The 72,089-nt window shown below is 36.4% G+C and overlaps 1 protein-coding gene across 4 annotated transcripts; it reads right to left on the reverse strand.

Annotated features, from left to right (window-relative positions):
• Positions 1-3,737: 3,737 nt before the first annotated feature.
• On the reverse strand, positions 3,738-45,343 carry RAB11FIP2 (RAB11 family interacting protein 2). Of its 4 annotated transcripts, XM_038009599.2 has the most exons (7): positions 44,310-45,343; positions 38,574-39,016; positions 37,437-37,905; positions 32,447-32,506; positions 26,165-26,204; positions 13,903-13,948; positions 8,024-8,056 (listed from the first exon to the last, which is right to left on the reverse strand). In XM_038009599.2, exons 1-5 carry the CDS (start codon positions 44,660-44,662, stop codon positions 26,168-26,170), a joined length of 1,362 nt encoding a protein of 453 aa, XP_037865527.1. In that variant the 5' UTR covers positions 44,663-45,343; the 3' UTR covers positions 8,024-8,056; positions 13,903-13,948; positions 26,165-26,167. The 4 variants fall into 4 exon arrangements, with proteins under 4 accessions (XP_007962418.1, XP_007962419.1, XP_037865527.1 ...); XM_007964227.3 differs by lacking the exon at positions 26,165-26,204 and having other exon boundaries at positions 3,738-8,056; XM_038009600.2 differs by lacking the exon at positions 32,447-32,506 and having other exon boundaries at positions 8,025-8,056.
• Between the last annotated feature and the right edge of the window lie 26,746 nt (positions 45,344-72,089).

Below are 72,089 nucleotides of genomic sequence, written 5' to 3' on the forward strand. Positions count from 1 at the left end.
CACTCCAGCCTGGGCGACAGAGTGAAACTCCATCTCAAAAAAAAAAAAAGTATGCATTAAATAAAACCTCGCACGTAAAGTCACAAGTGGGCTTCATGTGTTATCTTAAGGCATATATTTCAGGCATATATTGAAAACTTTATTCTCTCACACTCCCTATGTGGCTGCATTCTGGATTTCCTTTTCTACACTAGTATCTTTTACCTCAGTTTTGGCCTCTGTGAGGTTGAGAAAGACGTCCTCCTTAACCAAACTTTGCATAGTCAAGTCAGACCAATTGGACGACTATTCTGGCACTTTTACATTAAGGCCCATTGTGTATTTATTTCTTCTCAATCACAGTACCAAATCTTATTGCACAAACAAAACATGTATCAATAATCAACAATATCATGTATCTACTCTGCATAGTGCATTGTACTTATCTTATGAACATTCTACCTATATGAAGTTTCATCATACATGAGGTTTTTCTTTAAAATATATTCATCGAAAAACTTGAAAAAAATCAGTTTATAAACAAATTGGCAAGGAAAGTTACATTAAGCCAAAAAAAAACCAAAAAACAAAAAAACCTAAACAGTATGCTCCAAACTACATTAAACTAAGGGGGAAAAGAGTGGACAGGGTCCCTATCTCAATGGTTCCCAAATCTGAATATGCATTTGATCCACCTGGGGAGGGCTTGTGAAAATGACTTTTTGGGTCCTACCCTCAGCGTTTCTGATTCAGTAGGTCTGGGTAGGGCCTGAGAATTTGTATTCTAACAAGTTTCCAGGTGATGTCAACATTGCTGCCCTGGGGATGACACTGTGAGCACCAGTGTCAGGGCTGGGATCAAAAAGCATGAGTGAATTTTAAATAGCCGATGTAAAGATTGAACTATGAAATCAATGGCCATTATATTTTAATTCAAATATGTGTTTTATGCCCAAAAAGTCACATGGAAATTTATTCACTTTCTATTACTGAAAATTGTCATACAATATATGTGATTTGACCTTAACACAGCACAATACACGTGCAGTGATCTTTGGGACACCAGTAATTTTTATACAATTTTTACCAAAAAGGCAAGATCATAAGATATGGAAAAGTCACAACTACCACTAAACAGTATGTGACAGATCCCAGGATAACACAGGAAAACGCTTTAAACATTAGAGGCAGTGGCCCTCAGACTGGACCTCAGGTTACCTGCACTGTTCTCTGAATAGTAACTGTAGTCAGGCTCAGAGACAGGTATAGAGAAAGTCTTTTTTAAATTACATTTTTAAAAATTGTGGTAATAACATTTAGCATGAGATCTACACTCTTGACAAATTTTTAAGTGTCTAATACAGTATTGTTAACTACAGGCATAATGCTGTTCCGCAGATCTCTAGAATTTACTCATGGTGCTAAGTGAAATTTTATAACCATTGAATAGTTACTCTCTATTTCCTCCCTCAACACCAACCCCCCATCACCCCTGAGAAAGTCCTGGGCGGGTTGTTCTCAGTTTTACATATCACACACACCCCACATGCTCCTCAGCCAACCCAGTTTTTGATTAAACACAAAATCCCTTGGGGAGGAAGTAAACAACAACCCTCCTCCAAACTTTTCTTACCATGATGACGATGATGATAACTGACGTTACATCAGAAATACTGACTCACTAAGAAGAGACTGCAGGCTGGGTGTGGTGGCTCACATAATCCCAGCACTTTGGGAGGCTGAGGCGGATGGATCACTTGAGTAAGGAGTTTGAGACCAGCCTGGCCAACATGGTGAACTCCTGTCTCTATTAAACATACAAAAATTAGCCAGGTGTGGTGGTGAGCACCTGTAATCCCAGCTACTCAGGAGGCTGAGGCAGAAGAATCGCTTGAACCTGGGAAGTGGAAGTTGCAGGGAGCCGAGATAGCCACTGCATTCCAGCCTGGGCGACAACAGCAAAACTCCGTCTCAAAAAAAAAGAAGAGATTGTAAACTGGTGGCCTTTAAATTTTTTTGGTTAAAAAGAAAACGAGTTAACTGCCAACATTTGGAAATCATATTTCACATTTCATATAATCTGTATTATTTTCAGTTTCTCTAGAAAGATCAGGTTTAGCAATCTTGGATTTAAATTCATTTCCGAATGGCCACAATGAGCTGGAGCTGAACAGCTGTTGCTCCTTTTTAGTGGAAAAAAATGAGCTCTCCAGATTGCCACTGTCCTAGGTAATCCCTATTCTTTTACACTCCACCTGCCCTATCACCCACTGTACCTACCCACTGTACCTACCTGGCTCTGGAAATGTCTGAGTTTTTGCAATTCCTGCACTAAGGGTTGCAGCACAAATGAGAAAGTTTGCTGGGAACTGCACATAACCCCCAGTCTCACTCTCAACACACTTTTCCATCATTTGCCAGAGCATAAGAGAATGTAACACTATCATAGCAATAATCTTTACATTGTTCTAATTTATTTTAAAAAATCACACGCAAACTTTGGTACTAACATTAATGACCAACCATACCATACCTTACGTCTGACCACAACACACCACAATTGAAATCCTCTCACAGAGAAATTTGATTTTGTGCTTCCTAGCATAAATTTGGCTTTTTAGTATGCCTCAAATGATGAAACCACTGACCATTCAAGAATCAAATTTTAGGGTGCGAGGACTGTTTAAGATCAAAATTAAGCACTTTTAGTTCGTGTAATTATAGGTACATAAATACAAAATTAAATAATTCTTATAAGTATTAACTGTATAATCATAAAAACATAAAAATATGAAGTTGTGGTATGTAAAATTATTTGAGGAAAAATGTCAAATGTTGGGCATTTAGGTCACAAGCCCTACATGAAAAATGGTCAACTTAACAGACTCATAATAGCTCTCTACTTCCAAATTACTCCAAATATTTTTGTCTCCGCAGAGTAAGGAAAAAGAAACGTGTATGCTGTGGGCAGGTGGAAAGAAGAATCTAAAGGAGATGTGCTGGGAGAAGTAGAGGGACAGGTTCAATGGGCCTCCAGAAGGGACTACAATTCCATAACAGAAAGGTGTTCTGGCCTGCTGAGAAATCCCTTGTGCCAAATATGTATGACTTATGTCTAAGACTACATATGGTTCACATCCCGTAATCTAGAATACAACTGCCTAATACACTGCCATAAAAATGTACCCATACATCGGATGGAGAGGCATGCACTTAGACTGTTGTGCTGAGGGGACTGGAAGTGGTGACTGATTAATGACTTCTGGTAGGAGCTGGAGGATAAGAAGTGGTGAGAAATGCTACCGGGTTTACCAACCTTATTCTACTTTCTTCAGTACCACAAAGTGGTACTTTCTTACATTTCCTCTGAAAGCTTGTGTATTCCCTACCTTACAGGGTTGTTGTGAGAAATAAATAAAAGCATAAATAGGAAGTACTTGGCATAGACCTTAGCCTGTATAACAATACTGAAATATCATTTCTACTAAATCGTAAGCTCCATCCCTATGAGGGATGTCTTATATGTAGTGGGCATCCACACACTTGTTGAAGAATGTTCACTTGAACTTAAAAACTATCTTTTGAATGACTTTTCAGAACTATTTTCATAGTAAAATAAGTTTGTAGGTCTTACAGAATATGTGCTACAATACACCAAATAAGAGGCATCCTAGGTATTTATTAAAAGACAAGGAGGACTTATATATGAATCCATTATGGTAACACCATTGTATCTGCAATAAATGTTGACAATTGAATTAAGTTTAAACACTTTAATCAACTATTAGTCAATAATCATATATTATATAAAAATTCTGATTCATGCATCAGATTACATAAATTATACAATTGTCACATTATACAATGCTTACATACTTTTGAATTTGTACCTGCAAAAATGTATACAAGTTATGAGAGCATTTACTTAAGAAGATAAGTGTCATACTCTTCAGTTATAAATAATGCTTCTATCTTTCAAATACCTGCTAAATATATGCATTTCTAGATCTGCAGCATTTTTTTGTACCTCAAAACACAAACCATCTGGAAGCTTCGAAGATTAACAGGCCCACATGTATCATTTACCAGACTTCAACTCCACCGTGAGAGTGCATTTTTTGATGGATAAAATAAATGGAATAAAACATCAACTCTAGTTAATGCTTGAAGAGCTTCTACACCTTTTATTAAATACATGAGAAAATGCTTCATATGCAGATTAATTAGCTAAGGTGCTACCAATTGCATATTAAATACTTCCAATGATTGCATCTGGATTATTAAAGTTCTACATCTGTGCAAATGGGGGCTTTCCATGTGTGCTGACAGACCCTTCTACATACCATCATGGCCCAGCAGCACTGTGATCCTTCCCCTTACTTCAAAGAGACCAAGTGAATGAGCATGCATCATACTTCACTTACACATACACACAAGTGACACCTACCACCTATAAGACATATGAGTATATGAACATCAAAAAAGTTTCAGCTTGATTTACAAATCCAAGGTAGATTGCTTTTTCTGAAAAGCTACAGAGGAAAATAAAAGATCTAGTGTAACATTTACTGTAGATATATTAGACAACAGTTTTTATTTTTATTTATTTTTAGATTCTCTTTGTTAAAGAATAAGCACCCTTCCGGGGATGGTAGGCAGGGAGGCATGGTGGTGAGGGAGTTGCTGGAGGAGTAACATGAAGAAAGCAAGTCTGTCACTAATGAGCTTAGTTTTACTTAGGTTTCCATTCATGAAACCCTTTTAAATACAAGGCAACATTTTCACAGCTGGAAAATTACAACTAAACCTTGATTTACCGCCAAAAGCAATAGATGTAGTTATGTATAATCTATGGATAATACTACATTCAAGGGACAATGGCAAAACTAGGCTCAATGCAGAACATAGCAGCAAAAAGCAATACTTAAAAGTTTTTCATGAATGGGTTACATGATATTTTATATACAATTCTAAGATACGACCCTGGTATTCAATAAATGAAACTTGAAGCATAAGTGGTAGGAAGGTATGTTCAATATTTTTAAAGCTGAATTTTAGAACTGGTTATAAAATAATACTGCTTTAAAAATAATAGCAGAAATAGTTTAATTATGTAACAGAAGTACGTTAGCTTAAGATAGGCTTGAGATAAATATCAATTCTGTGATTTTAAAAAATCCTCTTGGTGGTAGAAGTATTTTGGGCATGCGCTCTTTTAAGCATAAAAGCAAAAATAAACTCTATAATGTAGTGTACTGTGCATTATTTAATAAGCACATATATTTTATTTCCATTTCTAAGCAACTAACAAAATACATCATTAGAATACCTAAAGTTACGTTTTGGAAAAATAGACTAAGGTGACCTTTTTGGCCTCTTTTTCTACAATGCGACAAATTGAAACTACTTTGCACTTCTGCCCAAACATGGGAAATACTGATATATTTACTTGGGAACTCATTTTTACTTTTTGTTTTTAGTTTATTATTTTGACTGATTATGAAAATATGTAGTGAGTTTACTCTAGATAATGAGTGAAAATTCATAAACATTAGAACAGCAGAGTTTCAGGCAGTGATGAATGTATTAATAGATCCAGTTTTAAATATAATACTTGTCTCAGATTTAAAGATAAAAATTTTGATTGAGTTATAACCAAATCACTCATGTATGAACAAAGCTAAGCCTCAATAGCTTTTATACAGGAAAAGAATCGCTCCTTAAAAATCTATTTCCCCATAAAAAGAAGAGCAGTACTTGAACCATACTTTCAAATGAGCTATTTATGTAAAACATATCCCCAATATAAAACTGACATCTTGGTTCACTCTATAAACAGCAAATTTGGCCAAAGCATATTATTATAGTATCTGCAGACACTGTCGTAATACTGAAAACATAAATTTTGGCATTTTAAGAAGTGTATGAAAATACTCAATAATGCTACCAGAAAAAAACAAATGCTGAGAATTTTGTAACATTTACTTAATTAAAAGTGGCACCATGTTAAAAACAAAAACAAAAACAAAAAACTACCAAGACCTCAAATGGGAAAATACCATTCTATATCAGATCATGAGGTTTATTACAGAATTTTAAGTGAAGAAAAAAACTGATAAAAGCTATTTTTCCTTCTCCATTTCTTAAAGCATTGAATTTTTATGAAAAAAAGTTCATAATTTCAAAATGCATGTTGTTACATTAAAACTGAAATGCAGAAGATACAAATAACAAGTTTAGTTTACAAATACGAGCTTGGCCAAGTATTCTCTGATTCAAAACACTAAAGCCAAAAAAAAACCCAAACCCCAAACTATTGTATTGGCTTTTTATTTAACTTTCAATGGAGTCTTAACAGAGATGAGTATTAGAAAAAAATGCAATTCATGGAAAGATTGGGGAATATGTCAGTCTTCAAATGGAGATGAATTTTTCATTTTAAATTCAGAAAGACACAGATACTCTGTGTTGTATAGTATTTCAGACTTTTAAGGCTGAAAAATAAGCAGAAGATTAGCAATATTTTTATAACATTGCTTTTCAATTTAAATTTCAGAAAAAAATTGTACAAATCATATAAAAATAATCCATGGAAGAAATCAACATTTTGGGGGACTGGACTTTAAAACAGAACACAATTTTATAATAAATCAATTCTTAAAGGGTGGATGTGGAGTAATGCATAATGCCACGCTAGTAAAGGTCTATTCTAAAAACTCACTCTTCCTTTAGTAAGTCTTATTTTGGTTCAAGACCCAAAGGTAACCATCTATTCTATTATTTATGTAACCTGAAACCAAGCCTAATTCTTCATTCCTGGAATCTGCCCGATTCTTTGGGTTATCAGACACATGAGGCAATCACATACTTCCCACAATTATTTTCAGATATAACTTTATAATATTTGCTTTGCTAGTGATTTAAAGGCATGCAGAATTTCAAAAAAACAAGCTATATTAGCTTATCTTCTGCTTATACCTTAAACAAACTCAAATGTTAAAGATAATTAATTCAAAGAAATTCATGCTGTTGTGAAGTTAATGAAGTCTCCTAAAATTTGTCATTCTTTAAAAAAAAGGACTTGAAATCATTACTTTTGGGAAAAGAGAAAAACTTTGATGCTAGAATAATACATAGCAGCTCACTTTGAAACCAAGGTCCATGTAGTCAAGAGTGATTTGAAGCAGCTTCTCTATAACAAACCATGACAGTAGGAACGATGACTTGTCTTGCATCAACAGAGCACACACATTTTCAAATCAAGAAATTGGTAGCCTAACTTTAGAGGCAATCAGTTGTTTCTAAATGTTCTAAAAACACATGTATGTATGAGGTATGTGCCTATATTTTATATACAAGACACATGAATATATATTCATGTACATACATGTACATAAAATATAAACTGTTTTTTTCAGTAGTGTTTATAATGAGCAGTATTCCTGAAGCTAAATATTTCTACAAACTGATTTCTGAGAAACCAGCCACAGTATCAGTTCTGCTTTATGAAAAATCTATTCCTGAGGAATAACTCACGTACTTCTTAAGATATTTCTGGGCCTATGGCAGATCAGTGGGTCAGTACCAGCACCTGAGTGAATCCTAAGGAACCACTTATTCATTGAGAATCTGGCCCATTTTCAATTTAAACGTTTAAATTGTTTAGCTTGCTTCAAAGGTCACTCTTGATAGTCCCTGCTAATATTTACAGGTAAAACTATTCTTCACAATAAAGGAGAATATGTAATCAAACCTGATAGTGTAGTCTCTTTCAGTAACAAGTTTTTCCTTCCTTCCTTCTTTCTTTCTCTCTCTTTGTCCAATTATCAACACAATACAATTGGCTTTATTAACTGTTAGAGAATTTGCCAGCTTTCCTGGATGGTTCATATGGCACTCTGAGAATACTGGGCGTTTCTTCCATTACCCTTACAAGGAGGTTGTCGATGTAGTCCTCGAGTTCCCGGATGTGGGTGTCCTTCCTCCTAAGGAGTTCTTTGTGTTTCACCAGCTCTTGTAGAACCTCTTCATAGGTCAGACTACGATACCCTGCAGTGGCATCAAAGGGGTTGCTGTCCTAGAACAAGATAAAGACCGTCACTTTCGTAGATATAACATCTGGGACAAACATTAAGAATTATCCAGAACTTTGACTTTTTGTTTTTCAAACCCTGATGAAGATTTTCGCTAGCCTTGCTTAGAGTGAATGTGACAGTCCACAAATTGGCTAGCCAGTCCTAAGGCAAGAATGAAGGCAGATGCACCAAAGTTCTGACTACAACTCTAAATTCTAAAACCCTTTCTAACATTGTGGGCAATTTCCTAATATCTGAGACTGGTTATATCATGTAAGATTAAGAGATGAAATGTTTTATAATAAATACAACTAAAATAGATGAAAACTAAAGATTTCTGAAAGTCAACTCAGAGAAACTATAAGATGCAACTGAAAACTATACACTTGGACATGCGTCCTTATGAAACTGCTTCCACTGAACCGTGATTTAATGTTACATGTTTGGCTTCTTAGTGAAGATGGTTACAGCAAAAATCTTTTCCAATTTGCTATGAAAATGGAAGCACTCGGAATTAAATCAAAGATTATCCTTATAGGAAGCCCCATGGGAGTAACTTCTGTTTTAATTTAGAAACAGGCAGAACTTTTCCTCCCCTGAGTAACTGGTCTATTTCTTTCTCCTAGTAATAATATCTAGATTATCTTCTTTCCCTTTTTGACCCTGGTTATCAGGAAACTCAAGAGTTCAACCATATTAATACTATGGTTAGTATATTTGCATTCTCTCCCATTTCACCTATTTATTTAACTTTATTGACAAAAATTCCTTTTAGGCAAAGGCATAAATATAACCAAAAAAACTTTTTAAAGGTACTTACTAATTCACTGCTATTACAAAGCATTCTAATATTAATGTTATATCAAAAGTGAAAGAAAAATATTTCTCAGGAATTTAATCAAGGCCCTGTAACATCACCTTTTATTAACAGTGTATAGCATTAAGAGTTTTCATTTTGTAAAACATAATGCCCAATTACAACTAAGCAATTTTTTATTCTTTTTAAATCATAGTTCTCTCACTAAGCCCAACAATTTAAAATGATTTTCATCACTATCTTTTAAAACATTTCCATTTGGCTTTAAGGAAACTTAACTAAAATATTGAGGAAATTGGTTTTCTTGCTCTTAAGGAATACTATCTATTCAGTGGAGGATGGGGAATGGGGACTGGTGAATGCAGAATGACCTCGCCCGCCATAAGAATTAAACTTGTCTTTCCCTGTTTTCAGGATCTACTTTAATAGTGCTATATGTTTGGGGGTGTTCACCAGTAAAGCCAAAGTTTAACTTTTCACTGGCCCTCCCTACTTTCCCAGCCTCTCAGCCCAAGGAACTAGGACTTTACCAGACCAGAGAAAGAGAAGCTAGAGTACAGATACCAATTTGATGCTTGGTTCACTGAAGCACACCCCCTTCTCCAGGATAAGTGAATACATTCAGGACTGAAAAACTTTTCCAATTTCACAGAATCTCTCAGGCTTTGTGGAGAAGATACAGCTTGCACTAGGCCTTCAAGATTTTGCAGGCAGAAATGCCTAATGGGACATTTCAAGCAGTGAGCTCTGCTTGTTCAAAGAAGGAAACAAGGCTCAAGGCATAGTGGCCAGTGACAAGTAATCCAATAACAGGTACTCTGTAGAGCATGGCTGGAAAATACTGTACAGGACAGGGAGCAGAGAAGGGCTGAAATGGTAGGTTTGAAATAGACCACCAAGGATGCTGAACGGTAGTATAAAGAATTTTTAGACTTTTGCTATGGAAAATAGGAAGCCACTGAAGGTTTCTAAACAGAGAAAGGATATGATTAAAGCTATGTTCCAGGAAAAGTAAAATGGCAACAGTGGAATCATTTGGAGGGGCTAAGATTAGTTATAGGGCTACTGAAATATGAAAGACCAGAGTTAGTAAGAATGAAAAGAGAGGATATTAAAGGGAAGTGGGCTTAAATTCTATAAAATATGTCGAAAACAACTTAGTTTATTTTAGCATTAGAAACTGGAAACAGATGTAAGTTTCAGTTATATTTCCTTCATCCCTAAAAACATTTCAAATATTGTTCTAAAACCATTAAAGGACAATTCTAGAGACAAGTGTTTTACTTTTCTCTCCTCTCTCAGATCAATTAATCTTTTATAAGTCTACACACACACACACACACACACACTCTCTCTCTCTCTCTCACACGCATATAGTTACAGTTTAATTGGTCATGAGATACAGTTTAGAGATACATAAATAGTAATTACATTCTTATAAAAGATTATGTTAAGCAGTTTTCTACAGTAAAGACAAGACATAGTATAGAGTTCAGTATACTTTCGAAATTTCTTAAAAATAAGTTAAAGTTTCTTACTTCAACCCAAGTAATTTTGCATAAATTTGAGAGAGAAAGCAACCTGGGTCTCATTTGCCTTATCTGATAGATGAGATGTTCTCCACGGTCCCTTTCAAATCTAAAATTGTCTGGTACACCAAGTAATTTTTCTAAATCACACTTTAAAAACTAATAAAGTCTAATGTGATTTCACATTTCTAATAAAACATTTACTGAGAAATTCATGTTCTTGTGAGAATTGCAGGGATTAATGAAAGGAAGCTAAATGGGATTCATTACTGATTAGTTGACTGATTTATGCTTTTTCTTTATTTAACATAATAAAAGCATCTATTCCAGTCTCTCTAATCTTCATAAAATTATACATATATAAACTGATTTCTCCAAACTAATTAAACAATGAAATAGTTAAAAAAAATAATGTGCACTGTTGTATTTAACACTATTACCAGTTAATGTAGTTAAAAATTTTTTGTAACATTTCTCTAAAGACACTGAAGATGAAAGATGTGTCAAAAATTTGTTTTGACATAAATTAATGCCATGATATAAATTAATAGTTAAATCTTTCAAAATAATCAATTATTATTTCAGACTACTGGTCATACTTTATAGCCATACTCTAGAATATATAGATATCTTATTTGGATTATTTTTTTTTCCTTACAACAATCTAACATTAATGTGTAGACAGATTTCCTGGAAATACACTTCTGGCCTTTTCAATAAATTTTCCGTTTGTCCTTTTATGTGAAAACTTTACCCCAAATTTTAGCATCAAGTTTCTAGGCAGGAAAACATCTTAGAAACACATGTACTATGAACTATATTCTGGAAAAGAATATAAAATAATTAAAAACAGTTTCATGCTGAGTTCCATATTTTATCCTATATTTGAATGTAAACCTTCTAATTTTAGGCATAAGATTCTTAAACTGACTGATATACTCCACACACACACACACACACACACACACACATATGTATATGTATTTGTTTGTCGATATAACTCCAAATAAAATGATTAACATAAACAATAGAAAATTAAAATATATGCTCTACAAAAATTTTTTTTTTAAAGAGGAAAACTCTCAGGTAAATATAAAAATTATTTTTTCAAAATATGTTTTATTATTCTTGCAAAAACTTACAAAATTCAAAACTCTCTAAGCTGGCAAAGACCAAATGCAACTTAAAATGGTTACTCCAAAGTGCTCAGTATTTTTTCTCACAGCACACTCTATACAGACAGCACTTATGTTTTTAAGATGTTTTCTTATTCTGAAATTTAATGTAAATTTTTCTTCTCTCTTCCCCTTTTACAACCAAACTTTTCTCATTTCCACCCTACCTCTATTAAAAATGTCTATATGCAGACATAAGAAGATGTGGACTGGTAAGAGAATATTAGAATTACTACATGAAGTTTTCTAACCCAGAATTTTAAATAATACAGTTGTGCATAAGATTTTGAGAACTGCTAGTGATCTATTTTTTGCTTTACACAGTCTAGCCTTTTAAACTAGGAAATGTACATTTTTTACAATATTTAAATTTAAACAAAAGCAAATTATCAGGACTCAAAATAACTGAAGATTTAAAGAAAGGTTGTCCTGGTAACCAAATATTGGTGGGGTACTAACTGACATCCAAGGCAACTAGAGGAGAGGGAGAGAAAAAAGTGAAGGCTTGGCATTCTCTGATCATCTCATTATTGTTCTAATGAGGAACTTTGCTCTGGGAATATCATCTCAGCTACTTTCACATCTTTTGTCCTACTCCCTTCATCTCCCTTTCAGTTCTTAATTAGGCCTTAAAGAGCTCACACTGCCCTTTCAACTGGCTACTGCTCCTGTTTAAACACTGTGCTTTCACAGACAGGTGTTGGCACTAGCATATAAGACATACAAACTTAATTACAAAATACTATGTCCAGAGGGAGAAAAAATAACTTGGTGGACGGCTATTATTGGAGAACTTAATGTAAATTACTTCAAACATCTTATAATCTTCAACATAAAAATTGTTCGAATGCTTTTCTTCAACCATGATCAGTATGAAGATGCGCTTCCTCCTCTTAATTGTATCTTGCAGTAAATTAACAACACCTAGTAATCCTTTAACTGTCATTTAGAATAGTTAGTATTCCAGAGAAAAATAATCACACATCAAGGATTCTTTTATCACCTTTAAATCCTTTAACTAAAACAATTTTCACATTTTATTTCTTTAAAGAATTCTAAGGATGCTTTTACAGCAATAAATTACAAGATTTGGAAAAGTACATTTACAAGCAATCGAAATTGTGATTAAGGTTACTTAATAAACAATAGCTACACATTAAATCGATTTTTTTGATGTTGCATTTTGTTTGAGATTAAGTAACCGCCTGATAGAATTCATTTTACTATCTGATCAAAGGCTGACTTCATATTTTCTCACATTTCTCGCCAGACTGCCATATTATAAAGACTTGAGAATTTATAAAACATCAAAACTTATGAATCACTTAAATAAAACAGCAAAAATACAGTACAAAGTCCTGTGCTTCTATAACAGTTTCCACAATTTTAAAGATAAACACCTGCATTTAGAATGGTTTAGAAAATAAACCCTAAACCCACCTTAGCTTCTTCTAGCCATGTCACATCCTAAAAAATAGTAATCGGTGATATGGGATTGCCTAAAAAAATTCTTACTATACATCTGGATCACACATATCAAGGACAGATGGTTGAAACAGCAACCACCAGTCTCTTGGAATAAAGGCTCTATTTCTGTTACTCAGTGAGAATTTAGTTTTCTACCAAGAACATTTGACCATATTTTGGTAAAGTAATTTATTCTCTACGTTTAATATAGTTAGAATTGATTGCAGATGCAATGGAACTCTGAACAGAGATTAAATACTGGACTTCAAATACTACAATAAAGTTCAGATTATCTGAATAATCCTCGCAAAATACGTGAGTTGATTTAGGTGGTCACTACCGATCCTGTTAACATATTTGGTTTTGTTCTGACGAGAAAGATAAGTGTCCTAAAGTATTTGTTCTTTCAAATACTTTCCTGGTTATCTGGCTATCCTGCCAGGATGCTTTTCTATTGTTGAATGTTAACAAGCAGCTTTATTCTTTCTTCAATCCTTGTCCCAACAACAACAAACAGTCTTTTCTACACGTTCTTATTTCATAACTGCAAATTTGACCCTGACATACAGCTTGCATACTAATTTCAAAACAGTCTGTACACAAAATATGTATATTCTAAATTGCCTTCAATTATAACCAATTTTGCTTGAACTTTCATAGATCATACGAGTCACACCCTATTGTATATTAAAGGCAAAGATTATATTTTACTTTCTTTCTCCTAAAATTACTATGCTAAGCTACAATTCTTAAGGTAAGTGAGGCAGAAGGCAAGAAGACAAAGGCATTTTTAGAAATGTGTGCCAGATAAAAAGACCGGCTTGTTCTTTGACAACCTTCTCACCCCTTCAGCAACTTACCGGGATTTTCCTGAGGTCTTCATTGCTTGTTGGACTCATATGAAAACTAATAAAACACAAACAAATGTTAAAAGTGTCATAACTCACGTGAGAGGAAACACAAAAATAGAAAAATTTTAACCTAGATTGTAATACAAATTTCTAAAGCCCTACATTATTCAGATGAGTGAAATTTAATCCAAGAAGTAGAAAAAAATCCAGTATTTCCCCAACATTCTTAAAGCATCATTACAATTTCAAACTTTGAAGGAAAACTTTTTAGTTATCAGAACTGAAGAACGAAATATGAAGTTTTTAAACATCTTTAAACACAGCACTTTTATCCAGCAAGATATTTTGTAAAACTAATTTGTGTAACAGATTTCCATTATATTTACACACAGTCACTCACCTTAGGCCCTCTGATATAAAACTAGGGAGAATTAAGTAAATGTAGGTTGGAAAGATTATAGAATAAAAGAGTGAAAGCAATCTGTTTAAAAATGCCAAAAGTGTTAGAAAACTCAGCTTTCAAACATAACCCTATCAATAAGAAAAAATTCAGAATTGTGGGAAACATTTATCTCGTTAATGCAATTTCTAAGTAGCTAGTCTTGAAAATTTAAATACTGAAATGAATCAAAACAACACAGATTTCTTCCACACAAAGAAGAAAACATCACAGCTGAATGCTATAACTATTTTCTTCTTTGAAACATGTCCATTAGATGGGACTGCAACCAAAAGGACGCTAAACTTCAAAGCCATCTGATGAGTAAATATTTCATCGGTGCTATTCAAGTTTAATTTTTACCCAGCACTTAAAGGTATTAGCCTTTAAAACCTTCACAAAGCATTAGTGTCCTAGGAACCTTTTTATTCCACACACAAAACAACAACTGTAAAATACGTATGTTTTCATTATGTCCCTTGACAGTAAAATAACTGGGATCCTTTGAAGATTTAAGAAATTTACTTTTAAAACTTTTCATTGTGTGACAGAAAGTGTGGACACTGGATATAATGTTGGTAAAGTATCTGTAATTACGTGTACAAATCCTACGCTCTCAGATGCACAGGATGTACACACATGCATGTACAACCACCTCCAGAGAGTTTCCCATGTAACCAAGATTTCATTGGCTATGACTAAGATTTGAAGTACTAGCTTCCAGAAGTGATTGCTCGCCTTTTCTAACTAGAACTCCTGTGGATAAATTTAGTATTTCAGGAGAACTGGGTTGCATGTAGAGAGAGTGAAACATGTTTTAAAAACCTACAATGTTTTAAAAACCAAAGGCCTGTGTGGCTGGCACATTTTCTCAACATCTTTATGGTGTTCTGCATGGTCCTGGACTCAAGTCACTATACCAGCAAAGCATCAAGAGCCCACAAAGAAGTGGCTTAAAAGACAAAAACCAAATCCAAAAAAGCATTCTCATGTAGTCCACCTTAGCCTAGAGTGCCATGGTAGCAGCTGCTAACACATGTGGTTTCCATCTTCTCTGATTTTCAATCCAAGGTAGCCAACAGGGGGTCCAGTGGGATTAATCTCTCCTACCCCATTATCTCACAGCATGTTTTCTAATATGTCAAGAAACACATTCTGCTACATCTCCCATCTGACTGGGATATTCTGAAAAACAAAATGATTTACACTCAGGCCCGACAGCACACAAGGTGCTTGCAAGCAGAGAAGTGGCTGGAGCCAGGTGGTGGGAATTCAAATCCTGTTTCTGCCCTGTGACCTTGAGCAAGTTACTTAACTTTGATTGTATCTTGGTTCCCTCATCTGTAAAATGGAGATGGCAACAGTATCTACCACATAAGACTTCTGTGAAGATTCAATGAGTTAACAACATGGAAAACACTTAGCACTGTGACTACCAGATAGAACATTATTTTATTTCATAAATAAAATAATGAAATAAAATAATTATTTCATAAACATTTACACAGCACTTAATGTGTGCCAGACACTGTTCTAAGCACTTTACCAAAATTAACTCATTTAATCTTTATGACCCTTACGGTAGTCTTATGGTCCAGTATCTACCACATCTTCATTTTAAAGGTAAGGTCACCGAGAGGTTAGGTAACTTGCGTGTGGTCATTCTATCAGCAGCTGGTGGAGCTGTCTGGGCTCTAGACTCCGTCCTCCCACGACACACAGCCCTAGCCCCATTCCCTGTATATAGATTTACTTAGTGAGCACTGGCTGCACTGCAGAAGCCGTGAACGTATAGGCCACATAGATGAATCAGAGAACAACAATGTTGCATTTTGAGAAGGCACATGGTAGAGATGTACTTGTGGGAGGTGGGGGAGAACACTCTGGGTAATTAAATTTTTAGACCTCAGAGAAATGAAATGTTCTATCACAGCAATTAGTCAAGGAATGCCTAATTCATGGAAAAAGCAGGATTTAAAATGACATGAAGGATATGTTTGGCAAGCTAGACAAGGGGGGCTCTGCAAACATATGGCGTGGCCTGGGGCTGTCAGACAGTAGCGTCGCTGCAGGACACGGAGTAGACTGGCAGCGAGGCAGCAGGGTCAGCAGGAGCCCATAAAGGTTCTGACGACGTGTTCCTCAGGCCCAATCTGTAGAGCAGGAGGTAATCTTTGGACAATGTTAATCTTTTCTTGTAAATATTTTAACAATTTATATTTGGTGGCGTAACCCATCCCATTGCATCCTTGAGATTGAACAGTATTATGACTATATAAATTTCAGTATCTGTCTCAGGAAGAAATCAGTGAACCAAGAAACAGAAATATCGGTATTATATTTATTGCAATAAGGGTTTTCAAGGAACAACATTTAGGACAAAGATTTTATGAAAATCACAAAACTAATGATATGTAGTAGCCAACCAGAGTTTATAAAACTAAAATGTAACTCAATGGCCGCTCAAAAATGCCTGAGAATTCCTAAGAATGCTGAAAAAGTCACAACTCTAAGGGGAAGGGTTTGCAGTGCGGCAAGCCCGGCTACTTCTCATTCTACCTGAGTGATCTGAGCCACTCTCTCCAGCTCCCTACAGTGCAGATCTGAGTGAGAGGCTCTTGTACCGGGTATTGTCTGAAGTCTAAAGGCAGAACCCCTCCCTTGTGGTCTGCTTTATATCACACACTGACGTGTCAAACACTTGACGAACACAGTCATTCATGGCTGCCTTTTTTGATCTGTCCTTAAGGGGGAAGAAAGAGTTAACTGAACTGGATTGAATTAGCTTGGTGAAAAATAAAATGTCTCTATTTATTGAAGTGTGGCACCAATTTGTGATATCTTTCTCTTTGGACTGCCGTCCTCATGTCAGACAAGATATTGAATAATCCAGTCTGACTGCTCAGCCGAGCTGCTGACAGGTTAAGGAAAATGGTGTTTTTAATCAGGTGCAAAATAAACCTAGACACATTCACATTTAAAAAAGAGTCTTTGTAAAATGAAACTACAGAATTTAAACATTTTAAATTAGTATTTTTAAAGTTATTTTAAATAAAATGATTTACCTTAACATTCTGAAGTTTTTACGCAAAAGCATCAATAGTTTTACTTTGTGATATTTCCAAATATTAAATAATTTTCCCTAGTAAACTCTAATTCTAAAATTTGAAATATTTTCAAATATTTCTAGGAATCACTAGTATCTCTTCTACAATATCACTTGTTAATTTACGTCAAAGTTAAAATAATTAAGTAAAGAGATAAGAAGTAGATCAGTGAGGACTTGAAACTGTCCTTTAACTTGTGCTATGGACTAATCTTCTATATATCAGCCAGAAAATAACCCAATCATTAGAGCAAAAAACCTGATCACCGCAGTAATCACTATGGCATTTGGCAGTGATCAAAGTGGGTTTTTGTGGTTGGTTTGTTTCTCTTTCTTAAACATATATCTTCTTTTGAAGAATACCTAAGGAGGAGAAACTATTCAGAGTAAAAAGTGTACAGTGCTTGCAAAGATTTAAAGAAAAAAAAAAAAAACCTACATGAGAACAAAGATCTATTAAAACTGGTTAACAGTGCTTTTACAAGACAATGCAAACTGTAAATTCCTCATTCTAGGATTTTAAATCTTTCAATGAGAAGTCACATAAAAACAAGCCTTTGATGGGCATTTAAAAATTAGTATTTTTAGAGTATTTTAGAGTACTATTACACCTTCCACAATAGCTCTTTCCAAACCCCGTTACTGCTGGAATTATAAAGCAAAGTCCATTTTGGTCTACACATTGACTCATTTTGTATTTAAGAAGTGAATTCAAATTAAATGTGAAATCCAGGAGGTGTGCCACCTGGCTGGGAGGAGCGGGGAGGAGGAAGAGGGAAGGGGCAGGACAGGAGTAACTTTCTCAAATGCCAGTCAACTCCTTATTGTGTATGAGAAATAAGTATAACTTCAAACTATCACAGAAGAAGTGACATTAATTATTTTCGAAGGAGTGTGTCCTACTATCTTGTTTAACCAAGTGGGCTCTAGAGACTTGGGGCTTCACTTTCATGACAAAGGTATATCCTGAGAACTGTGACATAATGTAACAAAAATCTTCAGTGAGTCTAAAAGGAGGAAAAGAGAAACACCCCGTGTATTTCATCAATAACAAAGCACAGAATAACATCCTAAAAGCAACTGTATTTATTAGACTTTAACTATAGTACCTTTCTGGGCACTTTGCGTGTTAACTAACTTAATCCTTATAACAATCCTATGATGCGAGTGCTCTATTTATCTTCATTTACCGATGAGGAAATAGGCACAGAGGTGGTAAGGTGCTTATCCAAGGTAACATAGTAAGTGTCCGAGTTAGGACACAAGAAAGGCAGCCCCACCCCACAGTCCAAGCTCTCTAGGCATAAGCTCTACTTCTTCCACAGAGCTGCTCTAAACTGTCAGTTCTACTGTGAGCTCACTGCTGGCTGGTTTCGAGAAGTCCAGTACAATTTCACGAGGCTTCTTCCAATCAGAAATAATGATTCAGAAAATTCTTAGATTTAGTCTAAAAGAGACAGAATAATGGCTGAAATGCAACAGGTTTGGAAATAACTGTGCTCCTGATTTTTTGTTTGCCCCTCCTGCTCCACTCTGCCCCTCCCTGCACGCCAGGACACTGACCTCTGGAGAGCGTATCACTGGGGCTTGCCCACTGGCTTATTAGGTTCTGCCACTGGGAGGCACCTCCAAGAGGTTGGAGCACTGAAAGCATAGGAGGCAGGGTATTTACTCCCCTTCCCCCAGCCCCATCCCACCACTGCCCCCCTCCCTCCCTGCTGGGCTGCAATAGCATCTCTACCTACAGCCACAGCTGCAGCTAAGCATGCAGTGCTGGTCCCTGGTGCTGTACCATTCCTTCTTGATGTCCTTAATGCTGCCGACACCTTCTCCACTAAACTTTCCTCAGATATTTGTTTTGAGTGTGTCATTTGTTTCCTATTAGGATTCTTAACTGATACATGAATATAAAATAAATGCCATAAACCATTCACTTAATAATTTAAAATAATTAAGGACAAAGGTTTGTTCTACTTCTCTCTTAGAAAAGAAAGAACCAAAGAAAAATAATTACTCATATGAATTACCTATACTTCCCTGTTCCCTTCAATTTCTGACTTATGCTCCACAACTACTTATTTTAATATTTTTTTCTTTTCAAAATATGCATAGCCTCTTCTTACTTTGTAAATAATTCACTGCTAGCCTCCCCTCCCCACCCCCTCCAACACACACAAACTCCTAGCCTTCATTTAACAATATGCTTTTCATATTCACAGAGCTAGAGTACTTGTGTTCAAAATTATTTTCCATTTAGGATTGCATTTTTAAAGATTCATTGCTCCTGCAGTATGTAAAATGGTATAATTACTTCAAGTGACTTGGATTTGAATAATACCACCTCATATTTACATATTGTCTTACAATTTATAACACATTTTCACAAACTGAATTTCTCCAAACATTTCCAAAGGAACAGTAATCAATAAAATCTTATACCATAAAATCCAATACAATCAGAATCCCATCTGATCAATCTCACCTCTGACACCCCCTCTCTCCTAGAGACCTGCTGGTGTACTCCCACTATCATCCCAGTTGTCTCCTAATCCACCTGGATTTACTCACCTCTCTCACCAGGACTCGCTGACAGTCCATTATCTCTTGGACATTCTACCATTTTTATTTTGCCAATCTCTAAACCCTACCAAGTAGCCCTTGCTGACTTTGTTACCTTGACTCATTCATATTCTTTAATCTGAAACAACTCACACCACCAATACTCACTGCTTCTTTAACGAAGGCCACCAACAAACCATTTTCACTAAAATCACCTCACTCTTTAACCTCTCAACTCCATGTGATACCAAATGGCTGCTCCTTCTTTTTGAGACTCACTCTTCTTGCTATCTGGTAGCCTAACTTTTGTTCTATATTTCCAGTCACTCCTTTTCTTTGTTATCTTCCTCTTCACCTTTAGGTGGGGAACACTGGATATTTCCTAAGGTTGTTTTCAGGCCTTTTCTACTCCACCTTGGTGATTTCATATTCTCTCACCACTAACTACCATCCCTATATGGATAGAGGACTAGTAAATCTTTTCACCCACCAATCTCTTTACCCTTTATAATATCATGTTTACAAATGTCTGATCAAAATCTTGGATTGAATATCCTACCTGTCCCTGAAAGGCCAATCACCATGTCTTTTACAACAGTTCTGTCTGGTTCTCTTCCTTCCCATACCACCAATCTCCTGGGCACCCAAGGTGAAGCCTCAGAGACACCCTTCACTCCAGTCTTCAGCTTACATGCCTCACAAATAAACTGCCATGTTCTCACCATTCAGCCTCTGCCACAGAACTCTCATTGTTTACTCCCTGCTCATTTTTATTGCTACCTTTCTGACCATAAGACCAAATTGCCTCCTGTTGAGACTACTGCAACAGCCTCTTCAGTCTCTGCCCATCCCTCCTTGTCCAATCCAGCCTATTCATACTGACTATGGCGTTCTCAAGCTCAAGTCTAACGTCATTATTCATCTGTCACAAAACTTTTGACCTCCAACCTCTTCCTGAATAATGACAAAATTTCTCAGTCTGGCTTTCAAAGCCCATTGGATTTTTATCCAATTTACCTTTCCAGACTTATTGCCCACCCCCTAATGCCGAGGAACAATCTACTTCACTGTGAAACAGAAATGCTACCATCTATTTCACAGAATTAAAAGAGGGTTAAAAGAAATGAGTATGAAAATGTTTTGTCTGACAAAGTGCTTTTCAAATACACGGTATAAAAGTTTGCTTCTGTGCATCTATCTTACCCCTGAATCCCCTCCCTTTCTACTGCAAGCCACTTAAAGGAAGGAACCATATCTCATTCCTCTTTTCATTCCTAGCATCTGACACAGCGCCACCATGAAAGATTCCTAACAAAAGTATGCTGAATACATTAATAACCAGTACTTAACAAAAATGTGTAAAAACTGGGGTGAGTTGACTGAGTAAATCAATGGTAGGGCAATATAAGTTCCACCAACAAGATCCCAAGTCCCCAAAGAGTGGAAGAAATAATGTTCCTGAATAAGAAAGATTATTTATATCTATACCTGATGATACATTAGTGGAGTGTTTTTCAGTTCTTTTTAAGATAGAAAGAATTATTCTCATATTTAAGTCAATAGGAATTAAAGCACATTTTCAAATTGGTGGACTACCAATAGAATCAATTCAATCAGCCAGTTTATCCAGTACGCCAACTACGTCTACCAGGATAGGTATCTGACACAATACAGATTAATTAGAGATTTTTCTGGTAAATCCTGAAAACATTTATTCCACAGAGGTTACACGTTGAAGGGTTTTTTTTTTTTTTAATGTTCTTTAATAATCCTCTTTCCAAAGCTCTAAAAAAATGAAGTGCCCAAAGAGATTCCACTAGAGAGATTTCACTGGAATCTTTAGCACATTCCAATTATGTTTATTATACATGCAAATAAGGCTTAAGAGGCAAGACAAAACTAAATATTTTTTTCTTTCTTTTTAGAAAAAAGCAAAAAACTCAGTACCAAATCACATTAATGATATTATAGATGAAAGGACTACATTCTGTCTCCTGGGACTGGGCATGTACACCAAAACCTGGATGACAAAACAGAACCTAATACATAAATGTCTACGGGGATTAACAGTAATTTACTTATTAATATTCTCATGGGGTATCTTTTATGAGCTCTCAGAGGCAAGACAGTTAAAAATTGTGGTCAGTGACACCAAAGATCATGGACAGCAAATTCAGACCTAGCTGCTTTTCCATAATGAATAATGATGAATATGTTGTTGGTGAAACTCCTAGAACTTGAGGATTTAAAGACGTCTATGAAATTAAGGCTTGGTTTGTCAAGGATATAATAGTCAATCAAGTCTAACTTACACACTTCTCCTGGTAAAGAACAGAAATAGTGGTTTATGCCTGCAATTTCAGCACTCTGGGAGGAGGCAGGTGGATCACTTGAGGTCAAGAGTTCGAGACCAGCCTGGCCAACATGGTGAAACCCCGTCTCTACTAAAAAATACAAAACTTAGCTGGATGTGGTGGCATGTGCCTATAATCCCAGCTACTCAGGAGGTTTAGGCAGGAGGACTGCCTGAACCTGGGAGACGGAGGCTGCAGTGAGCTGAGATCACGCCACTGCACTCCAGCCTAGGCAACTGCCTCAAAAAAAAAAAAAAAAAAAAAAAAAAAAAATAGAAATAATTATTTCAAAGACAGTCAAACAACCCACAAATTTCAACATAAGGCCTATGGATTCCAAAAGTTCTCCATTCCTTTAAAACTAAGCTTCTCACCTTTTTTTGTTTTTTAGTATCCCTAATACATAAGAATAAATCCAACAACAAGCATAAAATTTGACATCTCAAGTTAAAAACTCAGATGAAGTTTTGCATTTTACTAACATAATCATGTGTCTCTTGATATAAAATGAATATTTTCTCCCTAGATCTTTAGGAAATGTATCACTTTCGGAAACTGTGTTGTGTTTGGCCTGTTACCCTGAGTAGACCCTTGCCCGCCACCTGCTACGTATCCATTAGTTATCATCGTGTGTGTGTGTGCGCGTGCGTGTGTAATCAAGTCCTGTTCATTTTAGCAGCAAAACAGTGGGCAGGAGTGATGAGAGCAAGGCACCCGCAAGCCAAACCCAGAACAGACTCTGCCAGTCTACGTTATCAAGACAGACCCAGTAGCCTTGATCAAGCTTTTCCTGCAAGGAGAGAGTATAAGGATAATCTGGAGAGATGTGACTCTTCCATGAGGGTGCAAGCAAGGCATCCCTGGGTCCCTGTGAACCAGGTGAAAAAAGCCAGAAGGCCCACAACACCCTGGCCAAAAGCACCCCAAGCTGGCTCTGTGTGGGCCTATGACAAAGCTATGTTCTGGAGAAGTCATGGTATCCTCTGGTTACCATGAAGGCCTCAGGTGTTTAAGAACAGCCTGCAACGAAGCCCCTGGCCAGCAAGCACCCACGTTCCTAGCCCCAGCCATCTCTGCAGAGCCTTCAAGGAGGGACATCAAGGCAGCCAGACTTCCAGGGGCCCCCCAGTTGGGTGACGCAAGCCACAGACTCCTACACTTGCTTCTTAGAAGCAACTGCTGGTGTGACTGGGGGATTTCCACCACTCTGCAACCCAAGTTGAGAAGCCATAAAACATTCTTGGCAGTCAAGAGTTTGTTTCAGTGGGGCTATTAAATTATAAACTTTTTGCCAGAAAAGAATATATTGTTTTGTGTAAAACACAATTTCCAGGGCCATCCCCCAACAGCTGAATACAATGATCTTATTACAAATTGTACATTATACCATACAACTTTCAGCCAGCTTTTTAAAATGTTTCTGCATGAAGAAAAAAAGAAACTATTCAAAGAACAATTAAAACAGGTACCCACTGAGTTAAAGAGCGTACCTCTAATACACATTAATATCTGCAAATTTCTTATGCCACGATAATTTCACTATTGTCCCATTTCTGCAAGTTATATCATAAAAATATTTCACTACAAAAACTTTTTGTTCGGAATCTAAAATCACACTTGGAAATGCAGTTTTTCTGAGTTCATGTGCACCTCTTCCGATTCCGGCATTATTACGTATGTAACAGCAATGGCACTGTTCTCTGAGTTTTCCTAAAATAGTATTTTCATCACATCAGTCATATATGGAAAACTCTTCATACATTCTATAGCATCAGATGCAAATTCTTCATTCTGGTATGCTAAATTCATACTAATAAGGTCACATCTCCACTATCACTTCCAACCTTTAATTGTTTTAGGCAGGCTGGGTCCCTGAGAACCACTTCACACATTCATTTTTACCTCTCTACCTTTACTCATTTATCTTTTCCCCTCTTTCTTCACAGATCCATCCTTCGAGACTCTTAGTTCTACCTTTTCTGTAATGCCTAGACTGCCTAACCTTACCCACCTAATCTATAATTTTTATCTCTATCAGCACGTACCAACTGTACCACCCAGGACAGTTATTTACAACTAGGACAATTAATTACACATTCTATATCTACCTGCTTATACTTTTAAAGACAGAGACTTTGCTTTGTGCATCCTTTGTATCAGAGTATCAACATAATCCTCACAGAGAAAGAACAGCAATAATACATATAATCGAGAAAGAGAAAAAATTTCCATCCCTTATATCAAATTCAGAAATAAACATCTGAATCTTAGAATGTCACCCTAATATATACTGTCTGGTAGTGTAAAGATGGGAGGTACAAAGAGTTGACATTATAAGATCTTACCCATCTCTGTAAGTACAAGAGATATTATTCCATAAAATGATGTGATGACAGTCTAACAATATTTAACAGTCAAATTTTGGTTATGTATTTTTTTTTCTGTTAAGTGAAGAAGATGTATTTTTTAAAACCAGGATGACAAAACATTAAAAATACAACAAATATTATTTCTGACATATTAAAGAACCTTGAATTCAGAGGCTACTAGAGTAGAATCTTATACTCCTGATGAAAAACAGAAAAGAGGGCACCTGCACTGACACAGAAATAAAAGAGCCAACCTCCAAATCTTCGTTGGAAGAGAGACACTAGTGCCTGTGTGAATTTCCTAAGGCAACTGCCCTTTTCCCAAAGGGCACTGAAATATTCTGAGGAGTTTTCAATAAGCAGCCTTTATCTTTCCTACTATCACAGTCTGAACTGCCTTCTTTAACAATCTAATTTGAGCTCAGCCATCTGAGTTTAGGAAATTGTCACCATGCCTTGGAAAGCCACAGCTTAGGTATCTACCCTGCGATATCCTTATTAGTGCTATGAAAGAATTTCTGAACATAAGACTTTATTTATATCAATATTCACTATAATAGCTTTGCCTTATAAATTTTCTACTTAATACAGAGAAAACTTTTACTTAATTTCAATGTGGTTTTAGTTTTATCTCATCAAAGATTATTGCTGAACATATGTCTTGAAAGATACTAGAAAAACTATGAAGTTTATTGCTTCCTGCCAAACGTATGTCCTTTATCAGTTGGTGAAAACCAGAGGCTTCTAAATTCTACTTTTATTTAAGTTTTTTTTTAAATGAGAAGATATTATTACTTGGAAAAAAATTCCACCTAATTTATTTAAAGTGATTGTTAAATATTCTGTAGATGCTGTATATTAAGATCATAGCAAGGGCTATCGCTTCTGGATGCACCGTGTGTCAAACACTACCCACAGTACTTTTTGTACAAGACATTATTTAATCTGTCCTACACCAAGGTTATTATCTCCATTTTACAGCTGGAAAAATGAGGGTGTAGAAAGGTTAAGTAAGGCCACACGGCTAAGAGAGACTCAAACGCAGACCTGACACCTAAATCTGAACTCTTAATACTTATCCTATACTGCCTTCAGAATATCCTATTATTAGTATTTCAGTGTTTTCATGTTGTACTGTAAAGCCTTTCACTGAAAGAAGTGAATCAAATGTACTTTCTGAGTCAAAGATTAAATTATGTTCAGTATGATTTTCATTTTTAATTATTTGGAGCATTTAATTTCTTTGAAGATAAAAAGTCTCTACAAAACAAATGCATTGTAAACCTCTAGTAAATAAAATACGTGATTAACTGGAACACCCCCATTCCCATACCAGGCTCCGTAACAAAGAGTTCATTATCCTTAATGCAGAGCTGCTGCAGCGCACTCACTAATTGGATCCTTGGTAGCCTAAAGTAGCAAACATACTTCCTCAGGAACCTACCAGTCAGGGAATGACATAGAATATAGCTCCATGACTCCAACTAGAAAAGAAATGGTAAAATTACCAAGCTGTTAATAAACAGCTAACGATATAATAGTATTTAGTCACTTTTAATAAATTATCCCTTCAAAACTTATCTAATAATTTTCAAAAAGAGCTTTACTGCCATTTACTAAAACAGAGTTGTCTATCTACTCATGCCCCGACTTACAAAATGATGTTCCATGGTCAAGATCAAGCCCAAAGTTTTCCCCTTTGAAGAAGCACTTCCCAATTTCCAGTAGACTGAACTGTTCTTTCGTCCACCTTTCCACAGTAAACTCCATGTACTTCTGTTTAACACAGTTTATTCTGCTTTGATTATAGGTTATTTCTTACACATCCCTCTCCATAGCTGGTGTGGCTCGGACTGTCATCCCCCAACCTCCCCAACCCTAGCAGAGCTTTACACATAACATTTGTTAAACAATTTTTTCTTAATAGCAATTTGAATTAAGGTATACTCTAAGAAGGCCAAGCTGATTCACCTAATTGCTTTTAAAGTGGTATCAGTACTTTTATCCAAGATTTCTAAGCTTAAATATATAAAATACACAAAGACATTTTATTTGGTGTATAATATATTAAATATATAATAACATTTTAATATTATAAGTATTTATTACATAGCAATATATTTAATACATCATATCAAAGAGCAAGAATTAATCCTTAAAATATAAGTTCAAAGAGACAAATGTCAAATGTTTGGACCCTAATAGTCTTAGAAACCAGTTACATGCACGTAAGAAAAATCACTTCATAATTAATTTGTATCACCAGCAGCTATTTAAAACACCTCCGCTACAAGGTAACAGTACCACCATAAATTAAATATACAGGAACGTTACCTGTATTTAAAAAGTTAAAGCATTATTGTCACGGGAAAAAAGTAATCACAGATGACATCATCACAGTGGCCCAACTGGAAATGTTCTAAGCATAGAAGCCTGGAAAAGTAGTGTCCACAGAAGTGAGGGCTAATTATGTAAGAAACAGGAGTTATCCTCTTAGCGAGAAACTAACAAAAAGCGTCCAATGGAGACAACCCTTTGGTGAAGCCAAAACCACTGGAGAGAAATATATTTAGTAATTTCAATGCCAAGGTGAAAGAAACACTTTAAATGCATACATCCACAACCAGTTACTGAAATTTCCACTCTTGTGTTCAAAGAAGTCAAAGTGTTTCAGTGTTGAAAAACAAACTTTCAAAAGCTGCTACTGTTTTCATGCTAACTTGCTAGTCTCAAACAATTCAAAACACCTAATTCCTAGTCTCTAAAAAAAAAAGTAAATAAAATAAAAAATAAACAATATAGCACCTCATTAAAAAAAAAAAGAAAAAATTCAAACCTTTCTATCAAGACTACAATCCCAAGTTTGATTCAAAGACTATAGACCTGACATTGTTGTACTAAATTAAATGGATTTTTAAATGCTGCATTTCATTAAACTTAAGACACCAGCTGAAGGCATATCATTGGAATAGTTTTTATTGTCTCTTCTCCCTTACCAGTCCCCGTATTGTCCCCTACTCAAAAGCAGAATGGGTAAGTCCCATAATGGGTAAATATTTCTCAAAGATGTTCCCTTCTTTTCCCTCCTCACTGTCAAACTTCCTCCATCAACTCTCACTAAAACAATTATAGTAACTTCCTAACTAGTTTCCCTGTCTCAAGTCCTTCTTCCCTTTCCCATCCTCTGTCCTCAACAGCTACTTCATGATAAAAGACAGTAATTCAATCATATTACAAATCAACATTTTCATGGTTCCCCAGTGTCTACACAATGTCCAACCCTTAATATGAAATTCAGCCCTAATATTTACACACCTTTTTCTACAAGCACACAGAGCAGGATTTATATCTCAACAATATGATTTCCTTATATATAGCAAATATGCCAAAAATAATAATGAAAATATCATTTGATTTGCAGAGCTGAAATTCAGAAAAAAATCATCCTGATGGGCTACAGTAGCACCACTGAGACAGCAGGTAACTGAACGAATCAGGAGCCTCGCAAGGGCCTTCTTTATATTCTTAACCTTGAGAGTATAACATGTTCTTAATAAATGTTTGCTGAATGTGGGAATTTTCTGAGCCAAAACTCAAGATTCGTACTTCAGCAATTTCAAATTTACACAGGAAATAACTGGACCAAATATTTGAAGCTGGGAATATAAAATCTCAGACTTGAAGGTAGCATAGGGGCATGACTGGAGGAACCTGGACATAACATGTAAAAACCAAACTGGTGCCAGGGCCATGTCTCCTTGCTGGCCTAGATCCTGACTGTTTTAAAGGAGACAAGGAAAGCAAGGTTAATTTGCAATAGGCAATTTTACCCAGCAGGCCACAGGTAAAAAATAAACTGAAAATAAATGTTTAAGACAATTTAGAATCATACAACTGATGTGTTTCCAATGCATTTTTCTCAAAATACACACGTTCATTAATGGCAATTAGCAAAGAGTATTAATCTACATGTAACAACAAATAAAAATAATTCTCTCAAATGCTACCTTAAAAGTTAAACCAAAAACCTTACATACTGATTTACACAAATCAGTGCACTGGGGTCACTGGAATACAATCTGAATACTTTCCTATCAGAAACCTCAAGAGGGCTTACATGCTGTATCTTATATCTGATCATATCATAACAACATGTTCTCTTTAACTATTGGACTCGCTATGTGTTATCCTGTGTCCAGTGCCTAAGAGCTCGTTAATTACCTAAACTATATCTCCATAGGTCTTGTTAATTACCCATCTCCTGTCTCAGAGGACCTTGTTAATAACTTGTACAGTCTCTCTAAAGAGGTCCTAACAACACATTAAAATTAAAGATGCTTTTCTTTTAGCACCTGTCAAGTGCTGTAAATTGAGAAATTTTCACATCAGTTTATTAGCCTACAGTAGTTTTTGTGAATTTTTTTGGCCTATTTTCTTTTCTCTCAGAATCTTGCTATATCTCAATCTCTCTCTTAAGGGAAAAACAAAAAAAACAAAAAAAAAAACCCAGCAAAGTTTGTCTTTTTTGTTACAGAGCTTTTTTTGTTTTCAATTTTGAAGACTATAAATATCAATTTGCATTAGTGAGTTAGCACAAGGATGGCATGGCTGGTATCTGCAAATTAACCCACTGGGAGATGCACCAATTAATGAGAGCTATTATAATGAGTATTAGGATGACAAAGGGTAAAAAAGTTTCAAGTAGTATCTGGGGAGTTAAACATAAAAGTTCTAGTTAGTGTTAAGGGAACTAATCACATTGCATATTTCGTGTTCATAGTCATTGTTTCATTGGACACATTCTGTAAATCTCTGGGCACTAATGGATTAATGGGTCTAAAAATCATCTCAAAAGTTTTTGTCTTCTGTCTCACAAATGAAGGCACAAATTTTCAGGTGTGTAAAAGATTTATAGCCTACCATGAATAATAAGCAAATTATCTTTAATATTAGACAAATATGAGCAAAAAGCAAATACTGCTATTAAAACAAATCCTTTGCATATTAAGGTTTATGATGCCAACGACTGAACTTTAAACTCATTCAGGAAAAAAAAGTCCATTGGGACATTATAAAAATGAAGGTTTAAAAACTATCAATAGGCTCTTTCTTTAGGATCATTTATTTACTATACTTTTTAAAAATCAAAATGTAAATTCTACAGTAAACAGTCTTTGACTTTTAATGAACATGTTATACAATTTCATATAAATGGCCACATGCTTACAAGCTTATGGTGATTTGTGAAAATTAGAAACATTTAAATACACATTCTAGGTAACCAATTTTTTGTACCTCCTAAGGAAGGTATGACACAAGCACAGACAGGAATTGACTCATTAAGGAAGGAAAGAAGGAAGAGGGGGGAGAATCAGGTAGACCTGACCTCAAAAGTGAAAGGCACACTGCCATGAAAAATCACTAAAACATTACAAGTCTGGATCTTAGATACTATTTCTGTGCCATCCTAAAAAATAACTATTTGGCATGAGATCATCTGCTAAAAAGTAGGCAGGCTCTTCCACCAAACATTAAAAATGGAAATACATGCTTTTGTAAAATCAATTAATACTAGAAATAATATTATAGAACATACCATTTAGTTATCCCAGAGTAGCTAAGAATTTGCTACATGGCATTCACAACTATTATAGTAGAGCAGAAAATAATGGAGTGAACGCATCTGTATGAGTCACAAATAGAAGGACGGTCCCCAAACAAAACTCTCTGGTAAAAATATCTCCCATTAAATTATTACTCTCAGAACAGCTGCCCCTCTAACATCAAACAGAAACTCATCACACAGAGTAGTAGGCTTATATTGTTTTTTAAAAAAATTTCGGAATAAGACATACATAAGCAATTTTCTCTCAAACAGAGAGAAAATCTTATTCTCTCAAGCAGAATTCCCTTCAGTAGATGGACTTCTGTGATCCTGAACTTTTTCAAGGAACTTACACCTTCTTCAAAGAATACACATCGTGAAATTTCTCCTCAATTTACCATGGGTAGCATACAAATAGAAGCATATTTTTAAGTGTCATTCATCACTATTGACTCTCAGGTTTTACCTCAATCCTGAGAAACAATTCATCCATAGATGCCATAAATATTTAATAGACTTTTCTGCCTGGTCTTCAATGTTCACTATAATTTAGGGGGTGTGTGTGTGTTTAACCTATTCAGCCATATCTTTTACTCCTTTCCACCACATCTCTGTTTTAGCCAAGCTAACTTCCTTACTGTACCCTCTACCTTAGGGACCTGCAAGCAAAGCTAATATGACTAAGTTGTCTAATTTGTAAGTAGGCATTTGTCAGCACAATTCCTGATCTCCATTCACAAAGAATACTTACTGAAAGCTTAGGAAATAAAGTCATCCCACCCCCTTATCCATGGTTTTGCTTTCCATGGTTTCAGTTACCCACCATGGTCCAAAAATATTAAATGGAAAATTCCAGAAATAATTCCTAAGTTTTAAATTGCATGTCCTTCTGAGTAGCCTAATGAAGTGGTAGGCCATCCGATTCTGTCCTGCCTGGGATGTGAATCATCCCTTTGTTCAGTCCCTTTGTTTAGTGTATCCACACTGTCTACACTGCCTGCCCATTAGTTACTTAGTAGCCATCTCGTCTATCAGGTCGACTATTGCAGTATTACAGGGCTTGTGTTTGAGTAGCCCTTGTTTTACTTAATAATGGCCCCAAGGTGCAAGAGGAGTGATGCTGGCATATTGTTGTAATCGTTCTATTTCATTATTATTGTTACTCTCTTACTGTGCTTAATTTATGAATTAAACTTTACCATAGGTATACATGTATAGAAAAGGAAACATAGGATATACAGGGTTCGGAACTGTGCCTGGTTTCAGGAATCCACTGGAGGTCTTGGAATGTACCCCATAGATTAGGGGCACTACTGTAGGTGATATAATATAGATCAGCAATTTTTAAACCTGATAGTCAATGGGCAGTTATTAAAATGCTGATTTTCATTTCAGGGCCTACTCGCTCAAGATTCTAATTCAGTCAGAGGGGAGGCCCAACAAATGGTAGCTTAAAAAAAAAATCTCCAGGAGTCCTTGATGATCAGCACTGAGGTCATGCACAAATCTAGGTGCTGTGGTTCACCCAAGAAAGAAGATTCTGCACAACTGTTAAAACGCTTACACAGCTTAATATAAGACCTAGGCACAATAAACATTGTATAGTAATTACTTCTTCTATATCAGCAGAAATCCAAAGGGAAACACAAGGTTGTTACTCAAAAAAGAACACTCAGAGATCAGCTGAGAGTGCACCCCACAATTGAGCCTGGGAATGAAGACAGCGTGGCTTACAAGGACCTCAGTGTAGAGACATGCAGTAAGGAAATTAACTTACCTAGAACAGGTTGGTGAGGAATACTAAAAGAAAACTTGAAAGGTTAAGAAAAGCCTAAAATACAATAAGCCTTAGAAAGTTAGAAAGAGGAGTTTGGATTTGGTGTTGCAAACCAGTGGTTCTTAAACTTTTTTGACTAGGGCTTTCTTAAACACAACAAAAGGTACCATAGCTCATGTGCCCTCTTCGGTAGGATAAATAATGCTAAGTGCTGTAATAAATACATATATAAATCTCAGTAACTTATATCCTGTGAATTTATCATTTGGACAAGGGCCACTTGGCTATTCCTGGTCAGGTGGGCCTTCCACTTGCATGCAGAGACCCAGGTTGCTCCGACTTACAGCTCTGCCCATCTCAAAGATCCTCTCCATTCAGCTACTGCAGGGGTCAGCAAAGTATTTCTGTAAAGCCCAAACAATAAATATTTTTAGCTTTGTGGGCCATATGGTCTCTGTCATAACTATTCAATGCTACCACCGTACACAATAATGACCATAAAGTGGCTGTGCTCGAACAAAACTTTACAAAAACTGGTAGCAAGCCAGATTTGGCCTCCAAGCTTAGTTTGCCAATCCCTGGTCCAGGATATTGGAGGAAGAGGCAAAATGGAGGAGAGTGTTAAGAGGACATCCCATGGGCCAGACCTGAAAGTGATATACATCTCTTCCATGAACTCTTAAATAAGCCAGAATTTGCTATCTCCTAGCTAAAAAGAAAAGAAAAGAAAAGAAATGAACAAATTTGGTTGGTGAAGACACACACCCATCATTTCTACTTTTAAGTGAAAAAATAGCCTGGTGATAACATTATTTACAATTTATTATTTGTTATATTATTTATAATATATTAGAAGATAATTTGTTGTGAACAAATTTAAAATAGTATAGCAAACATTCAGGCATATTTATTTTTGGCAAATGATATACTGCTGATAAAAAAAAGGATTACTTCGCAAATTGTGGGATAAACCACATGATAAATTAGTTGACAATTTATTTGATAAATCATGAAAAAAATTAGTTGTTACTGATGATGCTAAACAACCTGTGACTTACAATTAAAAAGCAAGACTAGTAGCAATTTTAACATACAAACAACTTAGTACCAATAATAAACTGAGAAAACATTCTCCTGAAGATTACAAGAATTCCAACTCTACTTACTGTATATGTGTCGTAGGAGTTTTGCAGCATGCCAGTGTTGGACAGCATCCCGACTTCTTAGTAGCAAGCTGATTTGGCATCAATGGTACACACAATATTGTAAGCTCACTAAACCCAATTCAGCTTCCTTCTAGGTATACAGCTAAGTCACAGTTCGTCACAGGTCGCAGTGAGGTTGGGGCATGGGTGAGCTCTGGCCAATGGGACATATGTGGAAGTAACGCATACTGCACTAGGCCTAGCACACAGAAATGACCCTCCTTTGATCCTCTCTCTCCTCCCCTGCTGCAAGGATCTTGGAGGCCATGTGTTAAATGGTGGCATCACAAGAAGAAAGAAGCCTGCTTCCTGAGAGATTGTGCGGAGCCAGATGAACGCACAGAGCAAAGCACTCACTTTTCCTATCACCATCCCAGTGAACTGCTTTGTGACAAGAGTGAGCAATAAACTTCTGCTGTGATAAGCCACTGATACCTGTGGTTATTACAGCTGACAACCTACCCTAATACACAGTTCTTAATAGACTCCAGACATGTGCTATTTAGATTGAATATTAAATTTCAGTAATCCTTTAAAACTTCAGATTTTTAACAATGTTTAGTTGTACATAAAAATGCATACATCTGGCTTTATGCATCTGTTTTCAGTCTATTAGAAAGATCTTCACAGCCCAGGCCAGCCGGGCTGAAAGTAGGAGGCTAACGGAATGAGAGTGGCATTTCAGGAAACTGTTCTGCTATACTGTGTGCATTAGGAAACTGGTCTGCTATACTGTTTGCGTTTATTCAAAATATCTAATACTACCTACCAAGCATCACACTGGATACTAAGGGCAAAAAGAGGAATGAAATGCAGACCCTGCTCTCAACCTCTTCACAGTAGTGGGTAAGAAAAGTGAGACGAAGCTATTAGTGAACAATGCCATTCCCACAGAAGACAAGACTTACGTAAGAAAATGCTGCAGCAGAGGGAACAACTACTCCTCCCTACAAGAACAGGAAACGCTTCAAAGAAATAGGGGCATGTAAGAGACTGCAAATTAGTAACTTTGGGGAAAAGTGTTTCAAAGAGCCCTGCTCTTTGCTGAAGTAACCCAAGATAATGCCTAATTTCCTCTATCAGTTTTATGTAAAACTATGGGACCTATTCCAAGGACAGAATCAAAATGTGGTATTTTTTGTGGTTTCCAAAGTGCTTTCTTCAGGTGGATTTTACTTAACACTAAGGAATAAAAAGTCTAACTTCTAAAAAAAAGTGTGCCTTAGTACATTTTAAAATTTGGGGCATAAAGAAAATTTTCCAGTTTTAATCATATACATTATTCAACCAGAGGGTAACAATATGGTTCCTAGGTACCCGCAATCACAAGTGAGCCAGTTCACTCACCAAGAAGAAAATGCAGTTCCATAGCTACATATTTTACCCTTAACCTTGTTCAGCATTCTCACAAACACTGGCCACAAGAGTCCGGGAAACTGTAAATAAGTCTATTGAGCACTCCTGAAAAAATTCACAGCACGTGTCTTACTGATGAGTCCCTAGCTCCAAAAGTGCATTTGGTTAGGATGTTAATGTGTGAAATTTAAAATGTCCCAGATAGCTGAGGGTTGATACTGGGAGGAAAAATAGAAATATACTGTTACATAAAGACAACGCTACCTGGGCCATATCCTCCCAAATTCCACTCAAGATAAAGCGGCTTGCCAAAAGTGTGAACTGCACACTCTTCTTGGGTCTATTTATATTCAATTCTTCTTTTTTATAAGATTAACCAGAACCACCCCTTTGCTGCAAATGTTTTACATTTACCACACGGATGGTTTGTGATGCAAAAAGAATAACTTCCTAGGAATCTACAAATGTTCTGTCCTCATATCTGGTATCTCATAAATATGAAGAAGAGAAAGTCATAAAGTGAAAAACAACTATTTTTTTTACATATTTGCAATCATTTTATACATCATAAAACAGTTCTAATTTTGATAGAAACAGCCATAATAAAGTAACTGAAAACAAAGCCTAGATGTGTCAAAATGCCACACGCATTTTTAAAACCCGTAAGAGCCCACATAAACAGCTCAAATATAGGGCAATTAAAGATTTAAGAATACTCAATAAGCTTTTTTTTTTTCACATGCGCCCATAATGTAAAAACATTATTTTCCCACCATTTCCCATTTTCTTGCTTTTCTTTGACTCTAAAATTAGCTAAATTGCTCAATATCCAAGTTATCTCGGAGAGTTGTTTCCAACAACCTTCTGTAAAAAAAGTTTAGTAAAGGGGGAAAGAAGCAAATATATTTCTATTTACCCATATAAGATTTAATGTAATATGTGAAGTACAGTATGTAAAATACCAAAATATTTTTGAATGGCATATCAAAACTATAAACTCAATAACATATTGATATCATATGATAAAAATGTTATTTTTCTGCAGTATGGTCTATAAACAGAACTGAATACTCTTTTAAAAAAATCACAGCAAATATCCATTTATAGGTAAAAGAAAACAAAAAAGTACACTTCACTTTGAAAACTTTAAATGCAAGTTGTTAAAATACCATAGAAGATACATAAGAGAGGTGAGAGGGCACAGCCTAAAAGTGTGATTGATTGTTAATACTCTATATGCTGTTTCTAGTGGGACAAAACCAAGCACTGTTTTTTAGTAAAATATAACATGACAACATATCAAACATAATTGTAGTCACCATTTATGGATTCCCTATTTGGGGCCTGGCTTTGTATTATGTACTTTACATATAATATCATTTATCCTCACTGAATCCTATCAAGTGGGATTATTTTCCTTGTTTCAAAGATGGAGACACTGAGTTTTATGGAGGTCATAGCACTTCTAAGCCAATATTCCCATTCAGGTCTATACACTCTATATTATTGTCTTGAAGAAAATCTTCTATTACATGGTAAACACTCTAGCATGCTCTTCCAAGATAATTACAGTCATCTCTTAGTATCTGAGAGAGATTGGTTCCAGCACTCCGAGGACACCAAAATCCAGGGATATTCAAGTCCCCTATACAAAATGGTACATACAGTATTTGCACATATACACCAACTCCCATATATTTTAAATTATCTCTAGATTACTTATAATACCTAATACAATGTAAATCTATGTAAATAGTTGTTACACTGTACTGTTTTTTAAATCTGCATTATTTTTTAATTATTATATTGTTATTTCTTAAGCAAAGAAAAGGTAAATTTTTATTTTTTAAAAAAATATTTTCAATCCATGGTTGATTGAATCCAAAAATGCAGAACCTGCAAATATGCGGGGCCAACTACACTCAAGATGGGAATAAATTTACCTTTTCTTTGCTTGAGGTTTCCTTAATCAGCTATTTCATCATTTACTTCTGTAAAATCCATAACCATATTTAAATTTATTCCTTAGCATATCTACATTTATATCTATATATGTAGATATAAATTTATATATAGATTTAAATTTAGATAGATAGATATAAATTTAGATATACTAAGGAATAAGAAAAGTACCATTATATATATAACTGAAAACTCAAAACTGGAAAATCTGATCTTTCTCATGAGTGATTATTTCTGACTACGAATCATCATATAGATCCCTTGGGTGTACCTACAAAACCCATGAGGGTCACTGAATTCCAATAACAAGCATTCTCAAATAAAAACCACTTCTAAATAGCCATTTAATAAAGATAATTAACATCTATTAGGAAAGCCATTAATACTGAAGCTGGTATTTCTTAAAGAATAGCACATGGGCTGCTGTTGGTCCTTTCCAGATAGCCCATGAACGAATCCCTAGAAACATATCACTGAAATTTCTGGCTTGAACTAACACCCACTGGCAATTCACTCTTGCCATGTCTCATCACAAGCCACGTTGTTTTCTCTCTAAGTTTTGGTGAGTTTCTGGCTCACATAAGTGGAAGCAGACCAGGATAGAGAATAAGAGTCTTTTATCTTCTTCAGATAAAAAAGTTCAGTTCCAAAAATATACGCTACATTGCCTGGCTCTATAATTATAGAAATAAAAATGTTTTTCAAATAAAATAAAATGGCTTGAAAATATTCTAGTATTTAAAAGAAATACCTGATACTTTCAAGTACAAGATTTTCCCAAATAGTAGAACTTCCCCCATATTAAGCTTACCTTGAAGATGTCATTATATTTGAAGCCCTGAATTTTGCTGTAAATGGATTGGTTGACTCATAATCAAAATAGTCGTGGCGATTTTCACTAAATGCATTAGGTGATTTCAAGTCACAAGGGCTATCAGATCCCCCATTGTTAAGTTTATCAGATCTTCTGCTATCTTTTTTTCCAGTCACTCTTTCAAACAGGCTAACTTTCTCCCTTTTCTCTCTTTTATTTTCTTTTCTTATTTCAATTGGTTTTGAAAATAAATTCATGCTGCTGTCCCATGTTTCACTGCTTTCTTCAAATGGATTTTTCTTCCTTGGCAGTGTTGCAAATTTTTGGGGTAATGAAGCAGTCACATTTGTAAATGGGTCATTTTGTCTTCCGAAACACAATTCACCTTCATCCACAATGCTGTCAGGTTGGTTCATTTTAGAAGTATCAAAGCTTAATGTTCTTCTGTGTGGAGATTTGAGACTTCCTACAAACAATTTTGTAGTTAGTACATAATCAGTGACACATTACATCACACTATTTGACACATTCTGTGTGCATTCTGCTGCTTTTAGAATGAGAGCAATTAGCTACTTAAACGTATTAACCTTCAAAAAATCAAGGAAAACAATCTTAAAATGCTAAGGTGTAGCAGTCTGAAGCATCGAGGCTAATAACAATTAGCATATTGCTAGACCATTAGTAATGTATTCAGCTCACAATCATATAAACTATGATGTCAAAACTAGAGGTTCTGGTTGGCATGATAATGCTAAAAATTCTTAGACTTTTTCATTAGCATTAAATTTACTTTCTTCTGAACATAAAAGTTTTCTTCTAGGGACTTTATGATGAAATGAACATTCATTTATGCTCAGGGTTTTGAGATAGTAGAAAGAGCAGTAAAACAGGCAGCCAGGCCATAAAAGGAAACTGGCATTCATTTTATTATCTAATAATATAAATATAAATGCAGACAAGCTCGCCTTCAAGGAACTTACCAATTTGAGGAATAGTAGGTACTCAATATTTGATGAATGACAAAATTTGGAAAATACTACAAAGCAACTGTTATTATTTACTAAATTTAGGAAATAAACTTTAAAAACTAAAAGGTAGTTCAGACCATTGAGGACACAAGAATGTGGCACTTACCACTTTCTGGAACTGTTCCAAAGGAATCTAACTGGTGTCCAAGAAGATGTGCTTGACCTATGGTGCCAGCCTTCAGTTTCTCAGAAGACATATGGGACCCAGATAAATCGGACATTGAATGCGCTGACGAGAGTCGCTGAGGACCCAAAAGAAAAGGCTTTTTTGGTTTGGATTTCATCTGTATTTCACCACTTGAAAATTCACTATTGGCATCAGGCATGTGAGTACTCGGAATGATTGCAGAAGACGTATCAGAAAACGTTCCATCATTTTTTCTACCCTTCATCTTATCTTTTAACTTTGCAAAAGGAGATCTGGTTTTGTCCTTCATTGATAAGTCAAACATACTTGCGGTCATATTGTTCCTCATAAACTGAATATTGACCTTTATCTCACCCCTGTTTTTGATTCGTTTTCCTTGTTTGGATTCTAATCTAAACCACCTTAAAGAGAAGAAAATAAAAATGGGCTGTAATACATAATGAAGAGAGGATACTGAGTTCTGTTACATACAAATAGCCGTTTAGGTAAAGTAACTATACATCAAGGCAGCCTAAGCCCTGAACAAGAATCTGTCAGCCACAGTATTTCAGGCTTTACTCACTGTTTAGTTTAAAAAACTGATCGTTGCCTCTGTGATGTAACATATACTGAAGAAATGAATAGGTCTTTAGCAAGTTTGAAAATGTTTTTAATCTTTTCTTTTCTGATTTGAAAATCACTCATCACCAAAAATTCTTATCAATGCTAAAAGTTTTCCATATGAGACTAAGTGTTGCTCATGGCCTAAGGACATTTTTTTAACATTAAAAGACACTGAGGCAGACTTTGAAAGAATTCACCAATACAAATTATTTTTGAGCATTATAAAATGAATACTGATGACATTTTAATGCAATAATAAATACTTGGCCCTATCCCAAAATATTACTTACGTAAAAGTAGCAAAAGAATTTTGTTAACATTGGCGATCACTACATACAGCTTGCTAATCATTAAAACAGCATATAATGTCACTTAGATTGATATAAAATGGATCAAAGCCTATTCCTGAATAAAATAAGCAAAATAAGTAAAATGCAAGAAGTGACAAAAAATAAATCTTGTGAAATTTTCAAAAGGAAAAAAAAACCTAAAATGCTTTCTTTTGAATCTATTTGCTTCATTTTACTATTGCTACTATGACAATACCAAATAAAAAATATTTTGTAAATGAAGCCAAATCTTATATTTTAGTGACTTCAATGTATGGTACTATCTATATTTAAATGATGTACAAGAAGCAATATTTTGGTTTTATAGTATTTTTATCCATGAGAAATTCTCCAGTTGTCCACGTCACAAGTGGCCATTCTATGGGAAAACAGCCAAAAAAAACTACAAAATCAAGCCTGAAAGAGTTTCTACAATGTTTTCATGTAACTTAGCAATGAGGCATAATATCCATTTCTGTACACAGGTTATTATTTAAATATAGCTCTAATCGAGTGTAACAAATTTTCTTAGCTACAAAGAAACTCTGATCTAATTTTACATTAGTTCTCTCATTGTTACCAACTGGATATGCCAGGAGAAGATTACATTTACTGTATATCAAGTTGAAACACTGGTTCACAGGTCTTCCAGGAAGAACAGAGAACTGGCACATGATGTAAATACCAGCTACATCTTAGCAAGTAACACCGAAGAAAAACATTTTCTTGATTAACTAAATTGGAGCAATTCAATCAATTCAGATACAGTTGCATCAACACTAGCCATTTCTTAGAATATCAATATTTTTAAATGGCATTAGCTTGAGACCTTAAACTGAGAAAATTCCTTATGTAAGGCAAATGGTAAAATCTGAAGAAACAGGGGCTAGAAATAAGAAATGACAGCAATAAACTCTGTGAAATAGGCAACCTTAAATAACATACAATTGAGCACTCAAAAAGCCTGGAAATGAAGTAGATTATACACCCAGTTACCTCCAAGTTTTGGCAAACAGAGCCATTTTCAATAGGGAGAGAAACACATCTGATGAACAGTATCTCAGAAATACTCTGTAGTATCTCAGGTTTTATAGAATGTAGGTGAATATACTTTGCAAAAAATGTACCAAAAATATGCAAACAAAAACGAGCATGTATGTAACAAAGCAAATATGAGTTAAAAAAAAAATCATTACCCCCAAAATGGAAGGCGGTGAGGTAGTGGAAAATCATAGAATTTTAGAAATAAGACCAATAAATCATCTACTTTAACATCTTTATTTCATAGATGAGGAAATTGAGGCACAAGGAATGATATGTAACTTCCAATGTCAGATTAAAGTCAGTAAGGAAAAAAATCTAAAGTTGATGAATAACATCTGCAGGAAAATAGAAGCTCTTTCTTATTTGATGAACCGCATACGTTAATAAGGTTAACCACATGGCTGGCACATACTGCAGGACACTGTATTTAATCAGGAGACATGAGAGCTGAAGAGAAAGACAATGCAAATTTTGTATTGCTAGAGTACAAGCTCCTGGAAGGCAGTCTGCCTTGCATTAAATGTTTATTCAATTTTTATTTCTAGAACTATACTCTTACAAGTAAGCTACAACTGTGTGTGTGTGTGTGTGTGTGTGTGTGTGTGTGTGTGTTTTATATTGTCTGGTTTTTTAGTAGGGAACTGTAAAGACCTGTGTAAACCTGAATAAAGCAAATCAGTATTTGATTACAAAGTGTAAATACACTATAATGTCCATTCCCCACCCCCCGAAAAAAACTACAAAGAACTTTTACAAACATACTCATTGAAAATGTAGCAATGACAAATAACTTTAGTTGCTTTGTTTTGAAAATGATGTAATAGGGAAGTCTTAATGAGATCTTCACGAATCATTTCGGAGATAGCACTTGTTTTTCCAGTCTTCAGAAAGATAAAATGAAGACGCAGCATTTGGAGCTTACTGGACTAGCTGACTTTTTTTCACCTCTAGAGTACTGGATTTAAACTGTACATGGCCTCTGTTCAATTTTTAGTGGGCACAGGTCCATGTTCAAAAACCAGCACACATGTGGGAACTATTCCCAAGCAATTGGTGCTGTGTGGTCAGAAATGGGACAAAATTGGCAGTAAAGGTGCCAGAGGCCAGGACACAGGTGCACCGCTGAGACACACACACATCCTAAAATCTGCATATGTTTGAGTCATAGCTAACTCTAGAGACTCTAGTTATTACTCTTCGTGAGCATTAAAAAAAAAAAAGTCAACATCACCTACTTCTATTGTAAAAAATCAATGGATATTATGTAACAGCATCAATGATTTTAACATTCTATTACTAAACATTGTATTATTTCTTTAAATCTCATGCCAGAACCAACCCAGACATCCTCTAAAGGAGGAGATACAGAAGTTCTCTTCCCAGGCCCACTCAAAGGGTTCTGGCTCAGGCCTTTTGCCCCATTCCTTAAGAGAAGAGAGAAAAAAAAAATTTATTTTCAAGGTAAGAAAATAAGTAAAGTAATAATTTTAGTTGTCATACTTCTTTACCTATCATGATGCAACTGGAAGACAAACTGTAAACATACATCTTCAGTATCAAAATGTAAAAAGTGTCACATCCAGCAGTTTCATAGGACTTCTAAGTCAGTTGGTAGTCCTCATCACTGAAAACAGTTTTCTAAAAAGCACTTGGGAATATGCTGACAAGGTTTAGCAATGTGCAGAATATTAAATATCTTTCTTGCAATATACCAGTGGCTCAAGTCTGTCTCTTACTGGGCCACAGGTACAGCTGTGCTAGAAAAGGAAGTTATTAAATATATTTAAAAAACTAGAAATATTACCAATAAAGATACCTCATCAAATACATGGTCCCCATTTATCCACAAATAAAATGTTCGGGGTTTAATAAACATATGAAAATCACTTTGAATGCAAACACATCACAAACCCTGTTGATAATATTTAAAAGCATTTCTCCCCTAAGTTCTAATCAATTTTATACAATAGCCAGTACAGAATTTCTGTAAGGAGAGACCACAATATAAGAGAATTGCTCACAGCAAATGTATTGTAACTGTGATGTTGCCCAGGACTAGGAGTAAAACAAGAACAAACTGCAAAAGGTTATTTCATCCTCAGACTCCTTGGGTTCACATTTGGGCCTACTTTCACCAGGAAAATTTATGTTTCAGAGAAGGCCTGAAATACATGATCCATGAATATTAAAGTACCGTAAATGAAGTGAGGAATTTGAAGGTGCAATATACTTAATAGTTTACATTCAAAACATGTTAAATATTTACTGTCACCCAAAATTGGCAATTTGAAACAGATTATTTGGTAATTATCCATTTTTCACCTTCAATTTGATAAAGAATCCCTCAGAGGAAACTGAATGCCACTCTTTAGGTATCAAATAATTTTATTATTCAAATCATTGATATATATTAAACTTTACACTTTTAAAAAAAAAACTTTTTCCCTCCTTCTAAAATATTTTCATCTCAATTAAATAGTACCATTTTTCCTCCTGCCTTCCTAGTATTTCTGATCTGTCTACACTTTTACTCTACATATATTAAATCTTAGGTAAAGACCTGATTTGAAATGAAACAAACTCCAATCAAGAGAAGGTTGAGAGCAGAAATGTATAGAACAAGAGATAGTTGTTTTAAAATGTAAAGAATTAACATAAACTTCAAGAAAAATATCATTATAAAAAAGTTTTTTAAACAGTAAATAAATTCAGTTATAACTGAACGAAACACCCACACTATTTTGGAAATGGAAAGTACTCTTAGAAGTTCAACCAGTATTTTTCTCCCACTAATTTCATTAATATAATGTCCTTTTAAGTTGATGGAAGGGGTGAGTATACCCACCTCTAAAAGCATACTTTTTTTTCAGTTTAAGACACAATATCCTAATGTTAATTTATATTATGATTTTTTAAATTAAAATATATCTAACTCAAGCTCAACAGTCATACTGAAAAGGCCACTGAAGATGTCATCAAATCATTTCATCACAAAAATTTATCATTCCCTCCAATTCTACAGCATTTAGTATGGTCTAAACACAATAGCTTTGGAAAACCAATTCTGAAGTAATACAATAACTGATGTAATTGCAAATTCAAAGGAAAATGTTAGTGCATTTGAAGTTGAGGATGTTTGTACACACTTTTAAAACTTTTTTTTTTTTTTCCTAACAGGTATAGACTCCCATCAAGGCGTACTGACCTCGAAAAATGACTGCGCTAAAATGAAAGCTGTGTTTATAACGTTGAAATGAAATAGAGTTCTAAATCTGGTAATTTATCTTTCGACAGCTACAAAGTGTGACACATCAACATTACATTGCTAGATTTAATTTCTGATCTTCCATTTCATTGATAATTGTAACGTTTAAAATCCATAACAATTTATATGAAGTTCTAGTTGGTCAACACTGTGATCCAGTCCTCTTATACTGAAACAATGTTAACTTACTTAAAATCTACCGCAAAATATTCAATTATTTGACAGATGTTTACCTCAAACAGAAAGAATAAGGGATCATTAATGATTCCATTTAAAAAATATTTCATCACGAGTGCTACTTTTACTTCAGATTCATGCAAATACGGTGCTTAAAACTGGATCATATTTCAATTCAAAAACCAACGCCCGAAGTATACGGATAATTTCCAAGAACAGAAAAACCATAAATAAGACATAAACTCCCCCAAATTCAAAATAAATTACATAACTTACTCTGTTTTCCTTCTTTGTTTGTCCTCAAAGATGTCATTGAGATTGATTGCCACCTGCCCTAAAAATTTATCCAGACCCACCAGGGACCTGTGCATAACTATAAGGAAAAGAATGTATTTCTCTGGATTTCCCTGCATTAGCAATCCAGGTAGCTCGAAAGAGGCCTCCTCCTTCCAAACTGGCTCAAGGGTTTTCTCAGCTACAGAGGTGGAGTACTTTTCCTTGCCCAGTTGAATTATAGTGTATGTGTCATTGGTGCCACTTTTGCCTTTTGGCTTCAGATCTTTGGCTTGGAGCACTGTGACCTGCACGTGGGTTGGAAACCACTTTTGGGCTTGCTCGGACAGCATCATCCTGTCCTGTTTCTCTGCATCCGAGTTCACAAGCAGAGGCAGTGCCCCTCCCGGAGGGAGAGCCTAATTCCTTAATCACTGCATCCTAAGGGCACTTAACGGAGACAGGCAGGCTCAGGGCTCCCCGACTTCCCTATGGCTGATGTCAAAATGCTTCGCGGGGGCAGCCCAGGGGCACGGCCGCTCCGGGGGTCCCCTTTCGTCTGGAGAAACACACAGGCCCACCATCACCTGGCCGCGCCGTGCAGGCCTCTGCGCGGACCCCCGCTCCAGTCTCCACCTTCCCCAGGCCTGCGGGCACGTGAGGCCTGGCCACCGGGACCTGGGCGGAGGGCTGTGGGGCTGGAGGGAGCCCCCCGCCTCCCCAATTCTGCACCCCTGGCCTCCCGCCTGCCTCCTTGCGGCCGCGCAGCTTCCGCTGCCTCCGCGCCTCCCGCCCGCCCGGCGTTCGTCCACGGGCCCGGCCCGGCTCCTCCTCCCGACCCCGGTAGTACGAACCGCCGGCGGCTAACGCGGCCTCGCTCCCTCTCGCAAACCTCTCCCTCCTCCTCCTCCCCCTCGCCTCAGCTCCTCCTCTCGGGCGGGGGCGGGTAGCCGGGGGTGGAGTGGAGGCGGGCGGGGAACGCGGCCGCCCCGGCGCCGACGGGACGCGGGGCGGGCCGCGGGCCGCGGGCTGCAGGGCGGCGGGCGCTGGGTTCGGCCTGGCTGGGCCGGCGGCTCCTAACCCCTGACGGGCGGCTGCGGCGGCACTTCCGGGTTGGCCTTCTCCATGTTGGTCTCGGGAACGTGAAGGGGCGGGGCCTCGAGGTCAGGGGTCAGCGCCTCCCTGGTTGCCGTGGCGACTGGAGGCACGCGACGCGGGCGCGATGGCGGGGACTCTAGGCCCGGGACTTGATGCTGCTTGGGCCTGGCCCAGTGGCGGGTCCTGGGGACGTGGCAGAGGCCGGCAGGTGAGCCCTGGGGAGGGCTGGGGACCGCTCGTGAGAGGAGGTCATCAAAGATCCGGAGACACCCCTAACTAGGGCGTCTTTGAGGGCAGGGAATCTGTTTTCGCTGTGTCCTGGATTCCCAGTGCCTGGCACGAGCAGGTCCATAAATGGTGTTGGAACGAATTAGGCCTCTTCACTGACCGAAAGCAAACTTTTCTTCAACCTCGTATCCGCCCTTCTCTTTTCGAAAAGCCCGTAAATTGACTGAAAATGATATCTCCCACCCAGACGAAGGGCGATAGGGAAGCAAATAGTTTCCAAAACTAACACGGAGTAGAGATGTAGGGAGGCCCTGGGCTGGCATCAGAAGACCTGGTTCCGGCCGCGCCTCTGCTGCTATCAGTGTGTGTGACCTTGGCCGAGTCATTTCACCTCCCTGAGTCTCAGTGTTTTCACTAGTAAAAAAGTCAGTTCTACATCATGTCTAATACTCCATCACGACCCTATGGGCTTGACGTCAAAAGGACCCCCGTGCGGACCCACACTGTGGTAGACTGTGCAGATCGTGTGGAGACCACGCCCCAAACATGGGTTTCGAGTTTTAGGAGATAATACATGTGCCTTTCCTAGCACAATGCGGCGCATAAATCTCCTTTTGACCCTCTATTTCTCAATGGGAAGAGACACTTAGGTACTAGCCCTATTGCCTTTGATTCTGTCGTGTCTTACCTTCCCAAGGAAATTCTAAGTTTTGGGACTGCCGTGTCTATCATGCAGACCCTTCATAGTGGCTAGCATGCAGCAGACAATTTATTGAATTACTTAATGCCTTTTTTCCCTTTACAAGACTAATTTTGAGAGTGAAAAAATATGATACATGTAAATGCACGTTTTTTAACTTAAATGGCCATAAACATGTAAAGTATCGTGTTTATTATTTTCAAGCAAGGTTTAAAACTTCTCATTCAAGGCAGAAGTTTTCATCCCTGGGAGACAGTGTATGAAAAGGCCATGTGTGGAAAACAGAACAAAATCATCATACTGCAAATATAGCATCTGGATCCCAGAGTGCACAGTTGTCAACTTTAAAGAAAAATATTCTTAGGGATTTTTAAGCAGTACATTGGAACAGTCAATGGTGGAATTTCACCAGGATCTCTAGGGAGAAATAATTTGACGCCTGAAACTTACAAAAACCAAATAAGCATCATGAAATCAAATTTAATTAAGTTTAGAGTTCTTATACAATACATTTTTAAAAGTCTTCATGTCTCTATTAAAGGTTGTAATTAAATAAACAATAGAAAATGAATTATAATAGTGGATGTGTATTTCTGAGGAGCTTAAATTGTTTGGTAAGCTTTATTAATGATTATAAACTTGTTTACAAGTATCATTTCACTCATCTCTGAAATATAGCCATCTCTAGGGTAGAAGCTGGCAGCAGTAGTTCACAGCAACGCAATAACATACTCCAGCACAATTCAGAGAATACTCTAAAGGCAAGAGCTGAACAATTGGAACTACTAACCTCTCTTTCTGTAGCACCTAAATTTCTTTTGAGTTTTCCCAACACCTGGCTAGAGCCAAAATTGTTTAGTTTTACTGGTGAAATCAGAAGTTATGACTTAATATTTTTTAAGCCAGAATAATAAAATAACATATTTTTGCCCCTGGGGAAAGCAAATAAACAAACCAAATAAGCTAAATAGAATCTGGGATTGCATTATAAAAAGGAAATGACTTCCTATAGAATGTTTTCCTTTTTTGATTATATTAAGAGAATAAAAACATGACAGTTGAGTCAAAGATATGATTGGCTTATAGTGAAAAATAATGGCAATTACTTAAGATCTAGGATCAAAGTGCTTCTCCCAAAATGTTTATTGCTTTACAGTTTGAAAAATTTTTACTAATTCTAAGATATACATGGACAACAATTTAAAAAGGAAAGGATTGCATGTGTAAGGACAACATACCAGAATTGAAGAGAGTCACTTTTTAAAAAATTGTCCTATGACTAATGATATATCCGGAAATGTTTGGTACAGTTCCAAAATCAGAGTCTTGGGAAAATAATGTATTTTAGAAGGAAAATGCTGAACATTCTAATTTTAAACTGTTACAGTGCCTACAGCAATGAGTAAGAATGCTTTGACCAGAAAGTTAAAATAGTCAATATTTATTCCCCAGGAGTAGAGGATTTCAGAGATGAAAATATTTACTACATGTTGCTCCTTTCAGTCCCATAAGAAGACTTATTCCAAACATTGGGGGAGATTTTCCCTTTGGACAAAGGCATCTCTAAAATCACGTCTTGCAAATCTGTTGCAGAACAATTATAATGCTCTCATGTTTAAATAGCCCACTGGGTCAAGCATGTTAATGCTCCCGTATATATTATGTAATGGATATTAATTATTTTCCAGATGGAGATTCAGAAACATAAGGACAACAAGAAACTTTCCCAAGGTATCATTACAGTCCTCAGACTTCAGACACACACACACACACACCCCCCTCAAATATATACACAACTGAAATGTATATAAAATTCATATACATGTACATATGACAAAGCCCCAGAGTTATATTGGAGGGAGGGAGGGAGATAGATAGATAGATAGATAGATAGATAGATAGATAGATAGATAGATAGGATAGATCAATCTCTGCGTAACCGTTTGAAAAATGAAAGAGTATTTGGCAAATTGACTTGAAATTATTACGGCAATGAACTAGCATTTGGGGATTTTTGGTAATTTTTTTTTTTCATTGCCGGACGGATCAGTTTCTCTTCTGGGACTGAGCAGTGTGTAGATGCAGTTTGTGATGCCCAAGAAGTAATGTGGTATGTATTGTAAAGAGCTCTAGTCCGCAGCCTGGGTCTTAATCCCAGGTCTGCCTATTACTAGATACATTTCTTTAGGGAAGTCATTTTTCTTCTTTGGGCCATCTTGTAAAATGAGACTTTTATAGCAGCCACTAAAGGATCCTCTAACATTTAAAGATTCTACATAGTATAGCCACAACGCAAAAAAGCAAATTGTATTATAATTATCGAACTGAATTTGGTCAATATACTAAAGCAGATTTCCTTTTTATGTAACATATTAATGAAGAATTCTCTAATTCAGGAGAAAAAAATTATTTTTCAGGATGTCCTGAGAGCTCTGTCTCCCAAGTGAAGGTAATTGATGATCACAGAAAGCAAGTAAATATAGGTTTTATTAATAGGCCCTGCATGAGGCAATTGACACCAACAGCTCAAGATTTGGAAGAAATTGCATGTAGGTGCGAGTGGTTTTGAGAAGCCTTGAACTTTTTAATTGTAGTAATAAACATAACTTCCATCTGATTATTTGGAGCTTTTGTGAACTGTGAAAACATGCTGAGATTGGTAAGAATTTATGGAGCAAAATACACATTTGCATATAAGAAGGTTTTGTGGGGGAACATCTTTCAATTTCCTTTTCATAGTATCATAGTATTCTGTTGTATAATTTTTATTCCTGCAACAAAATGCATATTAATGCATAGAACACAAATTGATTTACTTTAACTGATATATGGTATTGGATGAGATGAATAAGGCCCATTTGATCTTTTCTCCTTCCAAAGGACATTTATTTCCACTTTTTCAATTATCATAAACAATGCTGCATAAACATCTATATATGCCTCCTATGCACATATGCAGGGATTTTTTTTTCTTTTTTTTTACAGTTGACAGTGAAATTATTGGGAGTTTGTGAATGAGAGTATGGAACACCCGTGGGCCTGAGTATTGGACTTGAATTCTAATCCTGGTTCTACAAACTAAGGAGTTATAGAGCTGGCAAACCATATTCTGTCTGTGCCTCAGAGACCCCTTCCAAATCCAGAATTCTCAAATTCCTTTGTTATATTTACTGAGAAGCAGAGATTATTGCTATTGGAAGAAGATTTTGTGACTACTTTGGTATTTGTCTTCAAATTTCAGTTGTCTCATCATCATGAGTCTTTCTGAAATCTTCCAGAACGTTGCTGCTTCTATGGATTTAGGTGCAGGTTAATAAGGGCTAGAGAATTTTGATTATTCCTGAAAGCAATGATTAGCAGAGTTCCATAAACTTATCATCTTTGTACTTTGTAAACATCTGCTAATTTTTTTATGTTCATTTAAAATCCAAGACGGGCATTATTTTTTAAACAAAGAATGGGGGATTCAAATTATAATGTTTCTGGTACAGCCTGGAATCCATAAAATTTCTGGGATAATATTTCTGGAAATATGTTCATTTAGAGAGCATTAAACTGGTGGGTGGCTGACAAAAACATGTGGTGGTGGTGCTTTTTCCCCCATGTGAGATCTAGCGTTCGCTGCCTTTCTGCTTATTTGATCTATGTTAAACAAAGGAAAGGGCTTTTGTTGTGTTTTGTTTTATTTGTTATATTTTATGTGTTTGATATAAAGCCTGGGGGGAAAAAAAATGACATTTTGAGGGATAGATCCAACTCTTCTTGTTCCAGGGCCAGATTTCAAACATTTCTCCTAAAGCAACTTTCAACTGACCTGAACAATATTTTAGTCCATCTGGATATCTGATCATAAAAGCACTTTGGGCTTAGAACTGTGTGCTTATCTTTTACACATTCTGGGTTAGGTCACCTTCAGAGCACCTATAGGTTGTAGTATAGGGAAGAACTGTTGCCAGTATGTATTCTAATCATTTTCTGGTTATTGGAATAATCATGGATGATCTGCGTAGCCAAAACTGAGCATAAGATGTTGCTTAGCAATGTATACCTAAAGGAAGTACTTCCTTTCAGGAATTATGTAGTATAGTGGACAGAAATCATCTGGCTTAATAAACTAATGTTGTATATGACCTTGAGCAACTTAAAGTCTTCTTTCAGAAAACAGTGAATTTTACATTTCTTCACTCTCCAAACTTGGATCTTGGGTTATCCAGAGTGGCTTCCCAATAGATTCAAATCAGTGAGAAACTGCATTTTACTGTGGTTTTATTTTTAATCAAGTTTATGCAAAATGAGGAGGTATATGGATTGTGCAATTTGTGCCTATAACTGTGTTCTTTTAACACCGGAAAATTAAGGAAGTTTTTCAAAGAACCCTATTCCAAGTATGAAGTGTGTGGCATGAATTTCTAAGGTAGGTTTTGCCCAGATCACCTTTATAATTTCGATGGTCTTTGTTTTCCTTTCTGTCTACACTTGGACATTGGGGAAAAAAATGGAGCAAGGGCCCTAGCTTTGTAAAAGTGAAGTCTTCTGAATTAGGCACCTCAGGAATCAAGGGCTTGTAACGCTTTCTGAAACAAGATTTGCTGCAAAGTTCCTTGGGTAGAGACACTGAACACTATTGAGTATTCACCCTGTGATAGATTTTTGTCCCCTGGGCACTAATAACAATGTGACCTTGAGCAAATTATGTAAACCTTCCAAATTTAGGTTTCCTCATCTGCAAAGTGGGTTGTTGGGAAGATTAAATAGGGGAATCAGGTATGAGTGCAGAGAGGGCCTGACACATAAGAAGTGTTCAGAAGATGCTTGTTGCTATTGGCTTGATGATGTGTCCCTTCTTCTGCAAGTACTTTCCTCTATCTGAAGGCAAAGGCTACACAGCAACTGGTCTGGACTCTTCCTCACCAAATAATTAAGGAACCTGAGCTGTGGCAGGTGCCCCTCTAACCCAGCAAGTGAGAACCAGCAAATGGAGACCCTGAGTTATTTTTGTTTCAAGTCAAACTCAATGTTATTGGACACTCTTTCTAAACAGAAGTAACATAAAATAAGCCCTTAATAGTATTTCAAACCTTCTTTTAAAATTTAATAATGACTTTCTAGGTATCCTTTTAACAACTTTATAAAAATGAATCAGATCCTTGAGTTGAAGAAAAATAACTCCTTACATTATATACTTATAAGTAGCAAAATTAGAAGTATATGTAGTAGATCATATACCAGGTAGTATTTTAATATTCTAGATTTTCACTTCAGAGGGAATTATGATAAATTTAAAAACAAAAGTATAACATCCTGTGAATCTTGTAACAAATATTCTGCTAACTAGTGTGTCCATCCTCTGCTTCCCTTTCCTCTCCCTCTCCTCCTTTCCCCTCCCCTTTTTCCCCTTTCCCCTCCCCTTCCCTCCCTCCCTCCCTCCCTCCCTTCCTTGCAACAGAAATGTATTTCTCACAGGTCTGAAGATGGGAAGTCAAAGACCAAAGTACCAGCAGAATGGTTGTCTAGTGAGGGCCCACGTCCTCCTAGATGACAGTCTTTGCACTGTGTCCTCAAGGTTAGAAGGAATGAGCCAGCTCTCTGGGGTTTCTTTTATAAGAGTGCTAATCCCAATCAAGAGGGCTCTGCCAGGGGCCCTATCTCCCAATATCATCACCTTGATGCTAACCAATATTTTCTAACTTCCATTTGCTACTCTAATGTTAACTTTGTTATCTCAATTTTAATAATAATAATAGCTGACATTTGCTGATGACTTGCCTTAACTTACAGATGTTAACGCACTCATTAACATCTCAATCTCATTTAATTTGAAAGAGATAAAGCTACAGCCAATACACCCATTACCACTTTTTTTCCTATCCTGTTACAAAGAATGTGAGGTTGTGGGAGAACTCTCTTTAGGCATTGCTCACATCAGGACACTTGAAAAACAGATCCTTCATATCCTTTGGACAGCTCTTATACTTCAATTGACTTTAAGCATTATCAGAGCATCCTTGACATGATGTCAGATCCTAACACTGCTTCAGTGAAAGCACAGAGACAAGCAAAAGATAATTGATCTCTTTTGTGCTGCATAACATACTCGATGAGCAGCAGCGTATACTGTGGTGTTTGGCATCCATAAACTGCAGAGAAATTGAAATGTATTAATAAACTTTATGCATGGACAAAGAGTGACCCAGGATATCACTGAACTCTTCTGCCTTCATAACCAAAGGTCAAAATGGTAATAGTCTGTTCCTTGTAGAAAAATGTTGAGTTTTCATTCAGTGAGATCAAGACTGACCCACTAACTCAACCTACAGTAGACACTTGCTAGAGAATAGAACACAATAATGCATGTAAAATCATTTTATAAACTAATTTTACAAATATGAAATTTTATTACGGTTTTAGTCTTGTATCTATTAAATGTATACCTATTAGCATGCACACTTTTTTCTTCTAGCATCAAAGTTTGCTTAAAATAACAGTGGAACATTTAAAAGCAAGAGAATTCCAATTTACTGTCATTCAAATTATGTTAAATCCAACTCAACTTTATAAGCGAAGAAACATGTGAAGGATAAATAAGAATTTGATAGTTAAGAAGACAAATATGTGCAGATAAATATATGTGATGGTCAAATTGATTATTACAGGACAATGTACTGTATTAATAAAACAGACTAAGTTTAAATGTATTGTGCAATGGCAAACCTAGTACCTTCTTGGAAAAACATGCCTTAACAAGCTCATGTGGTTGTAAGATTGATAATATCTTGATAATAACTTAAGTTTTTCTTATTCCTAGTAATTGCTGGCCTCCTTATGACCTTCCTTCTAGTTTCAGGCAGTAGCTAGGAGAGCTAGACTAACTTTTAGCTCCAGAGAAGCGAGGCCAAGGCATACAACAGAGTCACTTCTCAGCTTTTCCATTTCAAAGTAGACAACAGGGGAAGATATAACAAAAGCCAAAATGTGTGCAGTAAAGAAAAAATTGGGGAAGAATGCAGTTAATGAAAGACTTACACTCGACAAGGATTTCACTGGACGAAGTGAAGGATAGGGAGCTTGTAAAGAAGATCAAGATAGTTGGACAGGTGGAATGTCTCCAAGACCTTTCCACTCGCCATCCCACTTGTTGAGCATGGGAGCTGGGCAAATTGATGATAGACCATCCAGATAAATTTTGGCATCTAAAAATAAATGTCACTTGCATCTTGTTTCTCAAGAGGGACCTTGAAAGTGAGCAAAGTCCTAGAGCTCTCTAATCCCATGCACCACATTGACTTGGAGCAGCAACAGTAGCAGTAGAATAGCAGAGCAGGGGGACTCAAGGCCAAGATGGTCTTGATACAGGCAACTCCCTGAGCCTCCTGCCATCACAGAGGTACCTGAGAACCTCCAAAAATTTCACTTCCCCCTGCAAGGTGAGAAAATAACTGAGAGACGGCTGATAGACTAGGATCCTTCAGGTTGGGATTGGAAAAATGCAGAGTACATGGATAAAGAACCAGGGACAGGCCATGATGGGACCTACACCTATTACTTCATATGACTTGCTAATAGGAGTCAATGCTGACAGCCATAGACCCTCCTGGGCTTCTCCCTGGGGCCTCAATTTCATTCCAGCCTTCAGAACTTAGTTTTGGTTTCAGGGAGAAGGATAGGGAGATGGAAATTTTACCTGAGTTTAAAAACCTGAATTTATGTAGATATGACATTTTCTGGCTACATTTTGACAAGAGTAGAACTAGGGGAATCAAAATAGAGATTGTGTTGAGTAATAGGGAAATAGAGTTACAGTTCTTGCCTGTCATCTGAGTATATGGCCTGAAATACTGTATCTGCTACATACATTGTAAGCAAAGTGAGGTCATGGCCAGAGCCCAAGAGCTTGAGGAGCCTTCTGTAATGAGATGAGATGGTCTTGGGTCCCCTAAACTATTAGCTTGTGGTGGTACATTAGGACTAAATGTTCCAGATGTATTAACATAAACCTGAAGTGATGTCCTTAGTGAACTTGGTCTTAGAAATTAAGAGCATTTTGGTTGGGTGACCTACCAACAACATACAGGGAAAAGATGCAAGATCTTGGTTGATTCTCATTGCAGTAGAAATTGATATTGTGGTGTAGCAGCTTGTAAAATTAATGCAAATTTGAGATGAACTAATAAAAATATAGTTCATGAAGGTGCCCCAATACTTGCCCTACCTCTCCTCTCCTGTTACAGTAGATCACCCATCTGTGTTCCCATCTGAGGACTCAGGTATTGGACTTCATCTCTTCTTGTCTTCTCAAGGATTTTGCATCTGCCATTATCCTTTCTCCCTCCTGCATCCTCTCAGTTGTTTTCTTCTCTACTGGATCAATTTCATCAACATACAAATATTATCTAGTATTTCTCATATTAAAAAAAGAAAAAAAACTTAACTTGCACATACACCCCTGCACCTTCTCCAGCTACCTTTCTGTTTCTTTTTAGAGCAAAACTTATTGAAAGACTTGTTCATATTTGCTTTCTCTTTCTGCTCTTTTTCTCTCAAATATACATCAATCAGATTTTTGTCTTCACCCCTCTATGGCTACACATTGTCACAGTCCATATCTTATTTGGCCAGTTAGCAGCACCTCACACGATTTGTCGCTTTTTTTTTTTTTATGGATTAGGTAAAATCAGTGTTTACATTTATAAAGCAGGACATCTTAGGATAACTCCAAGGTTTGGATTGATGGCCTGTTCTATTGTAATATTTGGTGTATTGTAGATCAGTGTCATTATGATACTTGGTGATAAGTAATAAAGACTTAACCCCAAAGCTGGCTTACTATGCTTATTTAATGTATTTTTAAAATTATATTTAAAATATATTTTCTCTTCATTCAGTGCTTCCACTATAAAATTTATTAGAAAACTTGAATGAGCTGCTTCTCCAAAAAGCGTGATCGCTAAAGAGCACTTTTAATTTAATAACTTTAACAAGGGATTTGAAGCTGGGACTTCAGGCATAAATATTTGAGTCTTGGAACTTTTCTCTGGTTTTGTGATATATATAATAACCTATAATTTTATACACATAATATGTAATATTAACATACATACTATATGTAATTTCTATGTTTAGTATTATAAACTTATTAGAAACAAATACATTATAGTATACATTGTGTACTATTATAAATATAATTCAAATATATAACAATCACAATATATACTAATTATGTTATAGGCATATATAGTTAATATGCTGAATTTTATACATATGTATATAATTTATATATTCTTTGGCTGCAGAAACCTGAGACTCATACCAGTTAATTTGTTTAGAATGGTTTTGTTATATTGATATATGTGGACCAAAATTGAGGTATGGAATTTCATGGATATTTAAGTCTAGGAGTCAGTCCTGGGCTAGGTGTCCTGGAGTTTAGCTGGAGTTTGAGGGGTCTTGGCAGCAGGAATTCATGACTTGTACAGGTAATCCACTCCTGACGTGCCTGGCTGCTTCTCCCTATGTCTCCATCTCCTCACTGTCACCTAGTACTCTGTATTTTGTCTCTCCCTCCCAGTAGTAGTTACTACCTACTCCTGTTCTGCTTCCTCCTCTTAATACTCCCTCTTCTTGCCAGGATTTCTTGTGACACTGACTTACAGCTTTTAGCCTTAACTTCCATGATTGAAAGGAAGCATCAGCTTTTCTTGATGCAGGACGTATCATAGCAGCTCTGGCTCCGTGACCGTATCTGTGGTTGGGTGAAGGGAGAGAGCTAGGGCTCTGAGGTCTGCATAGATTTCCCTTTACTTAGGGATGTGGGCGGGGCCAGTTCACATGGATGGAGCTGTCGTAGGCAGATGCGATGACTGGCATATAAAGCATATTAAAACACAATCATTGAAAGCTTTTGGTGTGGTTCAAATTTCAGGGTCAAGCTTCACTTAAGAACAAAAATGCATTCTACTTCTCAGTTTAAATGAAATATAGTATTCAAAATCACTAAGTATAAGCTCTTATAGCATAGATGTTGTATGATAGAAGCATATATCACTCCATTTTTTTCTATATTAATGTTTGTAGATTTTTTCTTTCAATTGTTGGACTAATAATGACTTTGCAAATTATAATTGTTAATATTCTCTGGAGTGGAAGGCTTTCCAAATCACCTTCCAGTATTAATACCAATTTAAATTTTTAAAAAAATTGAGTTGCATTTGGAATTTCTGGATTTTTCTGTTTGTCATGCAAATATTCAGCTCTGTTCTTTTTATGATAATATGAAATAAAGTAGTTTCTCACAGTAACATTGTAAATCATTTGCTTTCTATTACATGCAGCTGGTTTTGTTACTATAATGATTTTCTATGAGTGCATATTGCAGAACACATAAGATGCAATGTGATATTCCTTTATTCAGAATTTGTATGCAATTATTGTTTGCCCAAAAATAATGAGAAAATTTGGAAATATAGTAATTTATTATAATACATTTATTTTTAATATGTATCTACACCAAGGGAAAAAAATCTAACTTAAAAAAAATGACATGCCATCTTTTTTTGTTATATAGACTAGAGTTTTCATCTCATGGAAAATTCAGAATCAAAATCAAAAACAGCTGAGGTAGTTACTCGGGTGCCTTCCTTCAGCTTATTCAAAAGAATATAGGATGAACGGTAAGAATTAAGTAAACCACAAATTATTTTGGAGTGTCTGGTTTATATTATAAATAAATTTTTCACTGCTGGTTATTTTTTCAAAAATATTGCCTGTATTTTTGATATTCATTCCTGTGATCTAATGTAAACTCTGTCCTACCAGTTTGGTGTATTGGTAGTTCATGATTAAACTTTTTTTATTACACTCATATGTTATAAAGATTTCTTACTCTGCTCTCTTGAATCTCTCTAAATGGCAATAGTCTTTAAGACATGTCATGGAAAATGTTAAGAGAAATGTCCCACTTTTGTGTTGGCACATATTAATTTCACACCTTGAATGGAGCCTAGTTTCATCAATAATGAAGCATCTACTTTTCAGATGCTGAATTAAAAAATATTTCATTATTAAGAAGAAACAACAGCAGCAACAACAAAAAGTAGAAGCAACAACAACAAAAACAGTCAAAATGAAGTGTTACTGTGGCATCAATGTTTTGTTCCTTATTGATCTTGACTAGAATTTTAAAAGACTTGTTAGTAAATCTACATTTGTAGTTTAATGAAATCACAGTAGGTTAGATTTTGGTTTTAAAGTATAAATGTTTGTGAACCTTTTCTTATATACTTAAAAAAATACTCATATTTTCATTCCTAACTACAAAGGTACCATCACTAATACAGTGCATTGCATGTAATAGGGAAGAAAGAAAATTACTAGTTATTGCCTGTGTGCCACATATGTTAGTAGTGTGTTTAATTCTCACTGCAGTGTTCCATTATTTATCTCATTTTCTCAGTAGTTCCTGTGGCTCCATAGAAAGAAGCACAGAGTTTGTAAGAGAGGGCAGAGTGGGGCAACATTGCACCAAGAAAAGGTTTTGGAAGCAAGAACTGACAGAGAGGGTGATCCCTTAGGAGTGAGACATCAGGTTGGGCATGGTGGCCCACATCTGTAATCCTAGCACTTTGGGAGGCTGAGGTGGGTGGATCACTTGAGGTCAGGAGTTTGAGATCAGCCTGGCCAACATGGTGAAACCCTATCTCTACTAAATATATATGTGTGTGTGTGTGTGTGTGTGTGTGTGTGTGTGTGTGTGTGTGTATTAGCTGGGCTTGGTGGTAGGTGCCTGTAATCCCAGCTACTTAGGAGGCTGAGGCAGAAAAATCGCTTGATCCCAGGAGGGGGAGGTTGCAGTTAGCCAAGATCATGCCACCGCACTTCAGCCTGGGAAAAAGAGCAAGACTCCATCTCAAAATAAAACAAAGAGTGAGACATCAGTGATGGAGGGGCCAGCATGATGCTCACTATGACCAGAAAAAGCCAACCCACTGTCTACACAGGGGCCACCATACTGGTGGAAATAAGAATATATGGAACCAGCTAGAGCAGCAAAATGAAAAAGCACCCCTCCTCACTGCTGACAAATAAGTGACCAGTTACCCAAGAAGATCCTTTTTCCCTGGAAGTGTTGAGTCTTCAAAGGAAGTAGGGTCATCTCAAACCAAATATCCCCTCCACCTCCTATCTCACTCCCATTTAAAGAGAGGACCAAGCTACCTCCCCATTCCAAGTCCCTTGAGCCACACATGGACGGTGAGGTAAGGTTGGGTGAGTGCTTTCGAGAGGATATAAATTGAACTTTGTAAGCCTGAACAGATACGTATGTGTTTTAACTCCAGTGTGCTTAGAATATTATGAAACCTGTTGAAGGTATTGTTAAGGGATGTGTCTACCAAAACTCTCATAAAGAAAAAACAGGAAAATCTGTAGATCAAGCGAAGAGAAGTTTATTAGATCTGTGGAGTCTTAGTGGTACTTCAAAGTGGGGGAATCAGGAAAAGGTGCTGGGACCTCCGTTGGTTGTTTTAAGGTATTGCCAGGCAGGGGCGGGAGGAACGGGATGAGCTTGCGCAGTGTGACATAATAGCTTTGATCAGTTTAAAGCAAGGCTAGGAGCTTGAAGTCAGTCCTCTGAGGAAGGTGCTAGTCTTAATCTGTGAACTGTTTAGTTGACAGCTTACCTTCGAGAACTGGTTTATAGTTCTCTCTTTCAGAACAGCCTTTTTCTGGATCAAGCCGCCATGTTATTTTGCTTGGTCTCAGTATTGTTGAACACAGGGAGAGAGAATTATTCCTGGTCTCAGTACTGTTTTAACATAGGGACAAGAAATTATAAGAGTTTTAGCTCTCAAATGAGAACAGCAGATTTGCCCAATTCAATGCTAAAAGTGGTGATTGGACAAAAATAAAGGTCTTTTACGTTTATACCCCCACTTCACTGAGACTTTGAGATAAATAAATTACATTATTACCTTTATTTGGAATTGGAAGCTCAAATAAGCTAAAAATTTGTCCAGGATCACAAAATGAATGATTGGAGGAGTCAGAATTCAAACTCAGCTCTGTGTAAGGAAAATCTGGCAGAGAGATTTGCTGCCCCACTGATTACCTGTGTTGGTATGATCTAACTTTAAAGTCTTCCCTTCTCATCTCCCCCCATGTCCACTACTCCCAGGAAAGCTTAACCTTTTTTCTTAATAGAGTTTTGATACAATTTATTTTTTCATTAAGGGCTTAAAACAAAAACATGCCCTTCGCATGAAGCATGTTGGTACTTAATTACATACTCTCTTGCATAGTTCTTTGTCTCTTCTTTTCAAAAATATTGAGAAAAGCCGGAAGTGCTTCTTACACTTCTTTTGTATCTCCCAGCACTTAGAGATGCTAAGCACAGAGTAGAGGCCCAATACTCCATTTAATTGGACTGAATGTTTGCCAGTCCTCCAGTAACAATGTACAGAATTTTAGCTACTATTTAAGGCACAGTTGCTCTGCCAAATATTTGTTGTGAAAAATAAGCAAATATTTCCCAAAATGTTCAGGCAAGCATATTACCACTGCAAACACGTTTTTCACTGCAAAGTGTTTCTCTTATTTTCATATTTATATGTGTGTGTGTGTGTGTATATATGTGTGTGTGTGTGTGTGTATATATATATAGTGGTGTCTCAACTGCATCAGAAATAAAGATAAGACTACAGAAACAGAACAACTGGCATTTCAGTTGTATGTGTTAAAGATGGTTTTTTCAATCCCCTGACCTGTAAAAACAAAGACAGCAACTCAGGAAATAGTGGAGGTTGTCCTTATATATTAAAAAAAAATCATCTCTTATATCACAGGGTATGGAATAGAAGTGGAGAAAGGTGAAGGGCATTTGTTTTCCCAAGAATGTTCTCTATAACCTTCCTGACTTCCACAGGCCACCTTCAGACTGCCCTTCTCTTATTCTTTAGGGCCACCACAAAGGGTCATGTAACTTGATTTTTCAGTTGGATAAAAATGTTAGCAAATGGGGACTTTACACAATGTTATTTCCTGAGGATTCCACATTCATCTAAGGAGAGCCAGAGCTACCACCATTTTGATGAAAATGATTCACTTTCAATAAGATTCTAAATTGTTTTAAGATTGCACAATTGAGCACAGGTGGCCAGTGGTCACTGTTGCTTTCAGTGGTTTAGACGATTCAGGAAACAGTGACAGACTCTATAGTCACCATTGGGGTGGTGATCATGATCTGTGTTTTCTTTGGGAAGGGAGAGAAGCAGGTAGAGGTGGCTTTAACCACTAGTAGCCGGTGTGTTGTCCCTGGTAAAAACATCGATACAAAAGGGGTATACACATTTCAGACTCGAAAAACCATCTGTTGTATGCTTCCAGTGAAGATCAGCTAGCAGATTTGGAATGGAAAATGAGGCAATTACTTTAGGCACAAATGCCTTGATTTGAAATTACCTAGATCATGTATGCTTGGTGTTTTTGTGGTTGTCACTGAAACGAAAGCAATTCTTCAAATTATTTAGCAAATAACTTTATCCATTTGACTAAGTTAATAGACTCATTGTCAAACATCCAGGAAATTCAGAAAATATTCAGCTTTGCATAAGGATAATTTTCAAACCTTTGAGCCTCCATGGGAATAGATTCTACCTGGTGAGTAAAGTGTGCACTTCACTCTCCTGCTGCTCAGATGGGACTCTTCACCCCTCCTTCCCACTACCTCTTAAGCCTTCTCTTTTCTTTAGTCTTTCTTTTCTCCACCCACCCTCTATTTCCTACACAAACTTATTTTGTTTGTCCTAGTTCAGAATGCTCTGAGTTGTGTAGACAAAACATTTTATTGTTTGATTAAAATAACTTCTTTTATTCAAGGTCACATTCAAGTTACTGCCTACAATGTTGTTATAGTTTTTCCTTACATATTTATACCACCTTTGGAGCTTCTATGTCTAAACTATATCCTTTAAGGAAATAAACTAAAATGAATTTCTCTGAGTGGGCTTTTATGAGCAAGAATTTGTTATTGTAGAACCTTCTAGGCCACTTGACTGTCACAACCTCCTCAGGTGGGATGGCTAAGAATGTTTAAATACAGAAGCTCTGCAGGGAAATTTCCTCTAACCATTTGATGCCTAAGAAAGAACGAACACCTAGTGTCTAAAGAATGTTACCTGTCCTTCAGCTCTTATCTCTGTTTGGTTTTCAGGGAGTTGGCTTCCAGCCTGATAACAGATCTCGCCCTTACCTCTTGACCTAGCCTTCTGGTACCAGGTCCCTGTTTTGTGCCTTCTCAGTGCCCACTTTCTTCTTTTGTCTTCTTGTTTTGACCTTGGTTCATTAACCTCATTAACTCAGGCTACACAAACTTCTAGCAGAGGCCAGCCACACCCCTCAGGCATGAGACTGCCCCTCCTGGTCTGGCTGCTGGAGCCCTGCTAACTGGGAACAGACACTCTCCCTTGGTTCCATCTTCCTCAGTAAGCCAGAGTTGAGTTCAAGTAGGTTAAAGCATTACATTTGTAAATTTGTAAAGGATCAAGTTGTGAAAAGCAGGGCAGTCTTGTTCTTGGAGACTTTATTAGCCAGTAAATGCAATATGATACATTTATAGGAGTGAAGACCCAAGCTTTCTGAACTTCATTGAGCCAGAAAGATGTGTTTTATTTCATAGAGTTTATGGAATGACTACAGCATAGGTAAGCTTTTACACAGCACCACATTGGCTTGAGGTAATCATAAAATAAAAATGGGCAAGGAGACCCTTCAGGTCGAAGTATAATTTATATATACATATTTACCCAATCCAATGCAATGACCCCATACCATATGCTTTTAATTTTTGGTTTAATTTTTAAACTCTTTTGTTTGCTTTTTTGATGTAAAAGAAGTATGATTAACCTTTTTTTTTTTTTTAAAAAAAAAGGTACTTGCTGCTTTCCATAAAACTTGTATTATAATAAAATGCACTGACTATGGTAACGCTCATATCAGCAAAAAGTGACACAAGATAGCATTAAAAAGTCCTTCACTGTGACAAAATAAATCAGAATTGTGTGGTAAACCCTTTACAGCTTGTTATCATTTTGCTAAGAAAATAGAGCTACTGGCAACTTTTATATGGGGAAGCTGAACGTAGGCTAGAAAGGTTTTCCAGATGATGCTAAAATCCTCAGCTATATTGATGCAGGTCTTCTATTTCTTGTTACGTCATGAATTTTGGAAAATAAACCTTCTGAGAGGGAAAAGGTAAACATTTTAGGACCGGAATGAACTTGTATAAACTATCAAGAATGGATAAGGCATATAAATAGCAGGGTTAGAGAATTGTTAGATTGATGATAGATAGATAGATAGATAGATAGATAGATAGATAGATAGATAGATAGATAGACAGAGATAGAAGTTTCTTGTTAATTTTTGTTAATCATAAGCCAGAAAATTAGCTCAGTTAGTTAGTTGAAAGGAAGGGCACAAAGTAATTTAGGTGGTTGATTTTTAAAAAAATTTGTTAATATTTTGATTATTCAACTGCTTTTTCCATTTAGAATGGCAAAGACAAAGATAATACCACTTCATTTATTTCTGCTCTCATTGTACATTTTCAGCACACATGAGCCAAACAAATCAAGTCACACACACACAGCATGAGTCTCTCTGACTCCCACCTATGTCTTGCCAAAGAAATGATGGTCAAGAGTTGGATGTGCATTCAGTCTTTTCTATTGATTTCATGCATATGTATACATACCTGTACATATATTGTTTACATAACTGAGATCATGCTTCAACCTGTTTTTCACTCAATATGCCATGAGCTCTTTTTAAACACGTCACCTTTTTTTTTTTAAACTGGCTACATAGAATTTCATAGCATGGTTATATCATATTTCAGTTTTCTTTATACTACATTTATTTTCAGCGTTTCGCTGTTATAAAAGTATTAAAAAAGCTACAATGAGTATTCTTGTATATTACTTTTAAAAAAGTGACAGTGTTTCTCTGGGATAGCTTCCCAGAAATGGGACTGCTGAGTCAAATAGTCTTTTTAAAGTCTTATAGGTTTGACTAAATTGCCTTCCAAAAAGCTTATTTATCTTTTCATTAAACATATAAGCATACCTATTTTCTCACATCCTTGAAAGCTCCTGATATTATAAACATTTTTGTTCTATATTTCCAACTGTGTGAGTGGAAATTTATATTTCATTATTGTTCTAATATTTACTTAATTATATGGTCAATTTTGTGTTTGTTTGTTTATTTAATAATTACTTTTTTTCCTGAATTGCCTATTCCATTTTTTTGTACATTTTTCTTTGGGGTTGTTTCTTCTTTATTGACTTGTTGATGCTTTTTATGTATTTTGAATATTAAGTCTCTGTTAAATATGTGTCAATGTTTTCTTCCAGTCTGTTGCTTTTTTTTGAACTTTATTTCTGAATCCTGTTTTAGCATGTAACAATATTGCTAGCACTTAAAATTTCAAGAAAGCGGCCGGGCGCGGTGGCTCACGCCTGTAATCCCAGCACTTTGGGAGGCCGAGGCGGGCGGATCACAAGGTCAGGAGATCGAGACCATGGTGAAACCCCGTCTCTACTAAAAATAGAAAAAATTAGCCGGGCGCAGTGGCGGGCGCCTGTAGTCCCAGCTACTCGGGAGGCTGAGGCAGGAGAACGGCGTGAACCCGGGAGGCGGAGCTTGCAGTGAGCCGAGATTGCGCCACAGCACTCCAGCCTGGGCGACAGAGCGAGACTCCATCTCAAAAAAAAAAAAAAAAATTTCAAGAAAGCAGCTAGCTAACTGTTTGCTCAGTTCACAAATTATTTAATTAGTTTTCATTTTACTTATTTATTCAGTTCCACATTAATTATTATTTAAATAATTTTTAAACATAAGCTTGAAATTTATTCTGAGTTGACAAAAAGTACCTTTTAATTTTTTTCTCTTTATTTTAAATGTGTCCTTCCCTTTAGAATGCTATTTCATATTATCACTTTAATCTCTTAAATTTTGTCTTCTTTTTTTTTTTTTTTTTTTTTTTTAGAGATAGGGTCTCACTCTGTCACCTGGGCTGGAGTGCAGTGGTGCCATCACAACTCACTTTAACTTTGAACTCCTGGGCTTAAGCAATCCTCCCACCTCAGCCTTCAGAGTAGCTAGGACTACAAACACACACCACCACGCTGGCTAATTTTTGTATTTTTAGTAGAGATGAGGTCTCACTCTGTTGCCCAGGCTGGTCTCAAACTCCTGGCCTCAAGTGATCCTCACACTTCAGCTTCCCAAAGTGCTCAAATTATAGGCATAAGCCACTGTGCTTGCCCAAAATTATGTCTAAGTTTTATCTTCATGTATTTAGAGGAAATTATATCTATTTTTGGCATGTGAAAAGGTACCCCAAATATGAAAAGTTTACTTTAGCACCTGTGGCATGCAGACCCTAAAGTGACCCCCAATGAACTCTGCTTTTTGGTGTCCACTCCTTTGTATAACGCCCTCCCTTTCAGTGTGGGCAGGACCTATGACTTGTTTCTAACCATTAGGACACAGCAGTGGTGATGGGATATCACTCCCATGATTACATCACATTATATAAGGCTCCAACTCACTAGCTCTCACTCTCATGCTGTTCATGAAGAAATAAGCTGGCCTGTTACGAGCTGCCCATGGAGAAGTCCATGTGGTAGGGAACAGTGGGTGGCCTCTACAACCTGAGGGCCTCAGTCCTGCAACCACAAGGGGATAAATTTTGCCAACAATCTGAAGGAGCTTGGAAGCAGATTTTTCCTCAGTCAGATCTCCAGATAAGAATGCAGCTTAGCCAATACCTTGATTGTAGCTTTGTGAAACTCTTAACAAAGGATCCAGATAAGCTATGTACAGACCCCTGAACCACAGATGCTTTAAGGTAGTAAATGTGTGTTGTTTTAGCTGCTAAGTCTGCAGTAGTTGTTTGTTACACAGCAATAGATGCCTAATATAAAAGCCACATTTGAAATAGACATCATTAGGAACAAAAATAGTGAGGACTAGAGATTAGATTATTAGTTCTTTGGCACTGTAAATAATCATGTTAGAAAAATGTGCTGTGGAGTAATACATATTATATGATACAGAAAATGCTCGTTTTTCTAGCTCTTAAAATGTAGTTTCAATATTTTGCTGTTATATTATTAATGTAATAGAGCAAATCATTAGAAACTGGGGAAAACTATTAGATCAAGCTTTAAAACTCCAGCAACTATATTGCATAAAACACCTAGCATAATTAATTATGAGTCTGGTTATTGGAATTTTGCCTATGCAGACACTGAAACAAATACAGCATCTACTCTAGAGCTTTCAAACGCACCGTTACTTATATGTTTCGTAAATGAAGATCTAAGTGACTTTAAAAGTGAGAAAACAAAACCTTCTGTTCAGGAGGAATTTCTGAGTCTTCCATCACCATCCCTTCTCTGCCTTCCCCCTATTTGCAGTGGTCACTTCTGTGATTGTCTTTTATTTCACATTGTCCTTCTTTTTCTGTCTTCACTTTTTCCTTTTGCTCACCATTTTATGTAATCCATACATTGAGGTACTGCCTTTTTTTTTTTTTTTTTTTTTTAGGGTATTGACTAAGGATTCAACTTTTAAAAATGTAATATCAAATAATTATTTGGTCAGACTCAGTAGTTTTTCAGATTCAGCATGGTAAGAAGTTTGATTGCTAAACTGCTCAAAGATAAATGACTTTATTTCCTCGATAAATGACTTTATTTCCTCCATGCGCTGCAGACTCCTCTGAGACATGTATTCTGGTTCCTAGCTGTGTCCCTTTACAGTTGCTTGAGTATAGTGTGTTTATTTCAAACTTAATAATCATTGCCTTTTCCCAGCGTTCATTCTTGTCAGTTTTGATATGAGGCTTCTTTTCTATAGAAAGGTCTAGCCAGTGACTTCTATGCCACTTGATATCTTGGTCCTCACCATTTCCAGCTTTGCCAATGTTTGCAGGTATCTGAATAAATTTCCAGCTCATTTTCCAAACTTCACACAGCACTTTTCAGTTTCTACTTTGCTTCATATTTCTGCACCTGTCTTATCTTCTGTTATTAGAAGGCAGAATCCCATACTGCTGAGGACTGTGCTTTGCAAATAATAGGCCCTGGATAGATGACTAAGTGAAAGAAAAATTATTAGAATTTTAAAGCATAGTTAATATGCTTTAATATGGATTTTAGATTTCAGAAATTGGTAGAATTATAAGAAAAAATGGGGAGGGGTCTTAGAATTTCCAGTTTTAAATTTTGCTAAGTAAATTTAGACAATCATTTACTATCATCATTATTTCATAAAATGCAGTTTTATTTCATAAAAACAAAAATAGGGTTTATAAATGAAGTTCAACATGCACAAACAAAATTCAGAGGACATAATGTCAGGATAAAAGATTGAGCTTTTCTTAAAATTGATAGATCAACTTTAAAATGACTGGTATACTCTGTTGTCCTCTTTTCTCGTTTTGCAGCAGACAGCTGAAATCTTTGTGTTGCACTAGCAGAGTCTATATGTTTTAAAAATCACTGAGCTAGTCTAACCTTTCACTCAATACAATTATCCTCTTTAAACCACCGTGGGTAAGATCTGCTTGTTGTATATCCAACTGTTGGAAAGCTTCCTGTCTCTTGCATGTGACTAGTAGTGGGTGGGAGAGAACCAGGTGGACAGATTCATGTAGCCAGCATCATTATTTGATGCAGAGCTGTTCCATCACCACAGAGAAACTCGCTGAGGTACCTCTTTACATTGTACATTTTAAATCATTTATTTTATTTAAACAGACTTTCAGAAGGTGATAGATGGGATATTCTGAGAGTTGGAAGGCAGACTTTGAGCCACAGAGAGCCACTGCAACATTTGAAGATTCTGGTGATGATGCTGACTGCCTGGCCACCTAAGAGGAAGAAAGGTTTGCCAACCCTTCTCTCATGCTCACAGTCCATCTCCCATCACCTTTCCCCCTTTTAATGCCCTTTCCCTGCTTTTTTTATCCAATACATCTTTACTGAGCACTATTATGTCTCTATAAACTTAGAAGCTAGGAATGAAAAGATGGAAAATGAAATCCCTGCCATCCATGATTTTCAATTGAGTAACAAGACAGGGACCTACACAATGAGCCTCATGCAAGGAAAGGGATGTAGTGCCACAGAAGCATTGAGAAAGCAACTGATTCCGACAGGACAATTTTTACACGTGAAGTGACATCTGAGCTGTTCCTTGGAGGAAAAGGGAGAATCAGGAGAAAGGGCGTTTAAGCAGTGGAAACAAAGGCTATAAACACCGGGAGTGAGGAGCGTGCCCTGCAAGCATGGCAAGTGGTCTCCTGCATTAGAACAGAGGGTTACAGGAGGGAATGTGGCTGGAGAGATAGGTGGGGGCTGGATCACAAAGGGCAACAAACGCCTTGCCAAGGAGTTGGGGCTAAGCAGTTGGAGGCCATCAAAAGATTTTAAGTAGGGATGTGATATAATCACATTTTTTCCCCTAAAAATAAAGACAATAAAGACCATTCTGGAGTTAGTGTGGAGAATGGATTAGAAGGGTGAAAGACTGGAAACTGGAAGATCACTTTAGAGGCTGACTTTCACAATAGCCTCTTCCCTCTAGGAAATAAACTCATCTACCTCCTGGTGAGGTTCAAATTAGGAATAAACGGGTGAGTTCTTTTTTTTCTTATGAAAAACTAAAGATGAAAGTGGAGATGCCTCACTACAACTAGTGCTTTAATTGCAATTTCTTACGGAAAGGACAGTTCTAAAACCTGCAAGTAACTGAAATTTGATTTTTTTGTCAGATAACTTTTGCTGGGACCTCTTGTATTCAAGCATCTTCATGGGCACTTGGGAGAAAATACTCAAATGCCATGTGAGAATCTAATAAAATTATTCTTTTTTGCAGTAAAAATAGCACTTCTACTAAAGTGCTGAAAGAATGATTATTTTTAAGCAGGAGGAAAAAATGGAGAAGGAATCCTTTAGTTTCAGCTGGAAAGCCTGACTGTTGTTGCTTTTCTACTACTCAATAGCATTGCGTTTCCTTGCATTTATTTGCATCTACCTCTCCAGCTGAGCCACAATAAAAAGCACCTACCTCAAATACCTAGCACTAATGGCTTAATTTGACAATTTGTATATGGTATTCTTTTATTACCCTTTAGGACCTTAATAATTAGTTTTTCTTTAGTGCAGTATTAAAGCATTAAAGGTCATAAATTCCACAGTCACCTGTATCCATTTATTGCTAATTTATTATAGAACATATCATAAACTTTCCTTGACATATAGGCCTCTTCATAACTATAAATCTTTTTTCAACTGTTTAGATAACTTATGCTTAAGTTCAAGAAGAGACCTTGAGAAGCAAATATTTAAAACATGTATTTATTACACATAATGGAGCAGGGTGGATAACCATGTGAAGTAATCATTTACATTCAGTATATTTATCACTTCAAACTCTTATAAAGATAAATTTGTTTTCAAGAGGGAAAAATGTTAAATGTCAAGTAGCTGTTTTCCTAAGTGCTTTAAAATGTCCAGCTGAATAAAGCCATCTTTCTAGTTAGGATAGAACACCAAAAAAGGTTTCTAATGAGATTAAATTTGTCACTAGTAACCTCAGTTAAGCTTAAAAACTTTGCAAACTTGATAGTTGTCTCTTCAGATGGCAAATGTATCATCTTAGTTGATAGAGGGTTGTTTCCTGTGTTTCAACTATGGAAATAACACGTTGTAAAAAACTCACAGTTCCTGAATGCATTTACCTTACTGCTTAAACTTCTGTATGGATGCATATTTGTGGCCCACATATATTCAAAAAGGGAGAGGAGAAAATCAACTTGCTGGAAAATCCATTTGTTGAATGAGTAATTTGCTGAAAATCACATTGCTTTCATTAATGTTGTCTAATATAATCAGTAACCATGAGGCATGAGATAGTTGCAACACTCATAGGGACTTTTTTCTCAAAGCTTTCATTGAGCTTTAGTTTTCTGCAGCCCAGTGGTTAGCCAAGCTAGACTATCACAGGTTTTATCATACTCTGACTTTGGGAAATCAAAAACTTTAAAGTTAATATTTTCAACTACAAATGTAATTGTATTCAGTGTCTAATGATTTATAAACAATGGGATGGGTTTTTTTCCAACATATTTTTAGTCCAGCCTTCTGCAGTTTTCTTAATTTACCAATTAATCAACCCAATTCAATATGAACATTTTTATGCACATTTTGAGAAGTGCCCAATGTCTCGAATATTAAATGCACATGAACTTAACATTTAACTGAACTGACAAGTCCACTACAAATGACTAGAGTGAAAAGAATACAGCAAAACTAAAGCTAAACTAAAACCAACACTTTGATAAACTATTGAACAGTTCAGCCACACAATTTGCTGAAATCTTGCTTTCTAACAGGGGCTATGTCTTCTTGATAGCATGTTCTACATGCAGCAGTGAAGTGAAGATTCTGAGAAGGGATTACCATACCTACTGTAAATAGAACTTCAAATTTGAAATACATTAGCTATAAAGAATTATGCAAGAAAGAGTAAAATTGTTGCAAATCCCTGAGGAATGCAATAAGATGAATAAAGACACAAATGTAAAATAACTAGAAAGATACAGGAGCTACCATATTGCGAATTCAATTCTGGCCTCTAACTGATTAAAAACAATAAGTTGAAATTGCTATAACCACTTGGGGAATTGGTGAAATAATCTTAAAAAATGCTAAAGAGTCTGTTGAAATAAAAAATGGCATCAAAATCATTTTGAAAAATTGGTAGTGTATTAGTCTGCTTAGGATACCAGAAGAGAATACTACAGACTGGGTGGCTCAAACAACAGTTTATTTTCTTATAGTTCCTGGAGGCTGGAAGTCCAAGTTCAAGGGGCCAGTAGGGTTGGTTCCTGGTGACGCCTCCCATGCAGCCCTGTGAATGGTCTGCTTTCTCTCTCTCCTTCCATGGTCTTTCCTCTCTGTGTGAGCATTTCTGATGTGTCTTCAGCATCTTATAAGGACACCAGTTCCAGTAAATTAGAGTCCCCCATTCTTTTGAGCTCATTTAACCTTAATTACCTTCTTAAAGGCCCTGTCTTCAAATACAGTCACCTTGGGGATTGGAGCTTCAACATACAAATTTGGAGGAGACACAGTTCAGTTCATAACAGTATGAACTACAAAATTCCTATGTAAGTTAAAAGTCATAAATCCTACAGTTACCTGTGTCTATGTACCGATTTATTATGAATTGCTGAAAATTTTGGTTCCTTTCCTGAATATTAAATATTATTCATAAGACTGAATAGTTTTATGATCTCTAGCTTTTGACAAATTTAACTCTCCTGTTAAGCTGTAAAAAACATCTCTGATAAATCACCATCCTTGTGATCAATTTACATAAACTTTATGCTAGGCAAAATCATCAAATTTCAAGTAATTTTAGTAAATTTTATAAATTTGGTAAATTGGTGATTCAGAGACTTTTTATTATTTATAAATTATTCAGCCATAGAAAACCATGCTAAGAATAGTCATAGTCTTACCAATATCACAATTGGCAGTAGAATGGTCTTGTGTATGGTGATGACAAGCTAGAAGAGGTCTCCAGAATTCTTTGGATATCATTTTAAACATTCCTAAGGGCTGGATGGTCCTAAAACTATGAAAGAATGCAAGATTTCATCAGGTCAGATAGAAAATACATTAGCAAATATAAGGCCTTCATCAGAGCCAAAGGTCTTTAGAATTCGACACATCCTAAAAGTCAAAGAAACGCAAAATTCAAGCAAGGGTTCAAACTGGAAAAGAGTTACAGGTCTCTGTGAGTAGACAAAGAACTAGGCAATGTGAACTCTGAGACCAACTACTTTCACATTAAAAAACTTAATAGCCTTTTTGATATATAATTCTCTTACCATACAATTCATCCATTTGAAATATACAGTTTAGTGGTTGTTAATATAGTCACAGATAGGTGCTACCATCACCACAGTCAATTTTAGAACATTTTCACCTCAAAAAGAAATCCTATACCCTATAGCTACCAGTCCCCTATCACTGCATCTTTTTCCCCCAGCCCTAAGTCACCACTAATCTGCTTTCTGCCTCTATAAACTTTCCTGCTCCAAACCTTCAAATGAATGAAGTCATATAATATGTGATCTTTTGTAACTAACTTATTTCACTAAGTGCGTTTTCAAGGTTCATCTATGTTGTAGCACGTATCAGTACTTCCTTTTTTTTTCTGGCTTCTTTTTAAGATTTATTTATCTTTGGTTTTCTGCAGTTTCAGTATGATATGCCTAGGTTTATTCTTTTTGGCATGTATTCTACCTGGTGTACTTGGAACTCCCTGGATCTGTAGTTTGGTGTCTGACATTAATTCAAGGAAATTCACAGTCATTATTGCCTCAAATATTTCTTCCATTCCTTCCTTTCTTCTCCTGCTGCTATTCCCATCATGCATGTGTTACATTGATAGTTGTCCTACCATCCTTTGATATTCTATTCCATTTTTTCAGTCTTCTTTCCCTTTGCTCTTCAATTTTGAAAGTTTGTATTGACACATCCTCAAGCTCAGAGACTCTGCTTAGCCATGTCCGGTCTACTAATGAGCCCATCAAAAGCATTCTTCACTTCTGTCACAGTGTTTTGCCCTCTGTCATTTCTTTTTGATTCTTTCCTAGAACTTCCGTCTCTCTGATTACATTA

Source organism: Chlorocebus sabaeus, chromosome 9, assembly GCF_047675955.1.
Source record: "Chlorocebus sabaeus isolate Y175 chromosome 9, mChlSab1.0.hap1, whole genome shotgun sequence".
Lineage (NCBI taxonomy): Eukaryota > Metazoa > Chordata > Mammalia > Primates > Cercopithecidae > Chlorocebus > Chlorocebus sabaeus.

What these genes read in the sequence shown, in the direction of transcription:
- RAB11FIP2 (XM_007964227.3), bottom strand. Translation starts at nt 44,662, where the DNA reads ATGATGCTGTCCGAGCAAGCCCAAAAGTGGTTTCCAACCCACGTGCAG. An exon ending in TGGAACAGTTCCAGAAAGTG is followed by an intron (nt 37,906 to 38,573) that starts GTAAGTGCCACA and finishes AATTGTTTGTAG; the next exon opens with GAAGTCTCAAATCTCCACAC. An exon ending in AAGACCTCAGGAAAATCCCG is followed by an intron (nt 8,057 to 13,902) that starts GTAAGTTGCTGA and finishes ATCTTGTTCTAG; the next exon opens with GACAGCAACCCCTTTGATGC.